At 36.0% G+C, this 60,948-nt stretch overlaps 5 protein-coding genes and 1 long non-coding RNA gene across 16 annotated transcripts; 3 read left to right on the forward strand and 3 right to left on the reverse strand.

The window, feature by feature from the left end:
* The first annotated feature begins 1,210 nt into the window (after positions 1–1,210).
* Positions 1,211–13,483, forward strand: LOC121731071 (transcriptional regulator CRZ1). 2 transcript variants are annotated; one of them, XM_042120400.1, is made up of 9 exons: positions 1,211–1,255; positions 6,525–6,571; positions 7,129–7,374; positions 7,514–7,630; positions 7,777–7,818; positions 8,818–8,966; positions 9,120–9,220; positions 9,330–11,510; positions 11,795–13,483. In XM_042120400.1, the coding sequence occupies exons 2-9, from the start codon at positions 6,563–6,565 to the stop codon at positions 12,076–12,078; spliced, it is 3,129 nt and encodes a 1,042-aa protein (XP_041976334.1). In that variant the 5' UTR covers positions 1,211–1,255; positions 6,525–6,562; the 3' UTR covers positions 12,079–13,483. The 2 variants fall into 2 exon arrangements, with proteins under 2 accessions (XP_041976334.1, XP_041976335.1); XM_042120401.1 differs by lacking the exon at positions 7,777–7,818.
* A 1,396-nt stretch (positions 13,484–14,879) lies between these two features.
* LOC121731075 (tRNA-dihydrouridine(20a/20b) synthase [NAD(P)+]-like) lies at positions 14,880–29,260 on the reverse strand. Of its 3 annotated transcripts, none has more exons than XM_042120408.1 (3): positions 29,023–29,260; positions 27,811–28,861; positions 14,880–14,909 (listed from the first exon to the last, which is right to left on the reverse strand). In XM_042120408.1, the coding sequence occupies exons 1-2, from the start codon at positions 29,142–29,144 to the stop codon at positions 27,811–27,813; spliced, it is 1,173 nt and encodes a 390-aa protein (XP_041976342.1). In that variant the 5' UTR covers positions 29,145–29,260; the 3' UTR covers positions 14,880–14,909. The 3 variants fall into 3 exon arrangements, with proteins under 3 accessions (XP_041976342.1, XP_041976341.1, XP_041976340.1); XM_042120407.1 differs by lacking the exon at positions 14,880–14,909 and adding an exon at positions 21,883–21,898 and having other exon boundaries at positions 27,806–28,861; XM_042120406.1 differs by lacking the exon at positions 14,880–14,909 and having other exon boundaries at positions 27,693–28,861.
* A 2,588-nt stretch (positions 29,261–31,848) lies between these two features.
* On the forward strand, positions 31,849–33,831 carry LOC121731076 (programmed cell death protein 2). Its single transcript, XM_042120410.1, has 6 exons — positions 31,849–32,122; positions 32,199–32,378; positions 32,519–32,677; positions 32,775–32,870; positions 32,941–33,240; positions 33,637–33,831. The coding sequence occupies exons 1-6, from the start codon at positions 31,943–31,945 to the stop codon at positions 33,787–33,789; spliced, it is 1,068 nt and encodes a 355-aa protein (XP_041976344.1). The 5' UTR covers positions 31,849–31,942; the 3' UTR covers positions 33,790–33,831.
* LOC121731077 (transmembrane protein 242) lies at positions 33,777–34,595 on the reverse strand. Its single transcript, XM_042120411.1, has 4 exons — positions 34,479–34,595; positions 34,307–34,408; positions 34,061–34,197; positions 33,777–33,981 (listed from the first exon to the last, which is right to left on the reverse strand). Exons 1-4 carry the CDS (start codon positions 34,510–34,512, stop codon positions 33,844–33,846), a joined length of 411 nt encoding a protein of 136 aa, XP_041976345.1. The 5' UTR covers positions 34,513–34,595; the 3' UTR covers positions 33,777–33,843.
* Positions 34,596–35,088: 493 nt separating this feature from the next.
* LOC121731079 lies at positions 35,089–47,014 on the forward strand. The gene is made up of 3 exons (XR_006036187.1): positions 35,089–35,173; positions 39,164–39,167; positions 47,002–47,014. It is a non-coding gene; the product is annotated as an uncharacterized LOC121731079 (long non-coding RNA).
* LOC121731070 lies at positions 39,416–60,698 on the reverse strand. Of its 8 annotated transcripts, none has more exons than XM_042120397.1 (29): positions 60,588–60,698; positions 59,939–60,084; positions 59,124–59,315; positions 58,872–58,916; positions 57,490–57,603; positions 55,643–55,924; positions 54,304–54,483; positions 53,774–53,911; positions 52,440–52,595; positions 51,704–52,365; positions 51,359–51,453; positions 50,916–51,064; positions 50,351–50,473; positions 50,156–50,261; positions 48,566–48,677; positions 47,799–47,891; positions 47,596–47,662; positions 47,292–47,417; positions 46,743–46,830; positions 42,920–43,023; positions 42,631–42,832; positions 42,229–42,469; positions 41,645–42,114; positions 41,420–41,538; positions 40,976–41,082; positions 40,807–40,903; positions 40,526–40,648; positions 40,248–40,419; positions 39,416–40,162 (listed from the first exon to the last, which is right to left on the reverse strand). In XM_042120397.1, exons 2-29 carry the CDS (start codon positions 60,068–60,070, stop codon positions 39,645–39,647), a joined length of 5,013 nt encoding a protein of 1,670 aa, XP_041976331.1. In that variant the 5' UTR covers positions 60,071–60,084; positions 60,588–60,698; the 3' UTR covers positions 39,416–39,644. The 8 variants fall into 8 exon arrangements, with proteins under 8 accessions (XP_041976331.1, XP_041976330.1, XP_041976327.1 ...); XM_042120396.1 differs by having other exon boundaries at positions 57,490–57,573; positions 58,797–58,916; XM_042120393.1 differs by having other exon boundaries at positions 53,774–53,908; positions 58,797–58,916.
* Between the last annotated feature and the right edge of the window lie 250 nt (positions 60,699–60,948).

Consider the following 60,948-nt stretch of genomic DNA (forward strand, 5'->3'; position numbering starts at 1 on the left):
CTTCGTTAGCTTCGAAATCAATATTGGATAATAGCTCGGTAGATAGCTGCTGCTGCTGCGTACTACACACAGGCAGAGACGACAAAGGAGGTACCTCGCTACCCCTACTAAGTGACGATTTGAATTCCTAATCGAGACTGCAGGTAATAAAGTTCCGTCGGAGCAGACAAAGAGTTATGGGGGACGAGTATGGATTAAATTCGAGATTTTGCAGTAAGGGTGCACGAAGGCTGTGTCATCGACCCGCGAGAGTGAAAGCTCGTTCCGGGGAGGCGAGCGCCCGCCCCGGCCGCCCGCCCGCCCTGCCATGGCTTTCGCTGCCGTTCTCACGATACCCGCACGTCGCCCTCCACTCGTTTTTAATTATTATCCCCTTTTCGCTATGAACTTGATAAGTTTTTAATTATACGTCGAGGTGAGAGATGAGTTGATACAGGAAGTCGCATCTACGTGTGTAGCGCGATCGATCATTTCCTGGTACGCAGTTAGTTTAATTGGTTTGCGTCCGTCGTTTGCGAGCGCTCATCGACGGTTAGCGTCCAGGTTTTTCACGTGGCCTGCAATATAATAATAGAAAGTTACCTTCCGCGACAGTCGCGGCGGCCGTCAATAGTGGTCGCGGGTCGCGGCTCGGGGCGCGCGGATCGGGAGCACGGTCAGGGCGCGGACGGCCGCCACACTACGGAAGTAATGAACTTGAATGCAGCGCTCGGCCGCGCCGCGCCGGCCGTCCCGCTCTCGTCTAGTCGCCGGCCGCTAGGCGCGAACGTGACGTACTCACTGCACTCGCTGTCAAATTCGTCCGCATTCTCCATCACGAGCCGCTTTCGTCGTCGATGCGTTTATCGGAACGAGACGCGAATATGTGTGTCGATTGCATTCTCGCCGATGTAAAAGTGCATCTAGGTCGGTCGGCGTCGGGTTAGTGCGACGCGCTCCGCGGCTAGACGTGGGGCAGGTCGGTGTTGCATAATGCGCTGCGAGCGGCGCCGAGCACGCAGCCGGGGCCCCGAGCGCCTGTAGCCGGCCCCAGCGAGCGGCCCCGCGCACGGGCCCCGCCGCCCCGAGCGGCCCCGAGCTATGCGAGCGGCGCGCCGGCCTCTCGTCCCTCTGCTGGCGCTCCGCATACTCTTGGAGTATCTCAAGTCGTTAGATATCGCTTCCGAGTTCCGACCCGTAGGGCCTCCTATACGAGTAGTTTTCCAGTTCCATATCTCAGTTTAACTACGAAGATTATACCGAATAATGACTTCCTGTAAGTACAGTAGCTCTACACATTTCCATCACACTCTCGTTATTTATTTTGTTTGCGTCTCGTGCTTTGTTTTTCACAGCCAATTAAAAGTGAAAAGCTTTATTACGAATTAAGCGTTTTTTGTGTTGCGCTGTTTCAAAAATTCATTGTAAACTAAAATTATGAGTGATTGCTGCTAAATTTATTTTATATATTGTTTCCAAATACATATTTTGCAAAATAATGATGTGCTAATTTGTACAGAAAATTAATCATTAGCATATAGAGTTATCGTATTTTAAAGTCATTCTGAGTATAATTTAATTATTTTGTTGAGCAAAGATATATAACAATCTAAACACTAAAAAATACAATCTAAAATATACAAATATATACAAATTTTGTTGATAATTTTAGACAAGGACCTCATTCTCAAAATAACTTTTATTTTTATTTTTCCGACGTAAAACATCTCCTAGGTCAAATTACTATAATTTTCAATTTAATTTTAACAAAAGACTTGAATATAATATAAAATACTCAACTACTGAATATGTATAGTCATCTATTTGTAGAGGAAACGTCTACGTATAAAATTATTATTAGACTACAAGGTTAGTTTCCCGTTGCACTATTGCATGCATATTATTTATGGTGGCAATATCAGGGCCACAATAAGCTTATATTTGTAGCTATATAACAAATCATTCATCAACTATACTCAGTAAAACGATCAACATAATATCTACAATAAAAGAATTTTATGGCAATTCATTTGTCGCTAAACGAGCCAATAATGAAAGCGAGTGTTGATGCTATATGCGGAAATACAATTAGTTATTAAAAATAAATGTATCATGACATTAACATAAATATAGTGTGTTTATTGCCAGGGGTTACTAAGAAGGGCATGTTTCACTTTTGTGTCGGAAAATTCTTTGCAAATAGATAGATAATATTATAATAATGAACGCACGTATCGAAAACTTTTATAAATCAATTCGTTAAACGTATATAAATACATAAAATAGTTCGTTAAATGCAAATATAAACGCCAAATAAAAAAGATAAAATCGCGGAGTAGACGATTTCGCTATATTGCAGACGTGCGCGCGCGCAGAGGGCAAGTTCAAGATCGTCGCAAGCGCCAAGGTTGCTTCCTATGCAGCGAACGATGCACCTTGCCGACCTTTTTTAAAACGTGTTTATACTTTTTTTGTTATTACGAAATAGCGTGTAACGTATTATGCAATTCCGATCACGTGTGCTGCCATGTTTACTGCATTGTTATAACTAGATGTGTCGCCTGGTTCTGTTTGCGAAAATTGTGAAAAGTTGAAATAGGTAATTTTATTTTTGTGCGCGGCTTATCCTGGGCGATATTGATTCAATTACAGAACGAAATCAATGTTTTGTGTATGAATGCGATAAAAATAACTCTTTACTATAGTTACATTTTGTGTCCTCTCTATTCACTACATCTGCTCATTAAGTATAAATAAGCATAATATATACATACAAGCTTTTGCCCGCGGCTTCGCTCGCGTTAAGAAGTATTATTATATACAAACTTTTATCCCTTATTTTAACTCCTTGGGGTTGGAATTTATCAAAATCCTTTCTTAGCGGAGCCTACGTCATAACATTTACCTGCATGCCAAATTTCAGCCCGATCGGTCCAGTTGGGCTGTGCGTTGATAGATCACTATGTCAATCAGTCAGTCAGTCACCTTTGAGTTTTATGTATACAGATTATATATTTTCATTTTCTTTTGTTAAGTCATAGTAAAGCTTGATTGTCATTTATATCCCCAAAAGTAATGTGCGTGTTTTTTAAATACTTATAAAGAAATTAAATTTCCGCATGTTATAAAATATTTTTAGTGGGAATCTTATGCTTATTTTATTGTCAAGGTGTAGAAATACTAGTCTATATGTAGTGCCTAAATATTAACCTACCAATATACAAAAAATCAGCTGGTTAGGATTCCGTTTTAGGGTACAGTAGTTAACCAAGTTTTGTTGATTACAAAACCCTAAAACGGAACCCTAACCTGCTGATTTTTTGTATATTGGTAGGTTAATAGTTATATAATTTAAGAGTAATCTTGTCCTACAAATAAAACAATCCATATTTTAGGACCATCGAGTCAAAGTATGAAATCCTTTTTATCTCTGTTAGCTAAAATTTTCGAGATTTTTCGAAAATAAAAATGTTGTTCATCTTATCAAAATGTAGCTACTCACAAAACATTAGCTTGTTAGTAATCACAAAAAAAATGTTCTAGGGCTCCCGTACTAATGGCCTTTCCTCATCTTAAAGACACTTGAATAAAATTATGTATAATATTATCAAAATCTTTTCTTAAACTAAATGATATCTTCATGTTCTAGAATAAGATGCGTTTGCTTTTATAACATTGTTTCCATTAACAAATGAACACAAAATAAATGCCAACAAATGAATAGGTATGCACATTATTTTGCGGTGGTCATAACAAAAATATAATTCATGTTTGGCCTAAGAATTTTGGCAAGAGAAATACAGCCGTGAGGACAAGTCAGAACAGGTTACAAGTGCAACAGACAGAAAGAGTTCAGGTGCTCTGATCATTTCAAATCTACAGTCAGTTGACAATCTTAAACCTTTGCGATCTATCATCTTATATTTGTAATTGTTTGTGCCAATCATATGTTTGGCTATTCAATATCACGAGATTTAAATTGTGCCTTGAATTAATGTAGAGTCAGATTTTTAATTCTGTTTCAACCTTTTGTTATAGCCTATACCTAATTGATTTTAAAATTAATTGACTCTTCAATTTTAAAAAGTATACATTTTTTGGACATGCAAATTTTGAACCTCTTTTAGGGGTAAAATTTTGGAGAATCGTTTCTTAGTGTAGGTAGAATTTTGGAGAATCATTTATCATAAAAGAAACATGTCCTCTTGCACATGCAAATCTAAAGGGATTTTAGTCTATATTTTAGTCAATCAACTTTGTCTTGTACTGGATAAAAAAACATGTATACCATTTTGAATAATTTCTAAAGACCTAAGATTTTTTTACTCAATTTCAGCTATATTGACCGTACTACGTAGTCTGAATGCATGATGCATTATTAAATCTATCAGGTGGCCTTCTACCTATCATCCGGTAACAATTGAAGCGTTGAGCTAAATGATTTATATCTATAGAGAAGTGGCATTAAGTGCCTCGCCTTGATATACTTATTGTTTGCATATAGTTGCCTATATTTTATTATAATATTGTGTATGTTTAGAAATCTAGTATATAATTTTCTGAATTTTCTCATGTATAAAAATAAAGGATTAATCGAAGAAAAAAGCGTCTTAGATGTGTGTTAGTCCCCGCTAAATGGAATGTCGGAAAATAGCGACTTTTGTGAAGTATGACAGTATTTTTGATACTTCCGCTTAAACTAGGGAACAAATAAAGGCCAAACTGATTTTGCCAAAACCTATGAGTATGAAATATTGCCATATTATGTTACTAGATTTTGACAGCAATTATTTTTTTGTTTATTGCACGGACTTTTCCAAAACGATATCTCTTTCTCCGTATCTATTATCTATGCAAATCAATTTAACGGTTTAACCGTGAAGAAGTAACATACAAAATTCTTCATCTTATATATAAAATTCTCGTGTCACAATGTCAGTTACCGTACTCCTCCAAAACGGCTTCACAGATTTTTACCAAATTTTATATGCATATTCAGCAGGTCTGAGAATCGGCTACTGGCTACTTTTTATGTTGATAAGTGCATTTGTTAAATAAATAATGGTAAATTTTTACAACTCGAGAGTGACGGCCACCATAGTTTGTGCGACGGAATAGCGATGGACGTTGCCACGGTGCCATACTTATTTAGTCACTTCAATAAGATAATATGGGCGAAATACTTTATATGGCAAAACGACATTTGCCGGAACAGCTAGTATTTTATAATATTGATACAAGATGACGCCTGCAACTACGTTACGCCAAAATTAGTTCACCGCATGGAAATCGTACGTTCTTCTGGGATAAAAAGTATTCTATGTCCTTTCTCAGGACTCAAAGTATCTCCGTATCAAATTTCAGCAAAATCGGTTTAGCGGCTTGGAAGTGTAAAAAGACAGGCAGACAAACTTTCGCATTTATAATATTAGTATGGATTAAATGAAGTCGTGTGTTTTAACACTTGTCTTCTAAGTCACGTGTATATTCCCGTCGTTACTGTGATTACTCTTATCAGCTGATTCCATAATTGGTCTATAAGCAGTTAATATTATATTCTATACACTATCGCTTACTGGTGACTCTATCTATGCAGATTTTATTTTAAAATCTACCTCCACAATTATAAAAGGTTAGTTCAGCATAAGATATTGAAAAAAAAAATGTTTTCTTTTTAATTATACTATCAAAACAACTTACGGCAACAAATATTGCGGAAAAAATACACAATTGAAGCTACTGTAAAAGCTCAAGAGAACTTTTCCGGGCTCATCAATTTGTGTGCATTGTCTCGTTACGATAAATGTACGATAACGCGCGACGCATGATAAGTTCAAAGCTCTCGAAAGCTCCGAGCTTCCACGTAAGCTCCAAACTCTTGCACAACCTAGAATGTCAATTAGGGCCGGTTTTTGAAGAAAATAAAATTCCCATTGACCGTCTGTCGATGACCGCCACATTATGCAACCTCTGTTTCAGTTTATTTTGTGTTTGTATGTTTGAGTACTCTTCTAGTTGCACAACTTTTGTGACTTGTATGTTGGTTTATGATTACTTCTATTTCATTGATTACAAACAGATTTTTAATAGGATATTAAACCTAATAACGTTGAACATTTACGACTCAGTTTTATTGTTTTGGGCGTTTTATTTTTTTGATTTGTAACATTTTGGGGGAAACGAAGGTGCGTGAACTCCCCTTTAGCTACGCCTATTTTTTTATTTACTTTAAATGGAAAGTAAAATTTTGATACCTTGCAATTTATATTCAGTTTAATATGTCGATTTGGGATGGAAATTTTCCAAGTGTATAAATTGTGTGCACTTAGTTTCACAGATTATTAAAGTACACACTGTAATTTATTTGTAGCAATGAATTGTTTAGTCATTACAATAACTTTCCCGAAATATTGGCAAAATTTCAAATGACTGTCCGAAACAATTATTTCTAGCTTTTTGAACCTTTATGCGGAATTGATATTTTTAATGAAAATGTAAGGAAAATTTTATAGCATTGAATCATAACGCTTTTTTTTATTTTCCAGGTATTCAACAAGGAATAACATACTGAATAATATTCAAGATGAGACTGGTAAGCATTTGTTACATAAAATCTTTGCAGTACAAATTTTAAACGTTTTAAAGTAAATCACGAAAATACTTAGATAACTTAAATTCTCTCGTAAGTCTGCGAATCATATATTAGTTGACTTATATCTCCGAAGGCACAAAATTGAGTATGGAGATTACATTATGTGATAAATTTAAATTACCAAAAATATAAATAGGTAAATGGGAAGTGTCTATGCGCAGAGGAAAGTGCGCACTTATGTCTAAACTGGGTCAGTAGTGGCGCCGCCCCTTTATCGAACAACCGGCGTCCTCAAAGTCACTCACTTAGCGAAAATACACTTTAAAAATGAGACAACAGGATCTTAAATGAATGAACACGCTCCCTTCTTCGGACGTGTGAAATGGGTGGAATGTATTTTATAAACTCATTTTTCGTTCTTATTATGCTTTCGCAACTGTGCACAGTTGAAAAGTTATGGAATGTAAATATTGTGCATTTAAAAAAAAATACGCAGTTTGACGCGCACTGGCCGCATGGAATAAAAAGTAAAATTTGACGTTTATTTTTTTTAACAGTCAACGAGCGAAGAGGTACCGACGGTGGCCCGCACGGCCAGCCCGGGCACGGGCACGGTGGGCCCTGTGAGCGCCACGGACGCGTACGATGTCACGAGGATGCGGGAAGAGGAGTTCGAGAGGCTGACGGTGTACATAGTTCCCGACGTGCCCTGCGAGAGGGGCGTCGCGAACAGGGCCGAGAGGACACTCCCGCGCAGCCTGGCCCTGAGGCCATCGGCCGTTTTGTCAACACCCAACACACCGGTACGTGACAAAACTGAACTCCCTTGAAGCAAAAAAAACAAAAATCTTGTAGCAGCAAATCATATTCTATATTCAAAAATTTCCATTGTTTCCATAGTTGAGAAAAACAGAAGCTAATTATTATTATTTATCATTCTAGACGGAAGGAGTATGGAGTACCGGCGTAATACCTCGCGGCACGAGGTTCGGACCGTTCGAAGGAACGCGCACACCAAACAAACCCAACGACAAGGTCTCCTGGAGATATTACTGGAGGGTATGTATCTTAGCGGTAACATACATGGTGTTGGCTACTCTTTCCGCCTTAACCCATCTAAATGCACTAATACGGCATCTAAAACACGTTTACTTCTCATGTGCACTTTTTCTACTTCGACTAACCTATTCCTCTCTTTGGGCCAGGTACAGGAAACAGTGAGACACCATACATTTGGAAACATTAAGGTGAGGTTTGCTTCTCTTTAACTTCTTGAAATGTGCTCTACATTTTTAGATCGGCAAAGCAATTCATTGCAAAGCAAGCATATTAGCTTTGACGACATCTGTGGCTCAGTTGGTGGCCTGTTGGTAGCTCAAGCCGGGGAAACAAAAAGTTTTTAAAGTTCCTGGTTCATGGATGTATATTAAATGTGTGTATCATATATAGCTTTTATTATTCGTAGATCATATAATAAAAATCTTAAATATTGTAATATGTACCTACAGTATATTTCCGTTTCTGGTACCCGTAACGCAAGTCCTTTAGATACTTAGCACGGGGCCAGACTGACGTGGTGTGAAGCGTCCATAGATATTGAAATTAATATTTGATGTATTATCATTATACAAATAAAGTCGAAAAGTAGTTAAATATGAAAGTTGATATTATAAAATCCAAAAAAAAAAATGAATTTTGTCCATTTTTAAAAAGGTCGTTACGTCAAAAAATGTAGAGCACACTGCCGCTTTAGTTTGCTTAAACTAAAAACTTTCATTAATAATCAGGGCTTATCGTTATCTCTAGTGCCTCAACAATGACATTGCGTCTCGTCCTTGACTCATGTATCACAGGCGTTTCGCTATCAACTGCACGCGCATTGTAAATATATAACACGTGCCACGTGCATACTGCATACTCATTTCACTAAATTTTTCATACTCGTACTTGTGTGAATTATTTAAATTGAATGACAAATGATGCGAATTTTCATATTTTATTTTGTAAGCTCTACGACGTACATTATTATTATTGTGTTACTAAGTTATAGTATTAGTGAGAACACAATAATAGTATTTTGTACTGAATATTATTAGTTCATTGGTCTATGAGAATTGCAAAACAGAATAATATAGAATGGTTAGCTCTTCGTTATGGTTATCCGAAATCGTAGACTGTATCTAATATAGTCTAGGTTTCATTAGAGTCTTATAATAGTACCATAACCAAGTTATTTTTGATTGCAGATATTCAAAGACACTGACTATTATTACCTGGATGGATCAGACACGAGCGTGGCCAACTGGATGCGATACGTCGCCTCCGCTTACTCCCTGTCCGTCATGAACCTCGTCGCTTGCCAGCATCAAGAGCACATTTACTTCTACACGATAAGGTAACACTTTCATTAAAACACTTTCAAAATAAAATACCTACGCTAATAACACTTTAAAAATAATAATAAATCTATAAATTTATTTTTATTAAACCACATAAAACACTGCTATCCAGAGTAATTGTTACGAACTAATGTTTTTATTTATTTTAGGGATATCATGCCAAATGAAGAACTCATGGTTTGGTACTGCAAAGACTTCGCGACAAGGCTCGGTTACGACATCGACCCAGAACGAGCTACATACTCTATCTGTAAGAATATTTTTATATTTATCTTCTATCAATTAATGAAAAAAAATTATAGTAAGTTCAGATAGATAACGAAATATATGAAAATAACTCATATTTATTATTATTTTAGGCAAGGAAGAAACTATCAAGAAAGCCTATGGCTTGCCACCGGCGCCGGTACATCCGGAGATAGCTTTTAATCACATGAAATATGTTCTTGGGCTCACAAACGCTAAGGATTTATTAGAAGCAGAAATTCCTAGCAGGAGAAGGAAAAGGGAAGGTAGTGAAAATAAAGCAGCATACGATAACTCCAACTTTATCGTTAAAGAGGAGACGAGGAATGTCAATAAATGCGACAGGTCACTCGTTAGAGAAAGTACAATCATTAACGAACATACGTCTATATCACCAAACCTACTGATGCAACCACCTTCGCCGGTTAAAGTACATAGAGACAATCAGACCATAATAATTCAGCATAAAGAGAGCACGTCACACGTGGTCATCCATCAGCTAGAGAATCCGAGGATCCTCAACAATAAGTCTCCGGGGCACAACTTGAGAGACATGCGAGGTCCTTCGCCTATGTCACAAATACACCAAGAAAAACTCGGTAGTAAGTCGCCGAACTTCAGCCACAGTGGCCCATCCCACTACGAACCCCAGCTTACCCCTAACGATGGATCGGTCAGATCTGATGAAGGTTATTACAGCAATGGGTATCATGATGAGTTCACACCACCAGAAGACTCGAGCGATTCTGATGTAGAAAATTATGTACTAGATTGCTCTAATAAAACTAATGAACCGAAGGAGACGGTGATCGTTCAAAAAATGGATCAGGATATGCATCGCAATGAATATAGAAAGGTAAAAATTAAAATGCCAAAAGCCTACCAGTATCAAAATCATAAGGATATGGATTGTGAAAGTGAGAAGGAATTGATGATTGCGGAGGAGATGATGGACACATCACCGCAAAATTTGTCACCGCCCAGGCGAGATCCCGCTACTTCAACAGTTATAGTTTTAGAAACTTCTCAAAATGCCGTTGTTCCTATAACAAAGCCGTATTATGAAGATGGAACCGTTTCACCGTCCCCACAGACACCCTACATGAGATACACTCCACCGGATACAAGAATTTTGGAAACGATACTAACAGGAAATAGAATAGACACAAATAACAATGATCCCAACAGAAGGCAGCCAAATGCTACACCCCCTCCATCATCACCCACAGAAATGGCATACTCATACAAAAAGAGCCAAAGGTACGGGAATGCTTGCAGTCCTGATTCAAGTTCAAACCTAACACCACTACCGTCGTTGCTACCTTTACCACAGCAACTCCCTCTACCCAACGCGGCATCTGTCTACTCATCATCCCCACCACACAGTATTCCTCACACGACGGAGATTCGCGAGATTAGAGAAATCAGAGAAATTCGTGAAACGAGGTACGAGAGCCACTACCCGAATTATTCCTACAGTATTTACTCTCCACCCAATTCAACAATAATAACACAACTGGGCTCTCCTCCGACGACGTATTCACCGACGGTGACTTCGTCTCACCAATACGAGAGACAACATAATGGCCAAAACAATCATCACTACCCGTCCTCTACGAGCGTTATAACACTGAAAAATTGCTCCCAGTTAAGCCTTATCCAAAATCCAAACGTCGGTGGTCAACTCGTCCCGCAGCATAGCGCTATGAGCCCCGATGGTGGGTGCGGTCTGATGGGAGCGCCGCTGAGTCCCAACTCACAATCTTCGCGAGGCTACAGAAGCCTACCCTATCCCTTAAAAAAGAAGGACGGAAAAATGCATTACGAGTGTAACGTCTGCTGTAAAACTTTCGGTCAACTGTCGAATCTGAAGGTTCATCTGCGGACGCACTCGGGAGAGCGGCCGTTCAAGTGCAACGTGTGCAATAAATCGTTTACACAACTCGCTCACCTGCAGAAGCATCACCTGGTGCACACGGGAGAGAAACCACATCAATGTGATATTTGTAAGAAAAGGTTTTCGTCAACATCGAATTTGAAGACACATTTACGCCTCCACTCGGGACAGAAACCGTACGCCTGTGATCTTTGTATGCAAAAATTCACGCAGTTCGTCCACCTAAAACTGCACAAGCGCCTCCACACCAACGATCGGCCGTACGTCTGTCAGGGGTGCGACAAGAAATACATCAGCGCTTCCGGCCTAAGAACTCATTGGAAAACCACAAGTTGCAAACCGAACAACATCGAGGAGGTCCTGGCGATCACCAACGCAGCCAATACCGAATGCATAGGTAACGAACAATTTCACTTTTTATTTTACTCTCGATTTTGTTTACACTCACTTTATATTGCACAACATTTTATAATTTTCACTTTTAACTTTGCTTTTTACAATTATTTACGATTGCTTCGTTTGCTATTATGAATTTTAATGTAAATTTAACACAAAATACAATAAACGCGACCATCATCGCGAGCAAGAATATCGCGATGCACTTTCTCCCCGTAGGTGAGCTAACTTTCACTTGCGCTCTCGCTGAACGCGGCCGATTTCAATTTGGCGTGCACTTTGCAGGTAACGTCGACAAAGACTGTCACGAGAGAGAGGGGCACGAGGCGTACGAGGTTCACTCGTCAGGGAGACTGGTGGGAGCCGGCGGGGCGCTCGGGCCGCTTCACGGCGAGGGCCCGATGGGAGGGCAGGCGCACTCCACCACGCCGCACCTCGCGCACGGCCAGCTGTCCCCCAGCCAGTACCGCCTGCCCGGCCCCGACCACGACCAGCAGTACGGGCCCGGCGCCGAGACCAGGCCCAGCGTCATCGAGTCCAGCCAACCCCTCATCATAGAGTGCACCTGAAGCTGGGCCACAGTCCCGTAGAACACTTCTCGGACGCCCCATGGGCGGTTTGCGCTAAAGTAATTAATATAGACGATTATGTGATTCGTGAAGACTTTCGTATTATTCAGCGGCTATGAGATTACTTACTGTTAAGATGTATATTTGTAAGCTTCCGGCTAATGAGTACCGAGTACTCGCGTGAAGATCCGATATTATTATTTAAGACGACCTAATTTTAAGGATTGAAATTTCGTAAAGGTTCTAAGCCTTCCTTTTGCTAATGCTCAATTGATTTTTATAAAATTCTATTGTAAATAGATCCTAATGTATATTTTACGTGCCTGTAAATACGTTGTAAATATTTAGACGACCGTCTATGCATATTGGTAGTACTACTATTCGAAATCCTAAATAAGTAAACGCATTATCCAATTTACAAAACGAAATACGTTTCACCAAAGAAAATTTAACTGTTATTATTTCTAATTTTATATAAACTCACAGATTACATGGCAAATCCTGTCCACTCACTGTGAAAATGAGCATAGATACATATTTAGATCGAAACACTAAAAACGGAAATAGATTTTAGTGGTAAGTGCCAAAATGCGCGTTAACGGATTATTTTAAGTTATTGAGATATTTGTATCTTCAAAACATTGTTCCTAATAATTAATTGGAGAATGCATGTGCATGACTTAATTCTAATGTCGTTTAGATTAGAATGAAAAAAATTATGTACATTATCCCTACGCTAGAACAAATGGTGCTTCACATCGTAGATCGGCGAAAGTTCGCACCGGGCTCCGAGCGGCCGGTCGACTTTTGCCACTTAGGGTCAGTTAACAACGAAACGCGACGCTACGTGACCCGGCGCAGTATCTTTAAAATAGCAGTTCAAAATTTATATAAACAAAATGTGTATGTTCTTGAATAAAAAATTAAAATAAATTTGAAGTCGCTAACTAAAACATACCGCGCCGCGTCACGTGGCGTCGCGTATCGGTGAAATAGACCCTTATTGTGTAATTTTAATTCACCGATTTTACTAGTTACTATTTTATAATCCAATTTTCAAGTATTTATGATTCTCCTACTCGAAAAGGCTGAGGTAACTTGTAAAGTAATCTTTGGAGTGCATATTTAGTGTACTGGCTCCTCGCGTTGTAAGGAGGCGTGATTCCGTTATTTCTACTCGTATAGGCTACACGTCGTATCTAGAACCATGTAGCTTTTTGTATATTTCTATCGTTCGTACAGTAAGATTTTTACACGCAATCACTTATAAAGTTATAATCTGTATATTTTATATCAAGCATTTACCTAAAGAGCTAAAATATTTGCAATAAAATCATTGAAATTTAAAATAAATTTGTAATATTAATACTATATTGTAAGGTATGACTTGTGATTTCGACGTTTACCACGTTTTTAATTTTAAGTATTGTGATGCAGTTTCGTTCCGAAATGGCTAGGTTTTTGATAAAAAGATTGTTTCAAATGTTTAAATGTTGAAAGAGGAAAATATTATTATAAACATGCTGTACCTGTAATGAAAAGAAGCAAAAGACCTTAAACGTCGAAATCATGTGACTTTAGACTTCGCTGAAGGCGCATCAATCGTTCCAAAAGTGGTTGGAATACATTACTGCGGGGCTAAAATGGTAACATTTAGCAATTCCTCTCAATCAATTAAGCAAATGAATTGTGAAAACTGTCAAAGTGACAAATGTTAAATCAATACGAATTACTAGACATGAATTGCCAGCAGAGTTGCATTTTGCGATTAAAAAAAAATCAAATTATGATTCATATCATGCTTCTCCAAAGCGACCATTTTAGCCCCGCAGCTTATAAGTTGAAGACGTATTTGCAGTAGCAATGTAACGTTGGAACAGTAATGTCACCTCCAGCGAATGTTGCCGGAAATTCGGCGCTTCCTATACTTACATTGATCGATAAAATAATATTGTATACATTTTCATATAATACCTGCTATTCTATAAATAATCATGTTAACTTCTCGTCATTCCGCGTATTGTTCATGTTTTTTCTTAAATTTTATTATACCTATGTATTTTTATACGTCATGTTAATTTATTGTTTTGAAATTATATTTCTATGTAAACACAAGAATTTCGTGTAAGTGATAAATTGATAATGTATTAAGCGCACAAATTTCGCACGAACATTTCGAACGGAAGTTGCGAATAGCGACGGAAACGATCAACTTATATGAGAATTCTTCTGTAAACTTTCCGATTTCAGGAATGCGTTCGATTTTTTGAAAGCCTTCAACTATTCATGTAAATATTTCGTTCGAGACTCGTTTTATATAGTATTTAAATATTTTGTTAAAATTATTACTGTCGAACCATTAAATAGCTTGTAACGATATTGTAAAAATCTACCTATAGGACATTCGGATACATATAAGTACAATACCTTACATATGGTACACAAGAATAAGCAATACTGAATAACTGATACGTTACTAGTAATTTTGGCTACTGTATTTATTAATAGTATGAATTTATATGTAACGCCTTTGGGTAAAGTATCGCAGCGACATATAATCACTGTAAAGGCCTGTAATTTTGTACACTTTGAACAACAATTATTTTACAACACCAAAACAATTAAAACAGGAGTAAAATTTATGACCGAAGTTTTAATTTTCCTCCCCAATCCTTGTGTCCCCTTTTAGGCCGTGTTCAAACCAAACTGATTGTCAGCCGCCGAATGTGAGCAGGATCACTGTGAGCCCCAATGTGAACGTAATAACAAAAAATTAAAACCGACTTCCAGGGTAAAAACAATAATAATTTATAATGAACAAAAAAGTTTTAAATAATTTAATAATTCTTACTCTTTGATGTGCCTTAGGCATAATTCTCCTAAGCCTGTCGTGTCGTCGTGTTCTCTAATGGCGCATCCACACATGCCGCCGACATATACCGCCGGGTTTGCCGCCGGCTTTGAGCCTGCCTTGCAACCAAAGCCGGTGGCATGTGTGGTTAGCCGGCGGCCGGGCCGCCGACCGTGCCGCCGGTTTATACCGGCTTATGCCGGCGGCATGTGTGGATACAGCATAACGTGCTCGTTAATAAGTTATCGTCGACGGAAATTTAAAAACGTCTTCATATATTTCCATACATTGTACTTCCCTATGCTATCGTTTTACCGCGGACGTCCACGATATTACCGCCACGTCCAAAATTATAAAAGCGTACATTAGAAGAAAAAACTGGTTGTTTCTTTCATTTGTTATTTGATAGATAGTAGATACGTACTTATGTCAAAGTTTACTACTTAAAAATTATAGACAGATACGTCAAACAATGTTTGATGCATAATATTCAATTGAAAAAATTCGTGAAAATGAATGTTAATCTTATAATTCTTGTAATATTTATTACTTTTTTTTCGTAATTTATTCAAATAGTGTGATTATTTGCAAAAAAAACCCACCAAACTGCTAATCTCGCGAGATCTCGAAATTGGCGAGATCTCTCGGTATTGTAGTCATAAACTCGCGGGATCTCGCTTGAGCCCCAATCTCGCGAGATTTGCATTCCCTAGTCTCTACCTAGGGAACCTTTCGTCTCAAGTTATTACGTAAGTTATTATCATATCAATATTAAAAATCTTTTACATTTTAAATAAATAAATCTAGATAGAGATATGTTGTTTTTGATGGAATTCTCCTTTTCTAGATCTACAAAAAAAGCTCGCTATGGAATATGTCTATCCTTGAAGGTGAACTTGCTATGCTTATATTTATTTTAAGATTTTAGAAAATTGGTTATGTATAATGCGGTAAATTGTACTTAGAAATTATGCTGAAGTTAGCTGCTACCGACAAAAAAATTATGAGGATTGAATACAGAAATAGTTACGCGTCTGTGTGTCCCAAAAAAACAGGAGTTCTCAGTATATCTCACGAATTTAATTATCAGATCACCACTTTCGTAAGCATCATAGAATAACTTACTACTTAGTAAGCATTGTACCAAATGCGGGTTGTTGTATAGTGTTATATATGTCGGATCGTCGAGCGGTATTAGAAATGATTCAATGACTGTGGAATAACATTGCATTCATCCTCCATGTGTGTTGTGGGCGTACATTAGGTGCTGAAATCAAGCTATGATTAGCCAGATATCGTCAGATTTGGAGCCGATGGGTTTGGGAGCATCCACCGTACTTCCCGACATTCTTAACGATCCGGGCATTTTTCAGATGATGGTTGTCACCTATCAAAATGTCCATTGTCAGTTAGACAGCGTCACTCAAAACCCCATCCGGTAGCGGTAATGGCCGCTCCAACAGATAACATACATTATGAAACTTATCTCAAAATAAGTTGCCAATAGACAAGTTAATCGCGCACGCCGTTACGGCCGTCCTGTATATCACACGTCCTCGTGTGTCCTATCTCCAAGTCAGAAACCAACAAAATGAACACTTTATGCTCCTTTACTATACGCTCGGCCAAACTGACCATACTGGATTCTTATAATTCAACAACATCTTGTCTGTCATGATAAAACTTTTCAAAATAAATCAACTGTGATAAACAACTCAACATAAATAATAAGTAATGTTGGTGCATTACTTATTGCGTACCAAAAATGTCTTATGCCACTCAGGCTGCATTTGCCACACAGGCTACAGTTGTCACACAGGCTATTCTACACAGGCTCCATTTGCCACACAGGCAAACATTGCCACGCAGGCTACCATTGCCACACAGGCCACCTTTTGCCACAAATGCCAACCTTGCCACTCGGGCCAACTTTCCTCATAATAGGCCCACTTTACTACAAAAGCTATCTTTGCCACCAATGGCACCTTTGCCATACAGGTATTTATTAACTTTGATGAAAACAAAATACAAATCTCTAGTTTCAACATAATAAAGTTTTTCTGTTTGACGCCGTTACGGTGCGTCCTGACTCGTCCTGACGTATACCAGAGTTACACCATCATGTTCAATATAATAATGTTATGTCAAAACTTCGATTTGCATGCCTCAAACATAGAAAAGCTCAATAATTTTAATTAACTGCGTCAGTATTCACAGTGTGATTAAGAGAATACACCAGGGGCTAGAGAAATGAAAAAAAAGTACGTGTAATATGTATAGCTGTCTCCCTTACCTCAAGCCTATACCGCAGAACGCGATAGAGACAACTGCAGAAAATCAACGATTCGTTGTCCACTGATTCCTTCTCCAAAACTTAACCGATTTAAGTACTTTTTTCTTTAAAGATTAAAGAAAGGTTTAAGCTGTGTTCCTATGTTTTTTTTTTTTGTATAATCTAGCCAAATCTGTTTTCTGGATGTTTGAACACAGCAGAAAAATCTGGCCATTTTTTTGGGTTTTGGAACGTTCATATCTTATTTTATTTTGTACGGTTTCGATACCTGAAAACTCAGTATGAATTTTAGTAACGCTATCAAAACTATTCCTATCTGAACATTCGATTAACACGTATGTAACCCATTTTGCCAAAATCATATCATCGCCTCGTTTGATCCATTCGTGATCTTTACATCCTTTAAACACTCATTACTCAGATAGTATTTCCAAAAGCCCTTCTATGATAAGTTAAAGCTATCAATAATTCTTTCTGCAACCGAACTCTAATATCAATTTCAATCGTAAATGCTAGGGAGTAAATAAATTTTAGTTGCATTCATGGATCTACTGCAATTACAATCTGTTCCACAGATAACGATCGCCATTATCTCATAAGTACACCAAAGAAACGCGTAGCATAATATTATAAAAAGATGCACTTTCCGACGTCAGCATTTCCTCTAGGTAATTTGTGCATAGTTGCAGCATGAATCTTAACATAATTTTATATTTTCATGTTTTTATACCAGCAAAGCTATTTCACGTTAACCATGAGGCTTTTACACGCATCCATAATATTATAGCGAGCCCGCGATCTACTCTTCGAAAGATCCGGGTTTTTAGGAAATATCAAAATATCTTATCAATCGATCTCTTATTAATCTCGCATAGATTTTGAGTAATATTTAGTTTCACAAAGCAACTCGATCATTTGCCTTTAATGCATTTCGAAATTTATGCTTTCAAAGATCGTTTTCATTATCTCCAATATTAAAAAAAAATTGACCTGAAAATTTTCACCATCCGTTCCGGGTAAACCCCCTTCTGATGTCGGATCGTCGAGCGGTATTAGAAACTGATTCAATGACTGTGGAATAACATTGCATTCATCCTCCATGGTTGTGGGCGTACATTAGGTGCTGAAATCAAGCTGTGATTAACCAGATATCGTCAGATTTGGAGCTGATGGGTTTGGAAGCATCCACCGTACTTCCCGACATTCTAAAGGTGGCTTTCGGATCTTTGCCGCGAGCGACCGCGACCGACGAAAATTCAAACGAAATCCCACTTTATGACATAGGCGATAGGTTTCATTTTACTCTAACAACTAGCTTTTACGCCGCCGCCGGCGGCAGCGTGGGTCGCCACCAAAATGTCAGTAGAAAATGACACTTATATTCTATGTCATAAAGTAGCATTTTATTTGAATTTTCACCGGTCGCGGTCGCTCGCGGCAAAGATCCGAAAGCCACCTTTAGCGATCCGGGCATTTTTCAGATGATGGTTGTCACCTATCAAAATGTCCATTTCCAGTTAGACAGCGTCACTCAAAACCCCATCCGGTACTGGCCGCTCCAACAGATAACATACATTTTGAAACTTATCTCAAAATAAGTTGCCAATAGACAAGTTAATCGCGCACGCCGTTATATATATTGTTACGGTACATGGTATACGGACACGTGGTGCGCAAGTACATACTCGAACCTTCTAGGAAGGTCCAATGTTTGTTTACGTGTTTACCCTTTATTTGTTAGCGTGTTTGAATTTAGACCTTATGACTAAGTCCATAAGGTCTAAATTAAATTCAACTTACTGCACTTATCGCAAGGACGGCAGTTTTATTGTAGTACATTCCCGAGCCTCCTAGAAATTTCCCACGGTTGTTTACTTGTTTACGTGAATCGGGAAATTTCTGGAATTCGTCTCGCCATATAAAAAGAGCCGCAGGCGGGCCCGGCAAGTCAGTTCAATCTGAGCGACCTTCAAGGCGACATCAAGTGATCAATAGTGAGTGAACCAGTGAAACCTGCGACTTGGCTACGACCTAGGACAGTGATAGTGCTTAGTGATTGGACCTAGTGATTAGTGTTCGGACTTAGTGCTAAGTGTTGTGACCTAGTGTTTAGTACAGTGTTAATAAAGTCTTCAAGAGAGTCACCAGGTCTTTCTCTCCAAATCCTCGAACCCTAGCACGTAACAATATATAAACACTACCGCAACAATAGAGTTTTGAAAATCAGTCAACAAACGGTGGAACAATAACTTAATCAAAGGCTTTGATAGTAATGTTTTTTCATGGCATTATTGATGATGATTAGTATAATTGACACATTGACATAATATGCTTTTAGTTGTTGAAACCCTCAGTTTAAATAGAAATCTTTGGTTGAAACAACGCCGAAATTACCTAACATGTATCTATAAGGATCACCATTATACTTGTATAATGGAGATCAGTGATAAGGATTCAGAAAGAAGGAGTTCTATACAGGACCTTCTGAACCGGGGATACTTCAACTCAAATTCTTTTTTTTTTTGGTAGCCTAGTCTTGAAATCCTTCAGAAAACCGTAAAATCACTATATGTTTCTATAGAAATTTCAAGCAGTCCGGTCGATTTCTCATGGATCGTATCATCAGACCACTACTTTGGTGATGATGTTACCGGAATCGGGCTACATCTCATATACAACAACAAAAGAATTTTGTTCTTCCTCAAATTACACTTTAGAAGGTTCTACTCTAACAAGACCATCTTAATTCTCCACGTAGAGCATGCCTATATGCTTCGTTACGTTACGTATTCGTACTTACAAGCACTGATATTGAATTTTACAAGTATATCACATCCCTAGATGGACGGCAAAGCAGGATAATGTGTGGGCTACGTCATTTCGCAGTCCTGCACGGCGGACTGCAAAGCAGGATAGTAAATGGGCCACTTTACTATTATTATAACTTTTAGAATTTATTATTTTCACAATGCACTTAATTACCAATTAGCGAGCGAAGCGAGCTCTAGTATATCCCACAACCTGTACATTTTGCGGTACACTTTATGGTCCATTTTCATTGGTCGTTAACTCGTTCGTTATACAGCATGCGGGCAGTCCCCGCAGACGAGCTAACGACCAATGAAAGTTACAAGTCGATACGCGTTCGTTACACCGCCTGCGGGGATTGCCCGCATGCTTTATACCGACCGTAATATCGACCAATGAAATTCATCGGTCGATATACAGCTTGCGGGACGCGAGTTGCCACGTTTCCGACAGTTCCCAATGGCCGCCATACTACTGGCCATAACGCGAAGAGCCGAAATTTCGCGGCGTAATTTTCGTTGCGGAACGCGCGCGTGAGTATTTAAAATTCTCAGATATAATGTGTGCGTTAACGATTTGGAGTTAAGGTTTGATTTGCTATATTCGGTTTTGATAATTCCGTCGCGTATCTAAGGGGGATATTACATTATCATTTATATTGGATCATTTCTATGATCATATATATGATCCAATATATATGATCATTTGATCATATCTGCATATTACATTATCATATTTCATAGATCCTATTTAACGTCATATGTAGTTTCAATAGCCAATGGAGAGCGCTAACGCTGACAGGTATTGACGTCAGGGTTACTAGATCTCAGAGAATTCGATTTGTCAAAAGACATCGTCATTTTTAATATGGCTTGTTTTTTTTTTATTTCAGCAAGATTATCCAAGTACTTATTTCTAATTAGAAAAAAAAATACATTACATTATTTGAAACATATTAACGAATAAGAAATTAAAAACTCTTTTTTATATTAAATAACTGGCAGCACCTATTTCTATGACTGTATTGGATCCAATCTCTCAGCAAATGTCAAAAATCTATGATCAAGGAAGAAATGAATCATATTATGTGATGTCTTTATTACATTATCCAATATCATTGACTCAATGATCTCGGATCCAATATATATGATAATCTAATTGCTATACAAAACATTACAAACATACGCGGCGTAAACGCGGCGGAATTTATGTCGGCGTAATTCAGCCTAGTGTGCTTAGACACATACTGTAGTCTGTAACAAATGATTTTATGTCTAGTACCTTGAAATCAGATTGTTGTTCCATGGCAAGAACGTCTGTAACTGGCGACGAACACAAGAGGTTCTCCCCAGCCCTGCGGGCCCTATCGACCAATGAAAATGAGCCATAATTAGGGAGATCGCAGACGACAGACTTTTTGTGCGATCGAGTCTGCGGCTCCAATACAGTCGGCATGGCCGCGCCCGCGCTCCCTTATGGAAAAACTATCACACCTGTGGATTTGTGATTTAACACAGTAATTTTTATTAATATGTAGATGTGTTTAAATCATCATTCATCAGTCAGCCAAGGTTTTTTATATGTAGATATTATGTCATCATCAGTCAGTCAAGGGGTGATGACGCGAGTCCTCACAAGCTCGGTTTTTAGCTAGTAAATAAAAAGTCTATACTCTATTCGTGATGCACGGCTCGTGAAAGTTGGAATGTATCTGGGACAGGGAAGTACAGCTCAGCTCCACCGAGAAAGTTTTGATGCAATTTCAAACGTTCTTAGGTACTTACTGGATTATTGTTTAGATTTTCAAATTTTTATCCACTCATCGGTCAAAAAACGTGAACTCTCTAATGGAAATAACTAATAATTATAATAGATGAAAGAACTAAACGTTTCATAATAGGTACTTAGTTATTTAATTGACATAATATTATCATTTTTTCTTGAGACAAAATATACAGGGTGTAACAAAAATAAGTGATAATACTTTAGGGTGTGTACGTGTTCCTTGTAGAGAGTTCACTGTGAAAGTAGCAGCGCTGAACGACCAAAATTTTTTTCACTTTTGTATGGGGAAACTCGTGACGCTCGGGCCCTTTCCCATACAAGTGAAAAAAAAAATTCGTCTTTCAGAGCTGCTACTTTCACAGTGAACTCTCTACAAGGAACACACCCTAAAGTATTATCACTTATTTTTGTTACACGCTGAATATACATAGGTAATTTTATAGAGGATGTGTAAAACAGAGTGATAATAAACTTTAGGGTGTGTATTAGTCCCCTGTATTGACTGTGAAAGTAGCAGAGCTGAAAGAGTAACGTTTTTTAGGGTTCCGTAGTCCGTACCCAAAGGGTAAAAACGGGACCCTATTACTGAGACTTCGATGACTATCCGTCAGTCCGTCTGTCTCCAGGCTGTAACTCAAGAACGGTAATGGATAGAGAATAGAAATTTTCACAAAATATAGTGTACTAGATGACGCCCGCAACTCCGTTGCGAAAAAATTTGTTTATCGTGCGCGAACCGTACATATTTCCGGGGTGAAAAGTATCCAATGTCCTTTCCCGGGTCTCAAAGTATCTCCATGCCAAATTTCAGCAAAATCGGTTCAGCAGTTTGGGCGTGAAGAGGTAACAGACAGACAGACAAACAGACAGACAGACAGACACACTTTCGCATTTATAATATTAGTATGGATTTCTGTTGCCGCTATAACAAATACTAAAAAACAAAATAAATTAAATATTTAAGGGGGGCTCCCATACAACAAACGTGATTTTTCAAACATTTTTTGGTGGGTTTCAATGATGGCAACAGGTAGGAACATGAAGTGTAGGTAGGTCGCGGTGTCTAGGCACAGGGCGTAGATTCTGGGGGCGCAAGAATGGCCAGACCCTGAGAGGGCTATACATAGCATTGCTCTGGGTACCTATGACATCTAAAAAAAAGGGCGCAGTTATAATGCACAACAATGCCGTAAAAAGGGCTATTTACGGCACTGTTTCTTCGCTCCTATTAGTCTTAGCGTGATAAAATATAGCCTGTAGCCTTCCTCGATAAATGGGCTATCTTACACTGAAAAAATCATCAAAATCCGTTGCGTAGTTTTAAAGATTAAAGGGAAGAAAGGGACATGAGGGGAAAAAAGCGACTTTGTTAGGGTTACGTAGCCAAATGGCAAAAAACGGAACGAGAGAGACTCTTCCAAAGTGATAAAATATGCATACCCCCCCCCCCCCCCATCCCCTCTTACTTCTAAAGTAGGGGCATGATAAGTCTAAAAAAAATATATGATGTACTTACATTACTACAAAAACTACCAACGAAAATTGGTTCGAACGAGATCTAGCCAATAGTTTTTTTATACGTCATAAATAGTAAACCTTAATTTAACTTTTATTAAATTAACTGAAATCCATACTAATATTATAAATGCGAAAGTATCTCTGTCTGTCTGTCTGTCTGTCTCGCTTTCACGCCAAAACTACTGAACCGATTGCAATGAAATTTTGTACACAGTTATTCTAGAGTCTGAGAAAGGACATAGGCTACATTTTGATGTGGGAAAATATCTTATTTCCATGAAAATATCGATGAAAATGAATTCGCATTGCGCGTGGCCAGCGCTCATCCCGGGGGTCCTGGGTTCGAGACCCGCAGGCGGAACAAAAAGTTTTAAATGTGCCTGGGTCTTGGATGTGTATTAAAACAAAATTTCAAAAATCTTAAATATATTTTATGTATAATATTATAAAAAATCCAGGAATATATCGATGCAATGAACATTTTAGTTTTAATACGATTCAACAGATGGCGTTTTATTTTTTACTTCATTGTAAAATAGAACAAATCATACTTATTAGTTATTATGTTTTTGTTTATAGTTTTTAATACGTTAGAATATTATGTTTAATAATATTATCACTTGGTATAATAATAATCAATCTATCTTATCTTATAGAACTCCTACTGCATTTCTAATATATGTGACAAGTTGACGACAGAAGGCGCTCTAAAATAAAGGAGTTCAAGTGTACCGTGTAGAAAATATATCAATGCAATCAACATTTTAATCTAATATATGAAAACAGATGGCGTTTTAATTTTTACTTAAATATATTTTATGTATAATATTATAAAAAATCCAGAAATATATCGATGCAATGAATATTTTAGTTCTAATACGAATCAACAGATGGCGTTTTATTTTTTACTTCATTGTAACATAGAACTAATCATACTTATTAGTTACTAGCTGTTGCCCGCGACTTCGTCCGCGTGGACTTCAGTTTATAAAGCGCGATGTCAACAAAATTGGTGTCAAAAGCTTTTATAAAAAAACCCCTGGTACCCCTTAAATCAATACAGCAGTGCAGTGTGCACACAATAAGTATTTCATTTTTTTATATTAAACTTCATATTTTATGCCAAATTTTAAAGCTTATTTAGCCCCCCATCATTGATAGGTTTAAGGTTACGTCACTGCAAAGATAAAGTACCGAGTTATTTAATACCGTAGAATCGAAACAATCGAAAAAAATCGAAACTTAAATATAAGATGATACCACCTCTTATAGAAAGACTTTTGAGCAAGCGTCAGCGCGATGTAGAAGACGCACGGCGGCATCTATTATGGATTTTTGGATTTTGGAATTTGAACAAATTTACGCATTTTCACCCCCTGACAACCCTTTTTTCCAGTAAAAAAAGTAGCCTATGTCCTTTCTCAGGCTTTAGACTATCTGTATACAAAATTTCATTACAATCGGTTTCGGTAGTTTTGGCGTTTGGCGTGAAAGCGAGACTGACAGACAGACAGAGATACTTTCGCATTTATAATATTAGTATAGATTATGTGCACACTGCACAGCTGTTTTTGGGTATTTTGATTAATTAAGGGCCGCGCTACACCGGAATGGCTGCGGCGAGGCGAGCACTTTCAGCGCTGCCATTCCGGTGTAGCGCGGCCCTAAGAGGGGTACCACTTACCAGGGTTTTAAAAAGTTTTTAAATTTGACACAAATTTTGTTGACACCGCGCGCTATAAACTAAAGTCCACGCGGACGAAGTCGCGGGCAACAGCTAGTATGAAAATAAATCAAAACCCTCTTAATTTCATAAAAATAAACCTTATCGTTGCTGCGGAACCCTTCATGGGCGAGTCCAACTCGCACTTGGCCGGTTTTTCTGGTATGCATTCGGTTAATTAGCGGAGTTACCTAGTGTGCTGAAAAATTTTTCTGATGTGCATTTAATAATATCCCATTTTAATTGAGTATTAAAAAATATATATTATTGATTTTTTAATGTAAGTATTTTAAAACCTTATCTATACATCTATACATATTACAAATAACATAAATAATAAATATAATAAATATAAAATAAATAAAATTGGAGTGTCTGTTTGTAATATTAAAAGAACCGTTTTTCGTCATGTCTGTCTGTTTGTCTGTCTGTCCGTCCGTATGTCACAGCCACTTTCCTCCGAAACTATAAGACTTATACCATTTAAAATTGGTAAGTAGATGTAGTCTGTAAACCGCATTAAGATTTTGATACAAAAATGGAAAAATTATTAGAAATTTTAGGGGTCCCCATAGGTTCAACTGAAACAATTTTTTTTTTTCATCTAAGCTATACGTGTGGTGTATCTATGGATAGGTCTTCAAAAATCATATTGAGGTTTCTCATGTCATTTTTTTCTAACCTGAATAGTTTGCGAGAGAGACTCTTCCAAAGTGGTAAAATGCGGAACCCTTCATGGGCGAGTCCAACTCGCACTTGGCCGCTTTTTTTTTAATATGTATAGGACGTAATACGTATAGATAATAAAAATTAATTAAAATAAATAATCGGGGGGGAATAATATAGCTTATACATCAGAATAACACATAGGCTACAATTTTAACCGACTTTCAAAATGGGGGAGGTGTTATGTTCGTTTTCTTATATTCAACGATTACTCCGCTGTTTGTTAACCGATTTTCAAATTTTTTCTTTTGGTAGGTATATAGGGTATCATCCCAATTTGGTATTATATTCACAAAAGTGGTGATCTGATGAAGGATCCATAAGTAATCGAGGGAACTTCTCAAAATAATAAATATATAGGGAAACATGTGGTGACTTCGGTTTCGTGAGAAGTATTCTAGCATATGCTACCAACAAATAAGATTTTGCACCGAGGTAAACCGGGTATACCAACGAATACTATACTCACAAGGAGGGGTATACCATGGTTCGGAAGGTGCTGAGAGAACTCCTGATTCTTTATAGATACAAGTTTGGGAGTGTCGGCGTTGTTTTAAGAACGTAAAGCACATGCTACTATGCAAATTACATTCATCATCATCATCATCATCACTACTATATTATACCATGCATCGTCCCATGATTATGAGCCTATTATGACCCTGTTATTGGTACTTTTCATAGACTTTAAGATCGAGACTCGAGTTTGTCAAGCGATAATTAAAAAAAATCTACTTATACTTGATACAATGATATTATATGAAAAATGTAGAATATCATTGACTTAATATTATAAACCTTTAAGAGTATGTTTGCTTGAACGCGCTTATCTCAGGAACTACAGGTCCGATTTAAAAACTTATTTCAGTGTTAGATAGCTCATTAATCGAGTAAGGCTACAGGCTATAATATGTATAGCCTGTAGCCTTACTCGATAAATAATATAGTGTGTAACAAAAATAAGTGATAATACTTTAGGGTGTGTACGTGTTCCTTGTAGAGAGTTCACTGTGAAAGTAGCAGCTCTGAAAGACGAATTTTTTTTTCACTTTTGTATGGGCAATGGCCCGAGCGTCACGAGTTTCCCCATACAAAAGTGAAAAAAAAATTTGGTATTTCAGCGCTGTTACTTTCACACTGAACTCGCTACAAGGAACACGTACACACCCTAAAGTATTATCACTTATTTTTGTTACATCCTGTATAATATTATCACGCTAAGACTAATACGACCGAAGAAACTCAGGAAAATGTGGGAAAAATGGGGGAAATATTAGAAAGGGTTTATCTCACTAACTACTGGAGCAATTTTTATGGCAATATTTGGCCATATATAGAGTAGACCACGTGAAGGGACGTGAAAGGTGTATTTTTTATGGGAAAATGTACAGTTTCCGTAAAATTCCTAATTTACGTGGGAGAAGCCGCGCGGGACATCTAGTACTTAATAAATTGTTATGTAGAGTTATAGACGCTTAATTATTATGAAACTGGCAAAATTATAAATGTGAAAGTGTGTCTCTCTGTTTATCTGTCAGTTACCTCTTCACACCCAAATCGCTGAACCGATTTTGTTGATATTTGGTATGGAGACATCTTGTATCCCGGGAAAGTGTACAGGTTCGCAGCGCGATATACGAATTTAGCGCAACGGAGTTGTGGGCATGGTCAAGTAATATCCTGAACTTACGCGTGTCTAGATAGGTAAATGAAAATTCTAATAAATTCGTTTATTAAGCCAAGCAAGCTTAAAGCTGCCTGCTCAGTACTCGGCCCTACGTCAAATGTTTTTGTAGAGCTAAGACCATTTATACACTTTACAGCTCCCGATTCCTCTAAGGTTGCAAGCGGACTAAAGATTCTTGATAGATAATAATATCAAAATGTTCTCATGTAAAGATTAAAAATCATTCAATATAGTAAATCTTTAATTTGTGCACTAGAAATATAAATAATATTGTCAGCTAAATGAAAAACATATTTGCTATTTCTTCCAGCAGTTGATGGTTTAAGTATAAAGAATTATTATCATAATGTTTCAGCAAACATGTTTGTTTCCATATAATCCAAGGAATCACTTTCCTCCAAAAATGAGCTAAAATATTTGCCATCAGTTTTGTCACAGTCGTACCTATTACATATACAATAGCAAGTACTTTTTCCGCACCCTCTACATTTTTTCCCATGTTGGGATGTTATACCTTCATCAAACTCACATTTTATAAAGTTTCCCAACGAATGTTCGTAATCTGGTGTAGTATGGTCATTCAAAATATTCATCTTCAAATATTCGTCTACACTCTCAAACGTACTGAGGCAATTAAATTCCTGTCTTTCGGGCTTTGTGAGTATTTTTTCTAGCATAAAAACTAAATGGTGATGGTAACATTGGAATGTGATGTGATCATTACTCTTATTTTTTAGGTCCATCCATAATTTAATGCAGGTTTGAGGAGTTTTTGTGCTTCCATCAAAGAGGGCTGGATTTGTCAATAGCCCGCTAGCAGCCATTACACCATTACATTTTACAGCAGAATAAAGGTCATCTGCATCTTTTAAAGTCTTCACACCTCCGTTAACAATAATTGGCACTTGAACACTGGCACATACTTCCCTGAGAGCATCTACATTAACTTTTTCTCCACTTTTTTGTGATGGCGTCCTGCCATGAACTGTAATAAAATCCACTCCACAGCTTTGTAGTTGATGACATAGTTCTATAGTTTTCTTTATATCCTGTAGTATTCTTATTTTAACAGACACACTAAAATGTGATGGCAAATTATTTCTTACACCTAATACTAAGTCCTGTATGATATCAGGCTTCGACAGTAATGAGCAGCCATATCCATCTTTCATGGCCCACCTCTGTGGACATCCACAATTCAAATCCACGCCATTCGCATATGGATGCACTAACTTTGAGGCGTCCAAAAAGTCGTTAGCGTTATTTGCCGCAAATTGAACAATTAAAGGAGAATCTGTATCTGTTGTTAAAAATTCATTATATCTGGCTTTTGAATTTTGACAAAACGAGTCTGCCAATATCATTGGCGTAAAACACAAATCGACCCCATAACTAAAAGTAAAATGTATTGATAATTTTTCATATGAAACTGGCTGTACAACAAAAAACTAACCTAAAATTATTACATTTTTTAATATGAGAAAAAGAATTATAGAAATAATGTTATAGCGAAAACCTTACTATTATTAATTATTTTGTCTTTTTACACTTACTTTTTAACGAGTGTGCGAAATTGTACTCGGCTATATCGCACCATCGGTGCGCATACTTTCAAATATTCATTTTTATTCTTAACTTGCAGAAATAAATCTTTGAGAGAGATTTCTTGTGACATTTAATTTTTTTGCCTTTTTTAAATACCAACAATTAAATTTTACTGCAATATTCCGTAAGTTCCGCACCAATTCCGTACCGTATTCGGTATTGTGTTTAATAAATAATTTTTTGACATAAGGACTGATAACCTCAGATTCTTCTTCTTCTCCAACATTCCAGTGTTTAGGTAGGTATTTCATTGACATAAGAATTAAGAAACTAAATGTTTGCCGCGGCACCTGTCCAAGACCAAAAAATGTATAGTCTGTCAAGAAAGTCATGACAGGCGGGAAAATTTTCAAATGAAATAAAAAATAAGAGAACTTTATTACTTCGAGATAAAAATGTGCAAGGTGACAATATTTAAAATGTAATAAGCGTTCTCTGTGAAAATACAAAGAAAAAAATACATCTTTTAAGCGTGATTACGTTCAGAAAATTTTTCCGCCTGTCATGACTTTCTTGACGCACTGTAAGGCTCGTGCCTTGTGCCTTGTGGGCTGTGGCCCGCATGAAAAAAAGGACCATTGCTAATTTAAAGTGCCAGAAACAAAAAAAAATGTCCGTCATTTGTCAAGTTTCGAAAAAGAGGAACCGTGTTGCCAACTTAGTGGAATTTCCACTAGATCTGGTAGTTTAGACGGACCTTTCGGCGGGAAAATTTTGGTTTTATAGTTTGTGCGTTCTAAGTTGATATGGGTGACAGTTTTCATGTTCCTTGCTACGGGTTTTTTTTACAAGAAAACAAAAAAAATCAAAATGTAATAAATTATATTCCATCTGCAAAAACAAATGTTTCCTGTAATTATTGTAAATGAATAAAAATGAAAAGATGCTAAATACTAAGTAATTAATAAAAATTATAAATATTAACTGTGAAATAGGAGTATAAAATTATTATTACGAAAACATTTGAAAAAAGTCATATGCATGAAACGGAACTTATGTCAATAGAGATTGACTATGTTGAATCGAAATCAAATCGATAAAAAAGGTCGGCCATCTTAAATCGCCGGCACCGCTGAAAGGTCAGTACGAAATCAATAATTTCGATTGCAATTCCTGCAAGTCCTCGGGTTCATTTCTCTGGATATAAGTTCATTTTTAAAAATGCTTTAAACGAACATGGAGGAGTGGCAATAGTTATTAGGAATTCTATAAAATTGCCATAACTATAGAAACAGGTATAGGTTCCATTACAATCCTTTGCATTTACAGTCCACCTAGAAGCAAAATTAATAAAACAAAATTAAAAAGAATAATTAACAATCTTCCTAAACCTATTATCATATCGGGTGATTTTAACGCCCATCACATAGCTTTCGGTTGTACAACAAATAATACAAGAGGACGAGTCTTGTATGAAGTTATTGATGAATATAATTTATGTATTTTAAATACAGGTTGTGCTACTACAGTAGGCAGACCAAACAATAACACTTCTGCAATTGATGTTACACTAGTGAGTCCAGAGTTGGCTCCCTATTGTGTATGGCATGTCGGTGACGATCCGTTGGGAAGTTATCACTTCCCAACTTTTACAAAACTTAATACTTCTCCTATGCAATATGACATGAATAAAACTGTAAATAAGTATCTTTTCAAAAAAGCTAACTGGGATAAGTTCTTTAATATGTCTAAAGATTTATTTCAAGATTTTCAATATAATTTACAAAATCCTTTAGAAAGTTATAATCATTTCTGTGATCTACTAAACACTTTAAGAAATGAATGTGTTCCAAAAATTATAATAACTAATTCATCTAAAAAAATTTAAAAAAGGGTACCTGCTCCGTGGTGGAATGATATTTGTGATAGGGCTGTAAAGGATTGTAGAGAAGCTTTGGAAAAATATAGGAAAAATTTAAGTATGGAAAATTATATAAACTATAAGAGATTAGATGCACTCAAAAAAAGGATTATAAAAGAGGAAAAGAGAAAAAGTTGGCAAAATTTATGCTCTACATTTAATAGATACACCCGTCACAAATATTTGGAATTTTATCAAAAATATAAGCGTGTAGATTCTAGCATAAATAGGAAATGTGATAGTTTTGTACCAGAATTTTGTTTCCAGCTCCTAATAAATTAAAAAAAAAAAAGAATTCTACAAAAAACTAGTAACAATATATGCTAGTAATCTGTGATACTAGTAATCTGTGGAAAGACCTGTGGTGGACCTGTGTGCAGCGTTGCCAGAATGTTACTTTTGTAACATTTTACGTTACTTTTGACCCTTGCATGTTACATTCATGTGACATGACTACAGATGTTACTTTTACGTTACTTTTGGTAATTGAAAAAAAAAGATTTTTGAAACCAAAAATGTGTAAACGAAACACACTTAGTTTTATTGAGTTTTGTCGTTACAGCTGACAATGCTTTGAATGAACGTGGCGAAAAAAGCAACAAACGCTGCCATCATACAAAAACAAATTTTTGATAGTTCTCCTTTATCAGCAGCGCCCCCGGCCCCCGGCAGCGGCCACGAGTTTTTTTTGTATAAGAGCTATATAATAACATATATTATATTTTCATTTTAATAGGTATATAAATAATTTTAATAATAAAATAATTATACGGAATCCAAAAAATCACTTCATCACATGTATAGTAATTATAAGTAATACGAAATGTTACTTTTCCCCTCAAAATGTTACTTTTCGCATGACAATAAGTAACTTTCGAACATACAGCTCTGGCAACACTGCCTGTGTGTGGGGTTCTCGGCTCTCGCATGTTGTTTTCCCCATTATTTTTTTATTTTTCCAAACAAGAAAATTATTGTTTACGTGCCGTAATTTATAACATGATAAAATGTCAGCTAAAGCAATTGATATTGGATTCTTAGAAGAAAAAAGTGCTTGGCAGCTGCATCCTCGTTTTTTTCCTAGCAAAGTTGGTGGTAAGCCAGCATGGTTAGATTTAAATAACTTACCTAATCCATCGGAATTAACATGCAGTAAATGTGAAAACCCTCTTATATTTTTGTGTCAGGTAAATTCATAATAATGACAACAACTTTACAACCTCGTAAGAATTATGAACTAACAGGCGCTTCTACTCTTTTTAGGTTTATGCTCCGTACGAAGATAGAGAAGACTGCTTTCATCGAACGTTATTTATATTCATCTGTAGAAATGGCTCCTGTTGTCAACCAAATAGTGCAAATAACATAAAAGTGTTTCGTAGTCAACTGGCTCGTAGAAATGATTACTATTCTTATGAACCATATAAAGAAATAGAATCTGAGGTAAGTAACAAATATAGTTCGTTCTCCAGTCTAAAGTAAGACTTGAGAATGAACTTCTGCTAACTAGATTCTTACAAATTTAACTAAAATATGCCTGTTGAATCATAATTTCATTGTAATAAAAAATGTTATCTATATAGGTATTTCCTATGGAGAAATGGTCTAAACACTGCATACTGTGCGGCAATAAAGCACCATCTCATTGCTCAAAATGTAAGAAAGTTTACTATTGCAGTAGAAAACATCAAATTCTAGATTGGCAGAAGGGGCATAAAGAAAAATGTGAAGACATTCAACAGGTTAGTAAAAATAATTATTTGTACTTAATTATTATTACGACACACCAAAAAACTTTAAACATGCTTAATGCTTATCAATAATTATTTCTTTTTTTAGGGTAAGGAAAATGTAGCTAGTCATTTTACAGTGACCGAAACCGGAAAGTCGGTTTTATTTAAGGAATGGGAACTAATAGTGGACGAAGAGGATGATGTATGTTATTTACTTATTAAATTAATTTTGTAAGTCAAAACATCATAGTTAAACTTGCTTATTCTTCTAGGAAGACCCAGCAGAAGTAAATGTAGACAATGAAATGGATAAATTAAAAAAGATGATTGCAGAGAAAAAAGCTGGAACATTGAGTAATGTAAGCGAAGCTGAGTTGGAGCAGTATGCTAAACCTATACCAGAGGACAAAGTTTTTAATAAATTTTCTAAAAGGGTTGCAAGGCACCCAGACCAAGTGTTGAGGTACGACAAGGGTGGTGTTCCACTGTGGATCACCAGTGACAAAAGCAACAGTATAGTTCATATCCCAAACTGTCAATACTGTGGTGGAGAAAGGCAATTTGAGTTTCAAGTGAGTTGTTATTTACAGAATAAAATCCCACTTGCATTCAGTTTACAGTGAATCTTTTGAAAGTTTTTAAGCTATAGGTACTCTTATTATCTATGAATATTAAAAACTAAGGAATCGTAACTCCCATACTATTAACGTTTTAAATTTGGTTCCTTTTGATCTGTCATGTAACATCAGCCTAGTACCGCTCAAGGTCACCTAAATATTGCAAATGTATTGAAATGTGTACCTAAGGTACACTTTTTTGACAAGTATTGTGGAGCATGTTTTTTGACAGAGTTACTTTTCCTTAGTTTTTATTATTCATTCTTATTATGATATCTGATCTAATGGCCAGCTGCAAACTCAAAGTAAATTGAATTTATTTATATTCATAGTCAATATTGCTTGTTTCAGATTATGCCTCAACTTCTTAATTACATCAATGTTGGAATTGAGTTTAACAGCATTGACTGGGGTGTCATAGTGGTGTACACATGTAAAACTAGCTGTAACGGAGAACCTGCATATAAAGAAGAATATGTAATCAAACAAGATTTAAGTAACTAATGTTTTGTTATTACCTAAAATAAACATTATCATAATTTTGTACATAAATTTCTATTATCCCTTCTTTCCATAGTCTTCTGACAAATATGTAAGAAGATCATTTAATCCAGTAAATTCTGTTCTTGATCGTGGTGGATCATTTTTAGGTACAACTGGCAATATGCTACCCATTTTTATTCTGAAGTCCTTGAGCTAAACGAAAAAAAAAGTAAATGTTAAATCATTGACAACTAAATGTTGAGTAACTAAAACGGTTTATGATACCACTTACATCTTTGGCGCCAGATAGTTTCCAAATTCCATAACAAATACATGAAGTGCCAGCTATAGCATAAACTGTGCCCCAGCCGAGGGCCCGTAAAGCAAGAATTGCCCCAGCATCTGCTAATTCTACACTGCTGTGTATGCCTTGAATGATACAAAATTGTTTGAGTTATAGAAACTATAATGATCAAGAATTAATTAAAATCATTCATCAAATTCATAACCTAGTAAATTTTGAAATTTTTTTACCAACCTTTATTGAAATATTTAGGATCAGCTTTCTTAGCTGCAGAAAGTGTCGTGCCGAAGCCTACAACAGCCGAAATACCAGCTACTGAGGCCAAAAACGCACCAGCTACAAAATAAAAATGTTATTCTAATTTTGTAATTTGATTGCTAAGATATTAAATCATCAAGAATTTGACCTTTGATTCTGTCAAGACGCTCTTTATCAGCCATTTAGATTATTTAAACAATATTTTCCGTAACTTAAATCAATTTATCCATTTTAATTGTATATTTATTCCTTGAAATTCCTCTTCAAAAATTTTAAACATTTTATTAGAATCTGTCAAATTCAGTGTTACCACCTCTCAAAAATATTTATCCCTAAATTGGTGTCAAAAACCCATAAAATCGCCTTAATTTTTCTGTTTTCCCCCTAAAATCTGTATATATATATAAAAATGGATTTTCAATTATGTTAGTAACGCTAAAACTCGAAAACGGCTGAACGGATTGGGCTAATTTTAGTTAAATATTTCATCTTCATCTGAAGATTCAGATGTTTTGAAGTCGTACATCTTATTATGTATTGAATAAATTCAACATTTTATTTGTTGGATTAAATGTTGCACAAGTGACATCATTACGATTTAATGTAAATCGGACCATCAGTATTGCCGCCAGTCACCACAGAGTGGTCATAGAATTACGTAATAGATGTCGCAAGAAGTCGCTAGGTCAAGAAATAATTAATATTAATATCAACAATTTAAAAATATTAAAAAGTATAAAAATCCCTGAAAATACCCCTAAAAATTTTAGACCCCTAAAAAAATCCCATCTCACTTATTTAACCCCTAAATCTGGGGGGAAAACCCCTAAGTTGGGAACACTGGTCAAATTCTTCTGCTTCTTCTTTTTTTCATAATATGGCGCTTGGCTTTTTAACCATGGCCATGTCAAGTAAAATACGGCAAGAAAAAAAAATGTTTCGTGAAAAGTTTACAAAAGGGGTACGAAGATTTTGGGCGAACTACCGTACCGCTATACGAGTAGTGTTTTTTCGCGTCCACGAATATTTTTTTCAAAAATAGATAGCTAATATCAATACAAACAAAAAATAATCTTGGACAAAACATCGTAAGGTGTCACATTTCGAAGATATGAGCTGCCAAAGTTTTACCAATTTAATGCCGGCGCCAGACACGGGCTTTAAAGTTTGAGCAAACTTTGCACAAATAGGAAAATGCCAGCAATAACTTTGCACAAATAGGCAAATGTCAGTGCCACACTTGGCGAATTTGCGTATTTGATCACATGTCTGGGCCCGCGCCCGCATAAGATATTGCAACTTTGGCTACTCATGGTCATGTCTTCGAAATGTGACACAAAGAGAATATAATCACTACGTTTGTGACACTTTACGAAGTTATGTTGAAGATTATTTTTTGCTTGTATTGATGTTAGCTATCCATTTTTGAAAAAAATATTCGTGAACGCGGAAAATCACAATGGCGGAAAGTAGGTCGGCCAGGCTCCATACAAAATTCTTCATACCCCTTTAAACTTTAAAGTCGTTTTTCCAGATGATCGTCAAGTCGAAAGTCTAGTAAGAGTCTTCTTCTTCTTTTGGCGTAAGCTTCCCCATTTAGGAGTTGCCTAAAAAAGTAGTCAGTAAAGTCAACGAGTCAAGTCAGTTGTTTTAGTAAAGTGGTAGACTCTTTATTAAAACTTTCGATGGTGTTTTGGAGGGAACACAAAATGGCACGTTTCTTGAAGTTGTATCACTTGCTCACACTTGTGCACGACATCGATTTTTTAATAATTAATATTCTACCAACATAGCACATTAAAATTCACACAGATGACGGCCGACTTTTTGCCACACGTGACATGTGACATGTCACAAGTCAAAAATCAGCCAAGTGCGAGTCGGACTCACACACAAAGGATTCTGTACCATTTAAAAACAAAAATACAGTAGGGCCTCGTTAATCCGGAGAAGCAAAAATAAGACCCTTTTCAGATTATCGAGGCGTCCAGATGGCGGATTATAGTATGCAATATACAGTCTGTCAATAAAGTGAAGAAATTAAAAAGTGGCAACATCGTAGTGTCATCCCCATGAGGGATTTTCATTTTTATTTTTTAATTTTATTTTTAACAATCGTAACTAGGTGGCGTAAGGATAAACACTTCTAGATTTTCTATTGGTTCCTCACCGATCTGAAATTATCTGCAGGTTGGCATCACTGACTACATATGGGTTGTGTTTCCAAAAAATATCAGTGTACTGTCAAGTGTGACATAAATCAAAATATTTTAAACCTAAGCGTTCATTGGCCTAAGCTATTAGGCCAGTATACTGGTAACAGTTTAGGAACACGCTAACATAATTTAATACCCATAGATAAAGTATTATAGTATAGATGTAGTCTAAGCCCGTCATCGCGTGGCCATTTTGTTCTTTTTTCATACAAGTAGTGTGCGTTTATTTTCTTGAATAGTTTTATTTGTCGATTATTTCGAAGCACATTATGATACAGGAAAGAAAGTCAATTAGTTCATGATATCGATTAACTATAGTTCAAGTGATGAGAATCCGTAAACACACGTAAAAAGCTATGCAATTTTTATAGCCAAATTATGAATTGATTTTACATTTTTAGCACTAATGCCTTATATAAACTCCGATTTTTAATTCAAGATCAAAAAAACTACTACAATATTGCCACTGCAATAAAATATTTGTGCAGTAGTATTTTCTAAAAAACAAGGTTTAGATAATTTAATTATTAATAACTTTAATCAGATGATTTAAATAAGTAATCTGAGTTATTTTATTTTACATAAATACAAAACGCCGTAATAAAATCTTAAAAATCGGTAATTTTTGGTAGTATACCTGGTATTTTACTGGTATCACTTCAGGTATTCATAACATTTGGTGCAATAATTTACAGGCTAAAGTAACATACTTAATATAATTTAAATATACATGTAACTAATTTACAAAATAGGAGAAAAATTGTGTGTAGCTCGCTTTATGGTTGTAATCTTATCGCTGCCATTTTTTTCGGCCATGACACCATGATATTGTTTATCCTGTCATGTTATCCTTAATATTAAAATGATAAAATGATGTCTTATATTATGTTTTACAGCAGCATTTGTCCTATACTGTAAACTATGTAAGTGCGAGAGGGACTTATGCTATTCAAACATAAAAGACGTCCTATTTAGACTAAAATGAAAGAGTGTCATCTGGGTTCTAGTAAAAACCATAAATATTAATATAAAAGCTTGTATCAATGAGGATTATTTGACAAAAACCTTGTTTAATTATTATGTTGACCAGTAATGCCAATAATAAATAAAGTAACATATTGCAAAAAGGTTGGTAAAACCTGAAATATTCACTTGACAATGACATTAATGTCACTTTGACACCTTTGACAGTGACGTACTGTAGTAACTTTTTTGATCTTGAATTAAAAATCAGAGTTTAGCACGAATAAGGGATTAATAAACTTATAAATTATCTTTTTAGCTTACAAAAATACCGATTGAAAAGCCCAAAAAACGTTGTTCAAAACTTACGTATTTAATGTTAAATCCACGTGTTTGAGGCATTCTTTGACCATTCTTAAGCGGGGAATTGACTACCGGGCCGCCTGCTACGGGCCGCCCGTCACGTTCGTCAATTCCTAGGTACGGCCACAGAGTCTGTGCCCGTACCTAGGAATTGACGAGCAGACATGCGACAGACCTGCCCGTGACGGGCGGCCCGTAGCGGGCGGCCCGGTAGTCAATTCCCCGCTTAATGGTTTATTACTTAGCGGAACCACAGAACTTAACAATATTTAGCATTAAATGTTCACTAAAAACCTTTATTAACACTTTTATTACATGAAATATGCAGACCGACTTCTTTGTTATGTCCTACTAAGTAGGACATAACATTACACGCTTTTGACGCTTATACACCGACATAAGGCTCTCTCTAGTCTATAGTACCTACCTCAATGTTAATACCTGTCAAACTGAAAACTGACAACTGAAAGAGTTTTGGCGGGCATGTCACTTTAAAATTCTTCTACTTTTTATTGTTGGTGTGGTTTTTATTATTTTTTCCCAAATTGTATTATTTGGGTTTTTGATGTTAAAATATTAGCCATTAAATATCCGGTATCTAATATCTTGCACAAGTGCAGGTAAGATGTTGCCAAACCAAAATTTATAATTCCTGTGACATTTGGTGTAAATATCGGTAAATAGGGCTATTTCTTCCGCGAGTTTTAGCTAAAACATCGTTATAATAACTTTATTATCCTATTCATTGGAATATTATTGCGTCTTTTTCAAATTGAAATGTATCAAGTTTTACATTCTTTTGCCCAGTTTTGTAGCAATTATTGATGGTATTCCCTGGCAAAGACTTCTATTTTAAACTCATGTTCCCTGGGACCCTGGTATTACCGATAGTTGTCTACCCATACGCCATCTAGTTACTGAAATGGAAACTGTTTGACAATCAAATTAAAAATATAGGAAAATCCCTTATTGCAGAATGGTCACTCGCGGCCAGGCCACGGAGCTAATATTGTGGCTAATATAGAGCTCGCGGCGCAGGGGAATGAGAGGGGAGGACGACTGACGAGGAATGAGGTGCGCGCGCGGGGGCACGTCCAAAGACTTCTATTAGAAGTTTTTACTTTTTGGGCTCGTCACGCGCGGCCGACGCATCGTGTCTATTAATTGTAGTATTTTTTAGGATAACTTTCGGAAGGTATTTCTCAACATTTTAGTACTGAGTGACTATAAAAGAAAAAATACATGTATTTTTATTTTTGACAAGGATCAATATTATATCAAAATTTGGCAGGATGGTTTAATTGCACCCTGTATACTACTTTAATAATCAAAAATAATGGGGGCTCCCATACAAAACACAATATTTGGCCAATATTTCCTCAACGGTATAGAACCCTTAGTGTGCGAGTCCAACTCGCATTTTTAAAGGATTTGTAGCACGCACAATACTATCTTCAAATTTTATACTTTCATGTACTTACAAGTTAATATTAAAGGAAAAAATTAAAGGATTAAGCACTAATTTTTAATTGTTTATTTTCTTTTCTATGGGTTCAATATTATAACAAAAAGTCAAATAGCTAGTAACTTAATGCTTTATATTCCATGGAAGCTATATAATACACAATTACAAACTAATATTTTTACATTATCATTATAAAATAGATACAGTATTAAATACATGTAGTTACTAATATTTACAAGTCCTTGAACTATACAATTTATTAAATTAAAAATAATTTAATATAACAGGTAAAACAGGCAGGAAAGTCTTAACATTCATTTCTTTTAAACTTTTTACTCGATTCTGTCACATCTTCCATCTTTATTCTTCTTCCCTTTAGAAATGAACTATTACTGTCACTATCACCAACATTCTGCCGAATGCAGTTCACACTGGATACATTTTGATTATGTACACCATGTTTTTTGTCACTTACAGTCTTATTCTTACTAACTAGTAATGTATTTTGAATGTCTTTAACGAAATCACTAGTGTGCAATTTAATAGGTATAAGTATTTGATTTTCGTTATCACCCTTTTTAATATATTCTTGCCTTATGTTAACCAAAGATCTATTTTCTGAATCACTAGAAAGTCTTATCGTTTTTCTTAAATGTATTGTGTCGGAGGAGTCAACAAAATTTCTTTTCACTAGTATGTCCCCACTGGCCATTTGTTTTATGTAGGTGACAGTAGGAGCTTCCGATTCTTTTCCGTCTTTTTTACTGGAACCTCCTTTGTCACCATCTGAGTTGTCCTCCTGCTCTTCTGGATCTATCAACTTTCCTGAAAAAACATTTTTTTTATCATTAAAAGTAAATAAAAAGGGGTTTATATTATAAAATGAAGGAAAGTAAATTCACATACTTACCATTTAAGGTGGGGAATGTAATGTCAGGCAAAGCTAAATGCGAGTCAGCATTGTATTTGTTCATTAATAATTTAAGCAGATTTGATATCTCTTCACGTTTTCTTGTAACCACAATTTCTTCAAACCAATTTGCCAACTGTTTTATTGGAAGATTGTAATCCAAAATAGGATCCTATAAAGCAAAAGAAAACCTAAATGTATGAGTATGTAATGTAAACAAAAAAATATAAAATTATTTCAGTAATGGTGTAATAATTCCTACAAAAATAATTAATTACCTTAAAAAAGTGCTCAACATATTGTAACAAATACAATCCACAATCAGTAAAGTTATTTTGTTGCGGTATTTTCGGGCAGCTCCCTTTGATATTGTCCTTATTGAAAATCTTACTTTTACAGATCTGTAACAGAAAAGTTTATTTACTACTGTAAAAAAAAAAACAATATGAGTATCCAATTGTACATTCAATACATATTTACATTGTCAGTAATTTTGAAAAATCGGTGTATATAACCTGGCATTTAACAGCATGTAATTGTTTAAAAAGTAAAAAAATACCTTAGCTTGATATTCGCATGTGAGGTAATCTCTCAATGTTGCCACCACTCTAGATCTGGATGCACCGGCTAACGAGTCAAATATAAGGATGCAAGGCCTGAAAGTATAAGTTGCATTTTTAAAATGTTGCTTAACTTTAAAGAGCAAAGACTGTTAGAAAGATTCTTACTGTTTTATGGGTTCTGTACTTTTCTTCGGAGGCACTTCTGGCTTTTTCTCTGGAGTTTTCTCTGTTTCATCCTCATCTGAGTCACATTGCATATCTAAGTCACTTTCCTAAAAAAAGATGAATCTTTAGTATATTATTCTATTTGCTAGCTGTACTAAGTACAATAAGTCACTTTCCTAAAAAAAGATGAATCTTTAGTATATTATTCTATTTGCTAGCTGTACAAAAGAGTTTGTGAGTTACAGGAGTTACAAGAATTTTAACAATAATAAGTTCAATATATTATTTCTGGATACATAGAATAAATTGCTTCAATTCTTACACTAAAATTAATATTATTCGTAAAAGAAAATAGAATATAATATAAAGACATATTGAAAATGTTCTAACACTGACAAAGCAGCTGGCAGAAACCAGTTGTAAAAAAAAAGTAAATAATCTTACCTCTGCCTCAGCTTCATCTCTTTCACTGAGATTGTCTGAGTCACAGTTTAATGTCAGTTGCTCCTGTTTTGTTAATGGTGTTATTGTTGTGCTGCCAATTTGCATTGAATTTCTCCGTTCTGCAAATTGAAATTTTATTGTATTCTTTGTTTTAAATTTTAAGACACATTTAGCATATTTTGTTTAAAAACTGGTAATATGAATTAAATATACTTAAATAGTTACCTCTCCTTTTTACTGCCTGTGGTGTTACAGTTCTGTTGTCGATCATGCTTTTACAGCCATCTAGACTGGGATAGCAGATGATCGCTACGAACCAGTGGCAATTTTCATTGATAGGAACCACAATAAAATCTTTGTCAAAGATGTTTACATTCTTTGTCCAGGTTTTCACTCTAGCGTGCCGTTTTTGTGCTGGTGTCAAACTGCTGTCCCATTCATGGGGATTTGAACTTCTATTGACTTTGCTAGGTTTTGTTGTTAGCCTTTTATAAAAGAATGTACTAAATATATGAGTCTTTTCTCTCTGAGTATGGGTTAAAATATCGTGAACTAAGTATTTTAAATAAAAATCTATTATAACATCATTTAAAAATTGATCTTGAGCTAGGCACATGTAGTCTTCTGTATTTATTGGAATACCCCCTTTACCAGGTGGATATATTAAAATTTGTCTAATTTCTGCGGGATTTGAACTGAAAAAAAAAATGAAAAATAAGTGTTTCATAATAAACATCTACATTTTGACATTGATCAAGGCAAAATTAATTTTCTGATGAAAAAAATTCTTATCCTCCTTAAATGCATACCTTTTAGCACCAGAAACTGAAGAAGCACTCATTGATCTTGTTGTAAGTCTCGCGACATTATTACTCTCCTTTGGACATGTACGGACAAGGATTTCATTCGCTTCTCTTGTGTTTAGTTCATCCATTACTTTAGTCCCGAACAATGCTTTAAGGGTAGCTCTGACTTCCTCTGATATATATTCAGGTAATAGAGTAATTCTTTTAAAAGGATCAACCTTAGACATTGGATCATAGTATGGGCCTAAACAGAAAATTACATAATCAATTTATTTTATTTATTAAACAAAGTTAACACAAATGTAATAATATACTAATGTAATTCTCATAAATTAGTAAAAGTGTAACAAATTATGACAGTATAATAATTTATAAGCGACTGCTTATGAAGGAGTATTAACTTACCACTTTCATCCGTCATTTCTAAAGACTTTCTTATATAGGCGCCACATTTACTCATTGTGTACAAGAAAATCACAGGTAAACTCTTCTGGAAGTGCACTAATACCTTTACAATTTCTTTCAATGGTATCTGAAGGGCCACCTCCCGTGATTCATTTTTTAATGTGGGTGCCACAATTTTAATTCCCTTCGATGATATGCATACCTTAAAAAAGTACAATTAATATATTTTATTATACTACAATGTGCAATAACTAAAAGATAATGTGTTACAAATGGCTAAATTAGGTACCTTTTCTTTAGGCGAATACCTGTAGGATCCAATACGTATGGTCCTACAGTTAAAAGTTGTAATGACGCCTTGTACACTTTGTACGAAATCCTCTCGAGTATCATCTGAAACAATTTATTATTTTATTTAATTCATACCTTGTTTACCACAAACAAAGGTTGACAATTGACATCAAAACGATATAATGCAGCCAAATTAAGTAAAGGAAACTACACTACAGTCTACACTGGCTATTAACCTATTAACTCCCTAGCGGTTGAATTCGACCGCGTAAACAATAGATTTCCAAGAATCCGCGATCACAGGATTAATATACCACTCTTGTACTAAACTGCAAGATTAATGTCAGTATTAATCTTAGTGGTAAACTAAGATTAATGCTGACATTATTCTTGCGGTTTACAATAACGTTTAGGTTGTGCATTGTAGAATCATAATTAAAAGGTATCAGAAGACTTAATGCCCATAATGACTCTTTGCACAATACAAAGCGTTACCTTTATTTATGCCATATTTTGGGTATTCTATGTTATGTTTAGAGTAAAATGGACCAAAAGGGAAGCTTTCTGTTAAATTCAGTCATTTTACACATATACAAACTTTTCTAAAAGTAAGTATGCAATTTTACATATTGTTGTTAAGGTAATCAATTAGTTTTCAAAGAGAGTAAAAATAAGTTTGTTGAATGGCACTTGTCGACACATGCCGTTCGTCTGTGTAAGTGACAATGTAACCTTGTCAAAAGGATATTGTGATTATTGCAATAAAGTAAACTGATTCTAAAATAATTGACTTGAGTTACACGTCATGGGGGACACCAGTTGGCCGACAGTACACTTGCCCTGCGCGCCGAATGTGAATTTTCATAAATTTTACACAGTGGCTGTTTTTCCTCCATTTCGTAGGAAATGTATTAAAACCCAATATCAAATAGAATATATTATAAAAATCATGATATATTCAAATGAAATTAGAATTTATAGTAAAGAATGACTTAAATTGGATCTGAAGTCACTTGGTTTATAGGTCCACTCTGTAAACAGACCAAAGTCAGCCTGTTGCCAATCTATGTATTTGTGTAGCAATACAAGATGTCTAAGCAAAAAAGTTAATTTTAATGTGCTCAAATATTGTTTGTTGTTGTGAAGACATTTCAACTGCCTGTCCATTAAAGTTAAGGAGTAACAGTAAGACTTGGTAAGTAGTTTAAATATTACAAATGAAGAACAAACATAATTAACTCCTCAATGCAGGAAGTCCTAAACCTTGCCTAGGTTACAACAATTCAACGTCCTAAAATGCGTCGCTAGGTTTCCGATTTCAAAAGAAGGTTAATAAAATAATCTCTCGCAAAGTTCACTCCCGCACGCTGATATTGCGCAATGTCTTAACATTTTTAGTTATACAGTATGTACGGGAAATATATAAAACTTGTACTTCATGAAAATAATACTGATTTTCACTATAATTTACGAAATAAAAAGACGCTTGCACAGACTTTGAGGTATGAGACTACGTGAACTCGACAGTATTGATCGACAGATAAATTCTTACATTTGTGTTTTATAATGTAATAAATTACAAATTATACTTAAAGTACATATTTATTTACCTTTTGAGCGTTTTAAATCGTAATCTCTAGACATTTTCAACAAATTTCACAAAAACGCGTTTGCAACACAAAAGTAACATGACAGATGACAACCAACGCCGATTGTTTTTTTTTTAATGCGACAAAGATTCAGTCTAAACTCAAAAAGCTCTTATTGCCATTATAAAAAATAAGTATTTATAAAATATAGAAAGGGAGTGCCTCTAATATCAAAAATATCAGTAATGGGAACCGGCGGTAAATAAACTGCCGGCAGCCGAGATATAAAACAACGGCTGCCGGCGCTAGCACTCAAAATGGGAACCGGTGAAAATGCGTAAAACGCTAGGTTCCAGTGCCGATAAACAAATTTAAAAAAATATATATATAATTTCAAATACAGTTCGACAAGGCTTTAATTGAATGTGTTTTTGTATGACAGAAGCGTTAGTTCCTTTTCTCGCCACGTTCATAAACAGCTTGTCGAAGTCTACGTCGAGTTCGACAAGGCTTTACTTGAACGTGGGTGACATTGACGGGTGCGCTGCTGGTAAAGGAGAACTGTCAAAACACAATATGTCAAAAATTACGTTTTTATAATATGATAGAAGGGTTTAGTTCCTTTTCTCGCCACGTTAAAATAAAGCCTTCATTTTTATTTTATTTTATGGAATAAGGGCAGCAAACGAGCAAACGGGTCACCTGATGGAAAGCAACTTCCGTCGCCCATGGACACTCGCAGCATCAGAAGAGCTGCAGGTGCGTTGCCGGCCTTTTAAGAGGGAATAGGGTAATAGGGGAGGGTAGGGATGGGAAGGGAAGGGAATAGAGGAGGGTAGGGAAGGGAATAGAATAGGGTAGGAGATTGGGCGTCCGGTAAACTCACTCACTCGGCGAAACACAGCGCAATCGCTTTTTCACGCCGGTTTTCTGTGAGAACGTGGTATTTCTCCGGTCGAGGTCAAGCCGGCCCATTCGTGCCGAAGCATGGCTCTCCCACGTATAAAATTGTCAAACTGTATTCGACTTTTTTTTATGAAATAAGGGGGCAAACGAGCAAACGGGTCACCTGATGAAAAGCAACTTCCGTCGCCCATGGACACTCGCAGCATCAGAAGAGCTGCAGGTGCATTGCCAGCCTTTTAAGAGGGAATAGGGTAATAGGGGAGGGTAGGGAAGGTAAGGGAATAGGCGCCGGCAGCGGAGGCACTCCCAAATAGAAAATTGAGAAACTCATGACTTATTATTATTTCCAGAACTGTCCAATTTTTGTATATGTTAATCTATAGCAGCTTCTGAACAAACGTGCCAAATTTCAAAAGTGTATGTATGTATGTATGTTTTTATGTTTGTGCACGCATATCTCCGGAACTACGAGTCCGATTTAGGAGATTCTTTTTGGTTGTACTATTTATTGTTCAACTTAGGGAATACTGCAAGTTTCATCAAAATCATTTCAGTAATTTTTGAGATAGGGAATTTTAATTCTTAAGAGGATTCCACACCGCCATTTTTTCCATACAAACGTTGTCCCCTGTTTCCTCCCTGGATAATGCTAGTAGAGTTATAATTTTTTTCCTGAATATCTACGGCCACTAATACAATGTCCCTATGTTTTCCTTTTTTTCATAATTTAATTATTAAATAAGATATGAACGTTCAAAAACCCAAAAAAATGGCCAGATTTTCCACTGTGTTCAAACGTCCAGAAAACAGATTTGGATAGATTATACAAAAAAAGCAAAACATAGGAACACAGCTCAAGCCTTTCTTTAATCTTTAATGAAAAAAGTACTTAAATCGGTTAAGTTTTGGAGAAGGAATCAGGGGACAACGAATCGTTGATTTTCTGGATTTTCTGCAGTTGTCTCTATCGCGTTCTGCGGTATAGGCTTGAGGTAAGGGAGACAGCTATAGATATTACACGTACTTTTTTTTCATTTCTCTAGCCGCTGTGGTATCCTCTTAATTTCGTACAATTTGAAGTCGGTTTTATATTTTTAAAATTATACACGTTAGTGACTTTGGAGTATATAAAACCATAGCAATATAATATAACTCGTAATCTATGCCGCGAAGGATGAGTCCAGTGACCGTTAAAAATACGTAAGGATAAAAACATGAAAGTAATACAAAAAAGCTATAGATAACGTCATCAGCTATTTGTTTAATCGACCTAAATATTTTTATTTTATATTTTTTCAATAGTCAAATATTAAGAAAATTACTTACCATCTAAGTGATCAATTCCAATTCCACTGTCTGGAGTCCCTCCTTCAATTTCACTGGGTGAGGGTTCCTTCATGTTCACAGATTCATGCTGGAGGGACAAAAAAATATAAAGGTATAAATTAACAAGAAGAAAGCACGTTATTTTTCGCTTTGCTCCCGATAAGTTCCCACTGCACCCCTAGTGCTGCAGTGTGGGTGGTATAACAAGCGAAGGCCTACTTGATATCAGACGGCTCGCCTGCTTGTTTGCGCCTATCAGTTCTTTAAAAAAATATATGTTTTTGAAAATTTTAGTATAGTTTATTAATTGGTCTACCACAGCAAAACAGTCAACACCATGTTTTATTTTATCACCCTGAATGAAATAAAACATGCCTATACAATATACATAGCATAATTGCTCTGGGTACCTATAATAATACTTATCTAAAAAAAACAAGGGCGCACTCGCACAGGGCGCAAAAAAGGCTATTTACGGCTCTGTACATGGTATGTTAATACTTTAATTAATAAGTCGTCAATGCATGGGGTATTAAAATCTGTTATTACCTGATTGCTAATCATAGAACTGTTGGAGTCCTCTTCATCAGAACTCAGTGTCAGTATAACAGGCTCAGGATCGGGCTGCTTCCCTCGAGGTTTTCTCGTCCTAGCCGGCTTCTTGTCTTGTGCAGCCTAAGAAATTATCAAGTAAGCCTTAATGGGTGGGATTTTTCTGCTTTTGCGTGAGGAAAATGCCATCCAAATCATAGGACTTTTGTCGTACGACGAATTGCGGTTCGGGTAATTTCCATAGAAATAGGAACATGGCCAAGCCAAAATCCAAAAATATTAATTCAGTTAAAATACTTACATTTTTACTATTGAGCGCTTTTAATGTAGGTTTAAGTAAATTTAATTTAATTGTGTCTCCACAGGAGCTGAAACAAAATGACTTATTAATATTATAATAGGTATACTAAATATGAATTTGAATACTTATGTTTTTATAATAATTATAATTTATAATAGATTTCTATGCAATGGAATGACACAAATATTTAAATGAACACTTACTTAATACTTTTTTCTGGTTCTTTTTTCTTCTGTTCCACTTTTTTACTTGCTATTGGTACACTTTTAGGTTCCTCAGAGAAAATTCGTTTACATCTGAAAATTTAATTGCTGTATTATATTTAGGGCCTGTTTCACGACTTTCTGATAAAGTGCGCAATAGGCTATTCACAACTTTTTTTGACAGATTCTCTATACTTGATCTGTCAAGTTAATTAGTGGATAGCCTATTCGTGACTTATCATGAAGTGGTGAAACAGGCTCTTATTGTTATTATTTGCCAACATTTATTCAACAATTATTCGCTATTTACAAGATTTTATATTAATAAAAGCCTTATTGTCCTGATGACTAGTCTTCAAAAAGTGTTTCCAGTTTGTTTGAATTATTATTTGATATTAGGATTCTCTACAGTAGTGCATAAGATGTAATACATAATAGTTACTTTTGACAAAAAACCTAAATATGTATAACTTTAATCTTTCTCAACCCACTTATCTACAAACAGCTCCTAAGTGTGTGTTAATGCTACGCATACTACATACACTAAATCATATTATGACGCTACGACTAAACGATAGGTTTATAGTCCCTGAGTGTAGTCGTTAGACATCATTATGTATTGGTAACAAGTAGGTCTATAAGATCGGTTTATTAAAAGGTCCCTGAGTGCATTTGTAGACATCATTATGTATTGGTAACAGGTAGGACTATACGATCGGTTTATTAATGTCTCTGAGTGCGGTCGTCACACATCATTATGTAGTTACCTTTGGCAGCGGTTGAAGTCCAGCCCCGTGTAGCCACATGTCTTGCACAGAGCCAGCATACCCTCCACGTAGCGCGGCGGGGGAGATCGGGGTGACTCGGGGCTGTGGTTAGCTAGAAAAATTACTTACTTTATTTTATCATATTTGGGTGGCTTCGTAGCTATAATACAGTAATCTATATTTGATAGTTTACAAAAAGTTATAATATAGAAAAATACAAAATATAATGGGCTAGATTCATTCAAGATACAATCAAATATCTAATATTGCGAAAGTGTGTCTCTCTTGTCTGTTACCGCTGAAATGACAGATTCTTCTGAAGTTTGGCATGGATACTTTGAATCCCGGCAAAGGACATAGGATACTTTTCATGGCGGAAAAATGTACGGTTCCCGCGCGATAAACGAATTTTGGCGCAACGGAGTTGCGGGCGTCATCTAGTATTACTGATATTACTTCATATTACTGAAAGTTATCTTATAGAAAATCACTGGGCTAGATCAGCGGTCGGCAACCTTTTGGCGGGCAAGGGCCACAAGGTGGCAAAACACTTAAGGCAGGCCGCTGGACATATACTCGTATTAACCCTAGAAGCCCAATATACCTACGCATATGAGGGCTAGACCACAATTTAAAAAAAAGTTTCAACCACTCTGATGGATGGCCATAGATAAAGTATTATAGTATAGATGTAGTCTTAGCCCGTAATCGCGTGACCATTATGTGCTTATTTTCATACAAGTAGTGTGCGTTTATTTTCTTGAATATTTCTATTTGTCGATTATTTCGAAGCACATTATGATACAGGAAAAAAAGTCAATTAGTTTATGATATCGAGTAACTATAGTTCAAGTGATGAGAATCCGTAAACACGCGTAAAAAGTATGCCTTATATAGCACGAATAAGGGATTAATAAACTTATAAATTATCTTTTTGACTTACAAAAATACCGATTGAAAAGCCCAAAAAACGTTGTTCAAAACTTACGTATTTAATGTAAAATCCACATGTTTGAGGCATTATTTGGCCATTCTTATGGTTTATTATTTAGCGGAACCACAAAACTCAACAATATCTAGCATTAAATATTCACTAAAAACCTTTATTAATACTTTTATTACATGAAATATGCAGACTGACTCCTTTGTTATGTCCTAGTAAGTAGGACATAACATTACACGCTTTCGACGCTTATACACCGATATAAGGCTCTCTCCAGTCAATAGTACCTCAATGTGGATGGCACTAGTAAAAAGTGATCTGTCAAAATTTGTAAGAGAATAATATAAGAGGATTCAGAAAAATAAACAATGTTTTTATTACAAAATTATACATACGAACAGCTACGTTTTTAAGTTGCGATAACTACTGGCAATATTAGAAAACACTGTTTTTGATATATACTAATATAACTTATTCACAAAACATTTTGCCACTTGCCGACCGCTGGGCTAGATTCATAAATTTAGTAACCTCTTAGTATTGACAAAAACATACACTCAGCAGTCTGATCTTTACTGAGTTGGTCTGTCTATAATCTTAATATGAATAAAAAATATTAATATTATGTACAAGTAAAAGTAATTTACCATTTTCTGGACATGGTCTTTTTTCGGGGGTTGCAGACATATCACTACTTTGAGACTGTGACATTACATTTGGAGAACTACTACTATTGATTTCACCCACTAACATCTGCAATAAGGAAAAATAAATTAAACGTCATAATTGGTATATTATGAAAATATGAGAAAAAGAATAAGTAACTACAAGTCAGTATTTACCGGATGATTTTCTAACATTTCTTCTATTCTTGTAGTGGAGCCTACTGACACGAAGTAATCAATTTCGCTATTTGTATTCTGCATACATTGAATATTTGTGTCTTTGTCAAAAGGAACATTAACCTGAAAATAAAAAAAACTCAATTGTATCATTATTTATAATGGAGAAGTTTGACCAATAATTGTTTCCTTTAATCTAAACCACAGACAGATCATGATCTATGTCTGTGATCTGAACTAATAAAATAAATAATAATATTATTAAATATGAATACGAAAATGTCTTTGTCTGTTAATTTTCCACACTTATATGGTTGAACTGATTTGGATGAAATTTGATATGGAGATAAGTAGCCACTACGTACTAGGTACCCCATCTGCCTAGTTATCAACTTCTCTGATCTGATTTTCGGTAATGAGCATAGGATTTTTTATCCGGAAAAGTGTACAGCTCCTTCGCAATAAGCAGATTTGCGGACAACGTCTAGCATGTTCAATGTCCATAATATTTCGTATAATAATTACATTGTGAGGTAAGAAAACTCCGGCACGTCACTACACTCACCTGTTCTAATACTTCTTGAAGGGTACAACTTTCTTTGGGTAATGTAAACGTAATTAGTCTCTGTTCTCCGTTTTGTAAGAAAATTAACATTTTTGCAGATTGTGGTTCAGGGGTTGGCTCAGCTGATGGTCCTCCCATTTCACTATTTTCTGGAACAAGAATTTAGCAAAAATTATTGTCACGACAAAAATAGGGATGTGATAATAAAATATTTTTTGCAACATAGGAGAGTGGTCGGCAAACTTTTGGCCCGCTAGGGCCACAAGACAGCAAAATAAACTAGGGGCGGACCGCACTTGGGATATTACTTTGATATTTTTAACTTATTTAACTCTTTATTCGAGAGCTGCAAGAAAATACGCAAGATGGACATTGACGGGTAAGTGTAATCAAATCAATATAAGTAATATTATGATTTGAAAAAGGAAATACAAAATAAATACCTGTGTGTGGTACATGCGCGTTTTGTAATGGTGAAACTTTTTGAACTGGTCGCTGCTGTTCTTTACTTCTCACTAAAGTCTGTCTTCCGCCATCCCTAAAAAGAGTATAATAATATGATTGAACCTTCACAACTTTATAATAATATATTCATAAAGTTGAGATCCACCTGGTATCTCAAAGGCACTCGAGTCATACAATTATTATATCTTCAATTGGCGTGTGTGGTAACATTATAATTATTAACTTTGTTTTCAAATTTCTGTAGTTTTTTCGTCGAGGACGCCTATGACAAAGTATGCTAACATAGTTTACTTTAGAAATTATTTTAATATAACAAACAATACCTTTGCTGCTGTTGCATTTGTTGATGTTGCATTTGTTGCTGCGGCTTTTGAGCGAGTACTCGCGACTGGTGTATCCGTCTATACTCCGCCAGCGATAGCCTCTGACCGTTGGATAGTGTTACAATCTGGTGCTCCTCATCCGGACCTTCCGGTTCCATTAAAAGCTGGCTGATCGTTTGCGGCTGCTGCTGCTGCTGTTGAACTATTTGCTCGTACGGAATCTGCTGTTGAAAACTGTGCTGACCGAAGTTCATCTGATGGTGCTGCTGTGCGTTATGGGATATCGTGGTTAGGCCGGGCGGATGGGGTTGTCTTATTTGCTGAGGCGGCGGCGATTGAAACTGCTGGGGATTAGCTACATTCTCGTTTATAGGATTGGATTTCTGTACAATGGCCGCGGTAATACTTTCTTCGAGATCCATATCACTTGCGTTGTTGGGTTGCACAACAACTTTCTTCACTTGTTGTATTTGTTGAGGGTGGGGCGAGGCTCTCTGCGGTGTTGTTGCCATTTGCTGTTGCTGGGGTCCGTTACTCTGGTTGTTCTGCATTAAAGGAGGCATTGCCTGTTGTATGTTCTGTGTAACGATGGTACCCTGAGGCGTGATTATTCGTGTAGATTGTTGAGAAATCGATTGGCTTTGATTTATTAGGATTGGCTGCTGAAAAGTCAAAATGGATTTATTAAAAGAACTTAACAAAATGTAATTACATACTTAAATATAAAGATACATACTTGTTGCGTGGCTAGTTTTAACTGGTGAATTTGAGGTGAGTGTACAGGCTGGTTTAACAAGTGTGGTAATTGCTGCTGTTGTTGCTGCTGCTGCTGCTGTTGCTGTAATTGTTGCTGTTGTTGTTGAAGTTGTTGGTTAGCTTGAAGAGTTGGCGTCTGTCGTAACACAAACATACTTGTGATGATACTATAATGAAGAAGTCTGTGCAGTTTTATAAGGGAAAGCTCTTCTAAGTTTAATGCTTGGTTATAAAACTTACACAATAATATAACTGTTTAACAATAAAATTATTAATTTAAGTAATATGTTTTATTGTGGTTTTATAACATTGGAATGACAATTTGATGAAAATGTAAAAAAAAGGATAGTGAGCAATCAATTATAACCTTAACCAAATTTAAGATTCAATTTATAACAACATAATATTATGTTTGGGGTAATATATTTTACGAAATTCTTTATCATTATTATTTTTATAGAATACACTCTCTACCCCAGGGCTTCCCAAACTTATTTGTACTGTGACGCCTTTGGGACTTTGCCATTTCTTTACGACGCCTTTCAAGCCAGCCCCCCAAAATACTTTCTAATTTTAGAAAGGTTATCATAATAAACACTAGTACCTGGATGACCGAGCTTTGCTCGGTATAGCAAACACTCATTGACTTCGTGTTACTTAATAACGCCATCTGCTGGTCGGTAAAACAATTAGTTGCTTACAAAATAGTATTATTATTCGCCAATAGATGTCAGGAAGAGTCATATTTTTCAGTTTATCGATTATCGATAAAACACGAATAAAAAGACATTTTCTGAAAATGATTCCTAGCTAGATCGATTTATCGCCCCCGAACCCCCTATATACTGGCTAATGTGAAAGCTGCGCTTGCTTTTCTGAGTATAGCTTCTGAAACCAGGGATAGACTGTCCGGGAATCCCGGGATATATGTTTGACATTATGCGCGCGGCGCTCACTCGATTTGGTTGTGTTGACAGCGACGCCGAGTTTGGGAAGCCCTGCTCTACCCATTTGAAAGTAACACTGAGACTTATTCGTTGTGCCCCTTACTTATAAAAATAGTTATCTAATGAACTAACAGTGCTAATAAAAATATTTACCCAAGTAATAGTGGATTATGCTACACAATGTTTGCCTTTTGTATGTCGAAAAACTAGGTAGACAGACAAGGCCAATACATGATTAATTGTGATATTTTTTTATTAGTAAGGGGCCGAATAAGTGACATTAACAATCATTGCAATGTGCAGGCTTATGCCAAACTTATATAGGAGGAAGGTGAGGCACATACTACAATCATATCAATTAAATTACCTGCAGCAAAGGCGTCCTCGGTCGGGCCTGCCGCGGCTGCTGCGCGGCGTGCGAGTTGATGACGCGCGGGGAGTTCGCGCGCGGGGGGCGGGGCACGCGCGCCACTGGCGTACGTACTACGTTACCGCCCACGGCCTGCTAACGGACGAATAGTTATAATCTATCCTTACTAATAAAAATAGAAACTACATGTTGAAAACGGTAAGGCGCGGTAATCGTATATTATCTAACAGTTACTTTGTGTCTATATCTATTGTTATGTAACAAGTGTCTTGTGTACAATATTTAATATTAAATATATAATACATTTCTCCATGGTCTATGCCATTTCTTTAAAATCGGATTGAGTTAAATGGCATTTTAACGAATCAAAGAATTTTCAACAAGGAACACGCCATTACAAAATATTTTTGTGTTCGGTTAATGTACTTGCCAGACTTCGCAGAAATGGCAAATGATTGGATATAATTCACATGTTACAAAACAAAAGCTACAAATGTCTTAAAAGTTGCTACAAAAAAAATTCTCACCTGTTGGTGTTGTGGATTTAAGAGGCGGGCATTTACTTGCAGAGGGGGCGTGGCCATAGGTGAGCGCAGAGCTTGTCTCCGGGGTCTGATAGTCCGTACCGGAGTACGTACTAGCAAGCCGGCTGGACTATTTAGAGCTTGATTGAGAAGGCGCGGCGGAGCCTGCCTGTTTGGTGTATTCTGCAAAAAGAAAACAATACGTAATGAAAGATATAAAAGGCCACATTGGCTTATTAGTACGCCGAGCGGTTGCTGCGGCCTTTTGCGCAATATTCGTCTATGATTGCCTATGGACCAAGAGCCTGCGATGGCTAGACCTTCCTCCGTTTCGTAAAGCTGAAAGTTTACCTGTTTGTGGCCTTGACAGAGGTTATAACGACCAGCAACTATGCAGTTTTGCTCGCGGTTACTTTAGGAGGTATCCAGTTCTGAAGGTCTACCTGACCTTCTAGAAGGAGTAAAGCTCAATTTCATAACTTATTCTTCGCGGTAAGTGGAATCTCGTCTCCCAGTGCCGGACATTTTTGACAGTTGCTTCCCACTGCTCAAAGTCTATCCCCCTTACTAATAAACGCTGTATAAGCTTTGAATAGTTATACAGTGTTTTGTCTTCTTCAATCCAATTAAAAATGTCACTTGTGTGACAGGAACAAAACACTGTATAACTATTCAAAGCTTATACAACGTTTATTAGTAAGGGGGTAATACTTTAAGAAAGTTTAGGTGTAAGTACTCACATACGGTTTTGCTCGATTGAGCAATCACGTAGAGTAAAAACCACGGCTCGAGCTTTCGTCCAGACATTCAGCATTGCTCGATAGTTTTACTCCAGTTCGGAGGAAATTAGCTACGAATAATAAAAACTAAGGAAGAGACTGTGTCAAAAAATTTGTCAAGCCAGCTCGATTCGAGCCTTCAAACTGGCTCGATGTGAGCCTTCGAGAGCTGTGAGTTTTGCGGTCCACACGGTGGTTTTTGCTCGATTTCGAGTAAAACTGTCGAGCAAAACCGTATGTGAGTATTTAGCATAAGGGTGTCTGGCAGCTGTCAAAAATGTCCGGTAGACCTTCAGAACTAGATACCTCCTAAAGTAACCGCGACCAAAACTCCATAGTTGCTGGTCGTTCTTTTCTCTGTAAAGGCCACAAACAGGTAAACTTTCAGCTTTACGAAACGGAGGAAGGTCTGGCCATCGCAAGCTCTTACTCTACTATCGACATTGATGAAGCATGCTATGCAATAACATGGAGAGGGTCATTTGGGCTGACAGCATAGATTCTAGTGTTATATAATTTATTAGGTATTTATCTAGAAAAAATACTACACTACAAAAACTTACAGGTTGATTTATATAGGCTTGCATCACAACTTGATGCTGGATTTGTTGAGGTTGAATCTGTTGCGATTGAATTTGTTGTGTTTGGATTTGTTGAGCTTGTATTTGTTGTGTTTGTAAATGCTGCTGGTGTTGTTGCTGTTGGAGTTGATGCTGCAACTGCTGTTGTTGTAGGTGTTGTTGTTGCAGCTGTTGTTGTTGCTGTTGCTGCTGCAACTGTTGCAGGTGGATCTGCTGCAGCACCTGCGGCGTCGCCCTCGATAACTGCTGTTGCTGCTGTGGTTGCTACAAACAAAAGCAATTTTCAATTGCTTCAAATCGTGTTAAGGTGCAACATATTACACAAGATAAACTTCTGATAAATTGTTCATAGATGAGGGAAATATTAATCGAAAATATTTCATCCTGGGGCAGAACTATCTATCGAGCTATCGATGATATGAGTTCGTAACTATATTAACGAACTTGGCGCTTGAACCACAACAGACAGAACAAATCAGTAGGCCGATTTATGCCCCGGTTTCTGAGGTGTTTAGACAGGAGTTTATCTTTTCACTAGCGTTGTTGATTGGTTAATTTTTGGCGCTAGCCTATCAAAAGCGATAGTGAATAGATAAACTGCTGTTAAAATACCTCAGAAACGGGCCATAAAGAAGTGTTCTCGAAATACATATACATTTGACGTAGTATGATATATCGGCCGGCGCGCGGCGGGACACTGCGTTCACAAGCACAATACCAGCGCGGCGCCTATTGGTCAGTTTGTTCGAAGTAGGGCTACTGGTTCGTTCTGTCTATTGTTCTTGAACTATGTTGGCTGAGAATATCCATAAAATTAAATTAAGAAATTTAAAAAACCCCCGCCAAAACAACTTTAAAAAGTAATGAAATAATATTTACTGCCTTTAAGTTCAAATAATTCCTAACTTGTGTTCTATAATTGTTGCCACGGTGTTTCGGAGGACCGCCAAGTAAACTACAACCTACAACCGCCCAACCTATAGAATCCAGGTGATGCTGCAGCAGCAGCAGCATGTAAATATTTATACTTTATCTACTTTGTTTATACTTTATCTACTTCTTACTGATTGTCGCAATTAAAATGAGCCCAAACACGAAACCTCTGCTCTAAGTTGGCGAGGAATTGGATATCCTATTGATTACCAGGTGATGCTGCAGCACCAGGTCAACTTTCCATTATTATATGTATACGTATATTGTATATTCACAAATGTCACGAACTAGAATGAAATATAAAACCCATCAAACGACTACAAGTTGCAAACAGCCTTTCATGAACCAGATAAACCCTGATTGTCCAGCACTGAGCAGGCTGATGATGATGAATTATAGCTAAAAATACTCTTGATCATGTCAGCTTTCAAACAAAAAAAACTAGATCAAAATCGGTCCACCCGTTTGGATGCTACGATGCCACGGACAGATACACACACAGACAAACAGACAGACAGACGGACAGACACGTCAAACTTATAACACCCCTCTTTTTTGTGGGGGGTTAAAAAAGTGCTAATCTTAAAACACTTGTCCAGGTCTCCTAATTAAAGGTCGCATAGGTTAAGAGAACTATAGTACATATTAGTTAATTCAATACTGGTATAAGTGTGTAAGACATAATTATTAAATAGTAATATGGTGTACTATCAGAGAAATTGATTCATAGACATTAATATGATAGACCTAAGTAATTTGCTTGGGGTTTTAAAGCCCAGTTACATAATAAATTTATGCCAAGCTGTACATATTGACATGACAATACCTGAACCAAATAAAATAGATCCACCATATTATACACTAACGAAATGATTTCTTTATATAAAATCACTTACATTTTGCTGGGCGCCATGTTGGACGGGGGGCGCGGGAGGCGGGGGTTGTGGCGGGGGCGGCTGGCCGGGATGTATCACGGTAGGCTGTGATAAAACGTGTGCCGGATTCATCAACTGCCATAAAGAAAAAAAAAATTAAGACTAATCTTTTTTTCCTTATGGCCAGTACCACAGATGCTAATGACTGATTTAAAAAAACCTTTAAAAGTTAAATTCTTATATTTTGTTTCATACTACTTTTAACATGTACACATAAACTTCTAAAGGCAGATAACACATTTAAAACAAATCTACAAAAATGTGTTACAAAACAAAATAAAATAATTAAAGTTTTTACATATGTATTTCATTTTAAAAAAATTTTATTTTCTTTAATATTATTTACAAAAGAGCATATAGTTTATGTTAATGAAAAGATGAACATTGTTAGTAGGCGACAGTTGATAGCAGTGAGAACTCAATAATTAAATCATGAAGAACCTTTCATTAAAAACATTTGAAAATAAACTTTTATTAGTCTGAAAAAAGTGCATATATTGGGAGAGTACCACCACTTAAAAGAAAATTGATGCCAAGCTGAAAAAAAAAACAAAAGAGACCTAACAAAATGCAAGTCAAATTCTGATTAAAATAGCCATTTTGAAATTTATGATTTTATATAACTTATAGCTATTTAATATATTTTTTAAACAGTTGGTTTAAATGTTTGACCTGATTTTGGTATTTAAATACAATTTTTGTCATTTCATTAGAATACTGTCCTCACATTTATAATCCCAATTCCAAATTTAGAAAAGGAAAAAGTAAAATTAAAATAAAGTAAATGTTGTGAGTTATAAGAATAACATAAGATCATTTACAATAAAGCAACATAAAATGAGCATAAGCAGATAGTTTTAGCTTATGTAGACTTGGAGAATGAAAATATTGATAACATTTTCATGCATAATGATTAATGATACAGTAAGATCACAAAAATATGGCAGACACAAGTTTGTCCTTTCTTGCTTCTACAGCACTTGTATTATAAGAAATTTTGTATTTGTACCACCATAAGACCAGAAAGTTTTACATTCGGAGGAATATAAAAATGTGTGCACTAATAATATTTAAAAAAAATAAGAAAACTATGGAATATATCAACCTGTTATAGGAAATGTCTTTGATCTCCATATACCCATACAACATTAGATTTGAGAATGAAAGCCATATTAATATGGTACTACTGTATGTGTTAAGTGATGCCTCACATGCAAAATGTACCAAATTAAATGTTGATGCTAGATAATCATTTAGCTAGCACATACATGTTGGGGACGTTGTGAAGGTGACTGTTGCATCAAAGATGCATCAATGATTTGTTGAGCCTGTTGCAACACTACCTGTGCGTCCACAGGTAGGTCAGAGTTCAGAGAGGTGTAGAAAACCTACAAATAAAGTCTTCGTAAAGCACACAATGCCTCAAATCGACAGTGGTTCAAGAGATTCATGGTAAGATATTAAAGTCATACAAAAATAGAAGTCAAATACAAATTTCATATTAAATTATTTTTATTACGTGAAATAATGACTCACACAATGTATTACTTTTTCACACAAAAACTGTTTAAGTCTTAATAAGTTGGTATCATTACCTGATGCCTCTGTTGCTGTTGCTGCTGCTGCTGTTGCTGTTGTTGAAAGTCATTACGAGGTGGAGGCGGTGGTGGGTCATGGCGAATTATGTATTGTTGTTGGTACTGCAACCCTTCCCCCACTACCAACTGCGGCTGTATTCCATCTCTTACTAAAATGTCATTCGGTGGATCCGCTTGTTGTACAACAACCTATAATTGAGTAAAATGTGTTAAGTACCCCGCAAACAATCAAATTTATTTGACAAACATGTTTGATGTAATTTACGTTTTCATCAAACAGCAGCGCAGACGAACAAACATGCATAAAACAATTTTGTCAAACAATTAGCTAGAATCAGTTTGAGATCATGAGATCTTGTTTGACAACACTATCAAACTGTTTGACAAACACGTAAAATTTGACAAACAATTTGATTGTTTGCGGGGTACTTTAAACTTTTGAGTTGAGATTTTAGAGAGTTAGTCTATTTGAACTGCCCCAATGTGATGATTCAGATAAACTTCATTTTAATGAAAAACTGAAGCTGAACATTATGTGTTCAATGCAAAAATATCACAAGTTAAGATTCTAAGACTAATTTAATAGAACTAGCAGTACAATATACATGCACTGGTTCCAAAATGTATGTGACACAGTGTTTTCGTTTTTTAAAATTGCTTGAGTAACATAAAGCTGCTAAGTCGGTTAAGCTGCATATTGATTTGAATAATATTTAATACATACAAAAACAATTTTTTTACATATTTTCAGAATAATTAGTATGTGAAATAAAGTTTTAGCTTAGTCTCAAAATATTAAAAAAGAAACTTACCTGCTGTTGTCCATATTGTTGGTCATCTTGGTTTACAATAATACTATCTAAACATAAATTAGGACAGTATCTTTGAAGATCTTCTAAAGTTAGTGAATGGCCCTGCCCAACTATCTGGTAGAATTGAGCCATCTCAAAACATTACCCTGAAAACAGATGAGTGAATGAAAATTATTGTTTACTTACACTCTACTAAATACCAAACTAATAACAAAGTAATTTTTTTTTCGAATTTACGAAAATTGTTGCTTGCAAGTGTGTATTGATATAGAATCTGTTGAAATCAATAACAACAGGTACTTTACAATGGACTTAGAGAATATATAATATTTTAGGAGTCAGACGGCCGATTGTTTCGTTGACAGACATCATACGCTAAACAGTACGTACAACAACACCAGCTATGACTTCGTGGACCAAACGAGCACCAACTATGGCGACGACATTACGATCACTTTATCACATACACATTTTCGGAGTAAAATATACCACAACATCAATCTACACTGTAACTTGTAACGTGAAATTACAATAATAAGCACTTGTACGAAAGAAACGAAATGGCTTCGATTCTTTTGGTCCAACCTAAATTTTCTTCGATGTAATATCTAACCAATGGTTACATAGAAATCCTTGGACACTTCCTTACCAACGCTAACTAGGGACATTTTAGATGTTTTATTTATACACAAAAAAATAACTTTTATCATTAAAATGCAAAAATTTTAACAGAAACGCCAAATCTAGAAGCAATTTACATTATGGCGTGTGTGTCACTTTTTTACAATTATGTTTTTTTAGACCACAGATTATTTTAGACTGGAGATTAAAATATTGCCATATATCAACGCGGTACGGCAATAAAAAAATGGTGCCGTCGCGCCCATCGGCACTCGGCGGTCGTATTTTCTGGTAAGCCGTAAGCAATGAAGTCTTGAAAAGTAATTATATGCACGATTAAAGTGTCGAAATATGCACGCAAAAAATGGCCGAAATATGCACAAAATATT

The sequence above is a fragment of the Aricia agestis genome, chromosome 10 (genome assembly GCF_905147365.1).
Source record: "Aricia agestis chromosome 10, ilAriAges1.1, whole genome shotgun sequence".
Classification (NCBI taxonomy): Eukaryota; Metazoa; Arthropoda; class Insecta; order Lepidoptera; family Lycaenidae; genus Aricia; species Aricia agestis.

Excerpts from the sequence above, each read along its gene's own strand:
- LOC121731070 (XM_042120391.1), bottom strand. The coding sequence starts at position 60,070 with ATGGCTCAATTCTACCAGATAGTTGGGCAGGGCCATTCACTAACTTTA. Across the intron at positions 59,316-59,938 it reads AACAATATGGACAACAGCAG|GTTGTTGTACAACAAGCGGA; the intron begins GTAAGTTTCTTT and ends ACTCAATTATAG. Across the intron at positions 40,163-40,247 it reads TACATTCCCCACCTTAAATG|GAAAGTTGATAGATCCAGAA; the intron begins GTAAGTATGTGA and ends ATGTTTTTTCAG.
- LOC121731071 (XM_042120400.1), top strand. Across the intron at positions 7,631-7,776 it reads CCTGGAGATATTACTGGAGG|GTACAGGAAACAGTGAGACA; the intron begins GTATGTATCTTA and ends TCTTTGGGCCAG. Across the intron at positions 9,221-9,329 it reads ACGAGCTACATACTCTATCT|GCAAGGAAGAAACTATCAAG; the intron begins GTAAGAATATTT and ends TTATTATTTTAG.
- LOC121731075 (XM_042120408.1), bottom strand. The coding sequence starts at position 29,144 with ATGTCACAAGAAATCTCTCTCAAAGATTTATTTCTGCAAGTTAAGAAT. Across the intron at positions 28,862-29,022 it reads TTTCGCACACTCGTTAAAAA|TTATGGGGTCGATTTGTGTT; the intron begins GTAAGTGTAAAA and ends TTTTACTTTTAG.
- LOC121731077 (XM_042120411.1), bottom strand. The coding sequence starts at position 34,512 with ATGGCTGATAAAGAGCGTCTTGACAGAATCAAAG. Across the intron at positions 34,409-34,478 it reads GCGTCTTGACAGAATCAAAG|CTGGTGCGTTTTTGGCCTCA; the intron begins GTCAAATTCTTG and ends TTTATTTTGTAG. Across the intron at positions 34,198-34,306 it reads TCCTAAATATTTCAATAAAG|GCATACACAGCAGTGTAGAA; the intron begins GTTGGTAAAAAA and ends GTATCATTCAAG.
- LOC121731076 (XM_042120410.1), top strand. The coding sequence starts at position 31,943 with ATGTCAGCTAAAGCAATTGATATTGGATTCTTAGAAGAAAAAAGTGCT. Across the intron at positions 32,871-32,940 it reads TAGTGGACGAAGAGGATGAT|GAAGACCCAGCAGAAGTAAA; the intron begins GTATGTTATTTA and ends TTATTCTTCTAG. Across the intron at positions 33,241-33,636 it reads AAAGGCAATTTGAGTTTCAA|ATTATGCCTCAACTTCTTAA; the intron begins GTGAGTTGTTAT and ends TGCTTGTTTCAG.